Source organism: Mytilus galloprovincialis, chromosome 7 (genome assembly GCF_965363235.1).
Source record: "Mytilus galloprovincialis chromosome 7, xbMytGall1.hap1.1, whole genome shotgun sequence".
Classification (NCBI taxonomy): domain Eukaryota; kingdom Metazoa; phylum Mollusca; class Bivalvia; order Mytilida; family Mytilidae; genus Mytilus; species Mytilus galloprovincialis.
In genome coordinates this window covers 29,788,866-29,860,954 of record NC_134844.1, presented here as the reverse complement: position 1 = coordinate 29,860,954, position 72,089 = coordinate 29,788,866, and the positions used below count along the sequence as shown (strand labels likewise).

General features: G+C 30.1%; 1 protein-coding gene across 4 annotated transcripts; it reads left to right on the top strand.

The window, feature by feature from the left end:
- Window positions 1-37,210: 37,210 nt before the first annotated feature.
- Window positions 37,211-64,699, top strand: LOC143082731 (uncharacterized). 4 transcript variants are annotated; one of them, XM_076258562.1, is made up of 3 exons: window positions 37,211-37,385; window positions 61,388-62,215; window positions 63,650-64,699. In XM_076258562.1, exons 2-3 carry the CDS (start codon window positions 61,429-61,431, stop codon window positions 63,685-63,687), a joined length of 825 nt encoding a protein of 274 aa, XP_076114677.1. In that variant the 5' UTR covers window positions 37,211-37,385; window positions 61,388-61,428; the 3' UTR covers window positions 63,688-64,699. The 4 variants fall into 4 exon arrangements, with proteins under 4 accessions (XP_076114677.1, XP_076114679.1, XP_076114680.1 ...); XM_076258564.1 differs by having other exon boundaries at window positions 37,214-37,385; window positions 61,388-62,219; XM_076258565.1 differs by having other exon boundaries at window positions 37,223-37,385; window positions 61,388-61,994.
- The last annotated feature ends 7,390 nt before the right edge of the window (window positions 64,700-72,089 follow it).

Here is a 72,089-nt window from a genome sequence, read left to right as displayed (position 1 = left end):
CCTATTAGAATAAATATTGCCCCTTTATGCAAGAACACCCCATTTTTGTGATCGTTTTACTTCCTCCCCGTGAACTAATGTAGTATGTGTATAAACAGGTATTACTTTCAATAATGATCACGATTTCTTTCTTATATATAACGAACTATTCGATAACAACTGCCATATTGTGGACAAAAGTACAGGATTTTTTAAAAATTTATCACTCCTCCACTCCTAGTTGTCTAGATATAGACCTTATATCAAAGCTTAAATTGGACGAACAAATGAATAGACAAAACGCACTATCACCTTACTTACTCCCTCAAGTGTAGTACAACTGTGCACTTAAGTGTATAAAAAAATGCATTCCAAAGATTTATTACAAATAGAGACATAACCCAGATAGAAAATCAAATTCAAAGATCATAGTGTAACTTTTTGGTGTAATCCTAACAATCAGCTTATTATAGACTTTGCTGGAGCCCATGCATTATATGTCTGAACCGTACCCTGGCGCTTGTGCAACTTATATAATGCTATAATGATAAAGAGGAAGCCGAATAATACTAGTATGTAGGCTGCTAATCACGCTATTCTCTATGATAACAAATATTTTTAACTGATTTCCCTGTTTTTTTCAATTGGTCTGATCTGATGATAGATAGAGGCATGATCGAGGAAAACAGGCAGTAAAGATGGCGACTAAAAAATAGATCGCCACAATCTTTTATTCAATCAATTCATGTAAGAATTTATATCATGTAAAAACGAAACTGCTATATGTATGCACTTTAGTAGATTTTTGAATATTCGGGATTTGATCAACAGCCAACAATTTAAGAAACTGATTAATATTGTTATATCAAAGTATAAGAAAAACATCGAGCATCGCAATTATGAAATTAATAAATTGAAAACAGTGTGTATGTGTATATTTCGAAACGTTATCTAGAATTTATAATAAAAAGAAGTGTGTGGTCGTGATAATCCTTGCAATTATCCGGGAATAAAATTGTAAATTATACATTATTATGAATAATAAGGTGCTTAAAATAACATACTTCCTGTTTAAAATGTTTTACACTAGCCACTTTAGGGCCCTTTATTACTTGCTGTTCGATGTGAGACAGAGCTCCGTGTTGAAGGCCGTACTTTGACCTAAACATGTTTACCTTTCACTACACATCAGATGGAAAATTAGGTAAATGGCTCTCATACCAATTCTTTTATTTATATATATTGAATATTAGGAGAATGACCAGATGATATCACCATCCCGAAACGCGTTGGCTGAACTTTGCGATGTGTCGTTGTCTCAGCTTACTGACAAGATTTTAACTTCGAGGTCTTAGATCTTTAGTTATAAATATCGTCTGAACAGTAACTTTACCGATTGAGTGTTATTTCCGATTGTGACAAGCTGAATGAGTAAGGATTTGAATGTGTTCTTTCATTCGCAGCAAGAGATACTTAGCATAGCAAGGCACTTTTTTGGATGCATGTGATTTCTTTGGTTTTTGTTTGTTTGCTTCTTAATCAAGTTATGAATTTTGAACATGAGTAAACAACTGTCGTTTTAATTCTTCAACGTTATCATTGATGTTTTTTCCAGCTAATTTGATTCAAGCATCGCTGGAGTTCATTAACATGTAAAGAATTTGTAAAAGGAAAAGTAATTTATTAGCAGCCTTTGCTTATCCATTGACAGAAGATCACTCCTTCACTTCGACTTCTACTTGTCTGGATAAGGTCTATATATCAAAAAGTTAACGGAAAGAACAAAGGAATCTAACAAAGCGCTATATCACCTTCCTTGACCACCAGAGGAAATCTTTTATCAATTTTCTAAGAATTTATCATTAACTAATTTAATAAAACACGAAATCGCGGGATTTAAATCGTAATTGAAAGTATATTAACTGCTGTGGAATAAATTTTGTAAAAGATATAAGACTGGAGTATTTCAGATCACTTTTATTTTATATAGAGAGTCTCTATTATCATAGTATACATGCAGATAAACGCGAAAATAATTGCTCTGTACCGGAGTACTTTTGAAAATTATGCGGAAGTTTAAGGGAAGTGACTTAAAGTCGGTCTGATGACGGTACAATATCCGGATGCCTTTATTTTCGTTTTTTCCCCAACAATAACCCAAACAGAATAATCATAAGAATTGATGAAAATGGGACTATGCATGGTACCTATAGGACATAAAGGCATGATGATTAATTTATTGTGGAAGGCAGAGAAGCGACACACAAAATGAGATCTTCTCGTTTAATAGTATAGATATGCAAAACGTGGAATAAAACTATTTTTGGAGTATACAAAATTGTTGAGATCTTTTAGATAAATTACTATTGTCCATTTTGGTTTAGTTGACTTTTCCATTCTTTATACTATACTTCAACACAACATAATCAAATAAAACTTATTTTATTTAATCAAAAGATCGTTTGAAATTTTTGATAGAAAATTTATTTGCTGCAACTCATATGAAGCCTTTTCCTCTTCTGAAAATTAAACTTGTTAAATATACTTTAGTAATTGAATAAAAAATCCGATGATTAAAGCTACATATATTTTTGCTGTGACAACATTAATGTACATCAAGCACTCGTACAGTTTATTGATAGGCTGTATGTATTTCTTTGGATACCAATTGTGTCCCTTTAATAGCAGACTTGTTGCTGTACTGTTACTAGTTATGAATCACATTTTGTGGCCAAACTCATTAAAAACAAGTCTAAATTCCGTTAAATTCATTAAGGGAACATCTCATACAAATATCTTAATGATATTATTTCGTTATAAAATTTATATTTCTAAAAAAAGGTTACCGTAATTTACCCAACGGAACTTACTGTAAATAGATTGACTAAAAGTAACAATAACTCTCCTTGCCCACGTTGGAGTAAGGAATGGCACCTGTCCCGAATCAGGATTCTGTTATTTAGTAGTTGTCGTTTGTTGCTGTATATCATATGTGATTCTATGTCATTTAGTTTATGTTGGAGAGTTGTATTAATGTCAAATATACCACATCTTGATTTAAATTCATATGAAATTTCAATTAAAAAAGTTTAATTCATATGTTTCTATAACTAAATGGTTAGTTTTTATCTTAAAACGTATGTACATATATATTTTTTTTCTAAAGAAAACTCAAGTGCAAAGGGGGACTCTAAATTGGCACGGAAAGTCATCAAACTTAAACATCAATCCGTCATAGAAATGAACTATATCTTATAGTAAATGTTATACACGTGTTTACCTGAATATCTTTGTTGATCGTTTACAAAGAACAATAAAAAAACCTTTGGCTTCAAAACACGACCATTATTTAGCCGACATATTTCACAACAACACTGATCGAGTGAGATATTATGTTGATGATTATATATCATTATACGAAATGGATGCGTGAAAAATGAAAATATCGTGCATAAAAGACTAAGTTTATAATATATGCATGCATTGGTTTTATAATTGGATTAATTTTATTTTTCATTTGTCACTCGTTTCATATGACTTTAACATAGAAATTAATGACAGAACAAAAAATGATTAAATTAGATATTAAACAAATCAGTATTTGCAGAAACCTGAAGAATAAATTAAGTTTTGCCCTTAATATGCGTTTAATTTGCTAGTGAACATTTAAAGCCATGCATTCGTCTGAATAGCGATTTCAAATTTAAGTTTTGTCCCTGGCGCTTTTCAAAGTATCCATGTAAGGACAATTAACCACAAAGCTTGATTACAGGTGGCTGTGTTCGTGGATCAACCTCATGATAATCTGACAAGAATTCGTTAATTACACATTTTTATGAAAATTACGTGCATACGTGTTATAAAATACTGAGCATTAAGTAATTGATCGGATGTTATCCTCATCTGGTTACATGCATAAATTAGCAAATATAAAAAGATGACATGAAATGATTTCCAAAAAAACAACTATCAAAAATAAAGGCAACAGTAGTATACCACTGTTCAAAACCCATAAATCGGGGTAACAAACTAAAACGGAGGGAAACGCATTAAATATAAAAGGAGAACAACGACACAACATTAAAATGTAACACACACACACACACACACACACACACACACAGAACCGGACTAAGCATTAGACAAAAAGACCACACACACACACACACACACACAGAGAAACGGACTAAGCATTAGACAAAAAGACAAAACGAGACCAATCGACGTAGATGACCAGCGAATTTAATACTAATTATTTGTTGAAAACCCTAGAATAAACTTATAATGTCATTTTAATATGCTTTCAATTTGCCGCTGGACCTCAAACAGCCAACCATCCATTGACATATCATATTATAAACTTTGTGGAAGCCAATGTGAGGCATGTCTTGACCCTGGCGCGTGTTCAATTTATTCAAAGATAAATTGATAGCCATGTAATATGTATATAAGATGTGAATCACACTATTTCCTATGCTAATAAAGTTTGTTAACTTATTTACCCAGGTTTCTGTAATTGGTCTAATTGAGGACACATAGAGGCCATTTAGAGCAATTCATGTATGAAAGATCGAGACTTTAAATGAGAATGTCATAATATTGAGTAACAAGTTATTCAATCAATTAGTAAAAGAATTTATATCAAGATATAAATTGATTTGTGCATGCTTTGTAACTTAGATATTTGGATGCTATGAGATTCAATGATTAGTAAACCGTTAGGAAAACCTTTGATATTGTTATGGAAAGATAATAGAATGATATCCATTATGAAATAAAACAAAATAAATGCAGTTGATACATGTATATCTCTTATCAAGGATTACGTTAGTAAATAAATATCAATCAGGTCTTTGATCATCCCAGCATAACTGGTTCCCTTCGTGGACGCCATTTTTCTTTGTGAAAAAACACATTTATTTGTATCACAAATTACAAAAAGAAGGCATCGAAAATTAAGATCTGATATGTCACAGGTTTGTTTTCATTCAGCAAGCTGATAAAAAAAAATAATGTTTTCTGATTGGACATTTTTGTGTGGCCCCATATGATTTTAACTGGGGCAAACATGTTGAAAAATATCTAAAATTGAAAATAAGATTGAAACAACCTAAACAAATCACGACGTTGCAAATCAACTGACAAATGCATGTATATTGGAATTTTACTAGAGCGTTGTGCTCAAAGTGTTTAATGAACGTCATATTTAATTTAAATGATAATTAAACAAAATAAAAAAAATTTGTCAGTGAATTGTACAAATGTGTGTATCATAGTTTAGTGGTTTGGAACATGAAGATAACGTGGAGACTTCGTATATGTATACAAAGTAAGAAATTTGGTAGGAATAACAATGAATAAACTACAAAAGACGAAAGAACAAGGATGCGAAAAACTACATTTACGTTTTACAGAAAACCTTATAGTCTTTAGCCATGAGCAAAACAAATACCAACAGTTTGCAATATAAGGTCCCGATATGACAAAATGAGAAACAATTCAGCCAATAAACTTCATTGTGATAACAACACGCTTCTATTCTCGTTTGTGCGATTCCTTCAGTTAATTTTATTACCTGCATTTGTTTCTTTTTAATCAATTTGTGGGATTTGAACATTAGTAGACTACAATCGCATTAATAATTCAACATGGTTTCTAGCCTATTTTGTGTTTGAGCTCTACTGATAAATCTTATATAGACAAAAAATTTCCAAATTGAATGCACTTAATTTTAGGCTTAGGATTTGGAATATTTAGTTTAAAAATAATTTCAACAAACTAGAATGACATCAAAAAGTTATTATCCATCCTCAGTGACAAGTGCAATGGATAAACGTTGGTTCATGATCATCTGAGATTTCTTGTAATATTATCGTATATTTCTTATAACAAAATGGTATAATGATGACTTCATGCGTACATGTCCGGATATTGAGACATACGTTTAAGTTATATAAGTTATCTTTCGGGGCGCACGCGATGAAGCTAAAAAAAGAAATGATTATCGTGTGTGTTTATTAGATTTCAATATTTTTGTTCGCTGATATTTTATAAAAAGATATACTAAATTGATTTGTCGTCCTATTTGCAGAAATATATGATGACGTCCAGAACAAAATGGTCTATTTAGACTTAATTGTTATTTATTAATTAAATAACATTGATATGATAAAATAGATTCGTCTCTCGACACGACTATTCTCTTTCGTTCAGAATTAATGATATTGTTATTCTTTTATTTTCTCAATAATGTGTCTTTGGTTAGTATATTTTAATTAAAACATGATTTTAATACAAACAAATAATACATAATAGTAGTATACTACTACACGTTCTGGAACATATTCCAGACATTCCAGCAATTGTGGTACACGTTGTAAAACAGTAAGAGGTCAATCAAAGTTCAAATAAGTGACATTCCAGCAATTGTCAGAATGATGTCATCAAGAATGTTGTAACCTTAGAAATGTGTAGAATGTGTGTATTTTGATTTTATGAATATACAGTATACATAGGTATACCTCATTCAGTAATATGTTGTTTGGATAGCAAGTAAATGGCTAGGAAAAAGATACGATGATTAAAACACATTAACATTTATTCAAAGCTAACATGCATGTTTCAAGTGCCTTTATCATTTTTAAGTTAACATCATGTTTTCAATAAACTATATGTATACATATTATAAAATTGCGATTTTTATCCAACGCAATTATAGGTTTGAACGTAGTTTTCAATTTAGACTCATTTATATATAATATATATATATATAAGTCGTCTAAATATCAGCCCAACAAAGTTAGACCTGTAAATTTGCTTTCGCAAATGTTTTGTTCTTCCTTCGTCAGGATTAGAACTCATGGCACTGATATATCGTGCCGTCAAATCACCTCGCACTATGTCCGATGCGAAAGACCACTCAACCACCTAGGCTTTACTATGGTACATTGTTTTAAAATATGTGAAACATATAACCTGATATAGTATTCAAAAATATGTTACCTGAGATAGCTTTGATTTAAAGAAATACACCAGTCAAGGACAATTATGTGATGAATACTATTATGTATTTACACTATATGTTGACATAAATGGTATGATGTGTAAAATAGACGATAAACAACTATACATGGCAACATCAATAATATTCATACATATGATAAAGTCTTTAACATATGTAAAAAAACAAATAAAAAAAAACCGATAAAATTGAAAACGTACCTGAAACGAAATATTTTGAGCTCATTTAAACGATATATATATTAAACTTTAAACTATAAATTAAATTTTGAACTGATATAAGGTATGAAAAAAGTTACCTTATTTTTTTTTCTTCTTTGAAACAGGTTTCTAAATAAAAATAAATAAATTAATTGTTTTTTAAAGAATTGCACCAATATATCAAAGAATCATAGAATAAGTATCAAATGAAATCCATAAAAACAATCAAAGTATACACATGGTCATATAAAAAATAATTTGATTAAAAATATATCTGAAACACGGCAAAACCATAAAAGTGCGACAATATTCTGTATACTAAACTTGGATAAACTATTAACTATGTAAAATGAAACATATATATATATATAAAACAATCAAAAGAATGACTTAAATATCAAACTGTAATTTATAACATAAAAAATTGTCTATAAACCCATCAAGCGCAAGACTAAAAAAAATATCATTTTCATAAACACCATCTATTTTAATTGATATACCCGACCATGTAGTAACTAAAGGTGTGACATATCACATATCACAAAATTGATTTATGTAAAAACACGACACATACCACATTTCCTGTAAAAGAAAAAACAGCAAAAACTTCCTTTCAGAACTGTCTCGAATATCTGGAATAAAAGTGGGGAATGGTAAAAAAAAGATTTATGTATTGATAGTTAAGTTCTATCTTTACATATTAAATAAAGGCAACAGTAGTATACCGCTGTTCAAAACTCATAAATCCATGGACAAAAAAAAAATCGGGGTAATAAACTAAAACCGAGGGAAACACATTAAATATAAGAGGAGAACAACAACACAACACCGAAACGCAACACACACAGAAACGGACCAAGCAATAGACAAAATGTTGTTTATATTAACAACACTTAGTATGTTAAGGTATATATCATATGAAAAATAAGCTATATTAAAAGATCATATATTAAGAAAATAATTGACATACATAAGTGTTTGATTATATAGATGAGAACGTTTACAACTTAATGATTTTATATGCATTGGTAAAGCTAGATTTTTAACATGCATTTTGAAACATTAAGGAACTCTTAAAAAGAAGCAATAAGATTGATAAAAAGAACTTCACATACAAAATTTACACAAACAAAATTTTCCAATCTATAGTATTGTATTTATGTACGCTTTTTTTTTATCTGTTTCTGATTAAAATATTGTTGACACTAAAATTTGACGAGTTTTGTCTAATAACTGTGTTTTTTTTTTGTCTTTGAGACCTTCTCAGTACTTCCATATTATTGACATATGGTATTGATTGATTCTGAAGGGAGTATTTGTTTATTCTGAGCAAGTGCTGGAGCAACGGGATGGTCCTGACCAGCCTATGGTTTATCATCTTGTTGTGCAGCAGGGTTTTCTTGGTGATTAAGTAAACTTTGAAGTCTTTGTACAAATGTTCTTATAATTTCTATGATACCTTCAACAATCATCACCACAGCTAAGATATATTCTGTAAAAATAGTATTATCTACTTATTATTACATCTCTTGTTTCATCTATTGATATTCCATCATCAATTGATGTATAATCCTCATTTTACTTCTATCCAGTTGAAATTGTTCCATTTGAAATTCTTCAATAGGAACTCCTTGTCTTTTGATATTTGATTATGAATAATGTTGAAGTGCTCAAAATGATTATCAAAACTGAAAAATAAAAACAATGTCCAAATATCATGGCACGCATATTTCAATTATTTTTTTTTCTGCCACAAGATATGATATGAATAGTTTTATTTTGAAGGCACAATATAACATAACTCAAAATGCTATAGCAAAAACCACTGAAAAGGAATAAAAAAAAGATAGTTATTTTAACCTACCTTTCTTCTCAGTGTTTTATTGTGTAATTATATTTTCCTTTTCTGTGATATTTTTTTCTTTAATTGTATTTCTTTTGTTTAAGTTGTATTTCTTTTTTATGAATATGTTTTTTTCTTTAACCGTATTTCTCATGTTTAAGTTGGATCTATTTTTTATAAATATGTTTTTTTTTTAATTGTATTTCTTTTTGTTTAAGTTTGTATTTATTTTTTGTCAATGTGTTTTTTTCTTTTTTTTTTTTTTTTTTTCAATTGTATTTCTTTTGTTTAAGTTTGAATTTATTTTTTGTGAATGTGTGTTTTTTTTTAGGCTAAATTTATCATAACATGTCAACAATTCTATTGAATACCTACTTCTTTTTTTATTAATAAATTTTATGAACATTTACTTAAATATGTATCCTACCAAGCGAACCCCATAAAATTAAAAAAGTAACTAAATAAACTCATGATATATTGCAAGAATGAAATTTTGTATTTGCGTAAAACATACGTTTCGTCTTAAAAAAAAAATCACTTTTGACGCTCGAAGAAACAAAGTCGAGCATTATAGTCCATACCAAACGACAGAAATACAGTGTTTTGTGGTCATTTGTACACGAAATAAATGGATTTTATGTAGTTTATTTTAAAACAAATGTATGTCAAATTGTTTAAAGGACAAACAAAATATGAAATATAGAACCCCATCTTGAGCCTGATATTACACACCATTTCAGTTCATGGTTTTTTTGAAGACCTTGCTTTACTTTTTACATCAAAAGAATGTAAAATGTCTGTAAACCTCTTAGTTCATGTTTAACGAGATCAATAAACTATTGTTATGCCAAATATAATTATCTACATGTATTGTAATTATTTCTATCTTTTCGATTAATGACTGCATGAATTTTATTATATATATATATATAAATATATATGAGACCGTTTGTTGTGTTTCAATACAAACTATGATTGGTTTAAATGCCAATTATGTATTGTTTACATGTCAATATTTGGATAATGCAGTACTGTTTTCTTATAATTTTTTTTGCTGGTATATACATGTAGACTTTGAAGGGGTTCTTTCAAAACAAATACACATAAAAAAGTTGATAAACAAAAATGAAACTTGGGAGAAGTTTTCGGGGATAAAATTTTCGTTCTCTTATATTCAAAAAATAAAATTCTCTAAATATTCATATTTTATGCAAAACAAACCCATTTTCAATAATCTCAATTTCTAGTAATCAGAATGATATTTTTTACATTCTGAATATACAAGAAGGTGCTATATGTATATATAAATGTATATGTATTAAAACTGTAACACAATTAAAATATTGTCCATACAATTCTGTTATTACGGCCCTCTTTATTGGAATAAGTTCCATATCTATATGTTTTTAGGGTAAAAACCAATGATACAAACAAAAATAGTTCATATCAGAAAAGAAAGCAATACAATGAATAATAATTATATATTTATAAATGTATATGTTGAAATAAAGAATTACTAACAAAATAGATAATAAGTTAACGGAAAAGAAATTTGAGAAATTTGAGGTGATTTAACCCATAAAGAAGTCAACCAATTTATTGTTAAAGTATTTTGTAATGGGGGTTTATTCTCTAAAATATTCCTTTTCATGTAAGAATTCTTTAAACTTACTGATTTTAAGAACATGCTAATATATATATATATATATATATATATTTATTTTTTTAGAAATGTTTTTTGTTGCAATACAAGAATCGATAGTAGTTTGTATACGTTTTATGTAGATTGAAGGTGTACGAATATTCTGGTAGCTGCCTTGTCAAATCAAACATATATAGCTACAGGAAACTTTCAAAAATTCAAAAAGGTGCATACGGACAGTTAACACAAAGTCAGTATTGAAAATATCATAAACTGTACAATACCGTCAAAATAGACAAGATGAAGGCATCTCACTAAAGTTCATTTAATGGAATAATTCCCCGAATTAAAAAATATGTAGCTACTATTAGAACAGACCAATTGATCCTTCTAGGAAATCAAATACCGTCATATATAAGACCTTAGGATTTGTTAGACATTATCGGTCCATTTTGTTTTTGTTTAAAAGTTTTCTTTCTTTCTAAATCTAATCTGCCAAAGCCTGATATTTTGTTTATAATGGTTACTGTTTACTTTTATCTTTTAGCTTGCCTGACCTCACAAGACACGTGAGATATTGCTATGACTTGGAAAATTTTGGAGTGAATAATAATGTTTTTCTTTAAGTATATACATAAATAGATAAAGATTATAACATTAAATGGAGTTAACTAATTTATGGTTGAAGTATTTTGTGATGAATTTTATTTCTCTGTAAAATATTATTCTTTCCATGTAAGAATCTTTTAAGGCTTTTCTTTCCTTCTAAACTTACTGATTTTAAGAAGATGTCTTATGATGTATGTATAAATGTTTTTAAATGTTTTTTTTTGTTGAAATAAAAGAATCGATAGAAGTCTCTGTAGGTTTTATGTAGATTGAAAGTGGGTGAATATTCTTGGTACTGCCTTGTCGGCTGCCAAATCAAATACCGTAATACAATGTCATAGTACCATTAGGGCTTATACGAAGACATCAGTTTTCCATTATTTTTTTTATTAAAAGTTTTCTTTTTTTCTGAATTGAATCAGCCAAAACCTGATTTCTTTTTATAGCTGTTACTGTTTACTTTCACCTTTAAGCTTGCCAGACCATACTAGGTACGTGAGCTTTTGCTATAAGTTATTGTTTGCTGAAATGGTCATAAACTTTTTAAAATCGTCACTTCGAAATCCACTTGAAAGCTCCAATTTCCACTAACGTTTGCATAAAGATCCTTAGACTATCTGAAGGATAATGTGTTTGGTTGTTCCTTTCTATGGAAATATATAATAACTTAACCTTTTATTTTGCTCATATCTTAAATAATATGATATAATGTACGAAGTCAGGAATACGGCAATATTAATTTAATAGTTCGTTTCTTTGAATGTTGCATTGTCGTTTGTATTTTGTGTCACTTCCGCGTTCTGTTGTTTATTTGTTTTACTCTTATAGTTGATGCGTCCTCGATTTAAGTTTGTAGTTCGGATTGCGTTTTCTCTCCATCAATTTAGGATTTTTTTTACAACGGTATACTACTGTTGCCTTAATTTAAAAGATTTCCAATTTGTAGAAGGTATATTGGCATTCGAAGCTAAACATATTTTACAGATATCTACAATATTACATAATAAATACAATTTTCACTAAAAAATCCGTAATTTCAAAGTTCACTGGTACAATATTGCAATCAAAAGAATGCATATTGTTTTTTTTTAAATAATAAAGATAACAATTTTTATATCTGTTCAACCTTGAAAAAAGAAAAGAATATTTTTGATACATAAGTTTTAAAATGTTCTAAACATAAGCTGCCATTGATTGATTACATATTCAATGTAACAATTAAAAAAAACGAGTGGAAAAAGAATCATTTGATGTATGAGATATAAAGTTATTCCAAAGTCAATTAACCTATATGAATCTACGCCTAAAAAAAAGAGTTTATCAAATAATGGAAGAGTTTGTATAAAACTGAAAGTATTTTTTACAGATAAAATTTATGAAATATTATGTTGGAAATAAACCTTAAGCATATATTAATGTACTTTCAAAAAGAAAAAAAGTACAAAAAGCATACTAAATAAGTATAAAATGATCTTAAGCCTTAAACACTAGAAATTACTGTGGGTCAATTAAAGCGATAGCACATATTTAGTTATGGAAATTCATTCAGATGGCAGAGAAGTAGAAATTAGTTATTTCTTTTTGCTCATATCTATGCTAAGATGTTTTAAAAAGAAGCCTGAATGGAAAGAACGCTTGTTTTATGCTGTTCTTCCAGACAATATGGTTTGAGGCAAAGTTTTTCACTTTCAATAAGTTACTTGATAAAAGGTTATCCCAAGTAAATTTCAGTAATATTTGAACCGCTCGTTATCCTTCAGAAGTAAACTGTGAAATAATTCATGCAAAACATTCATTCCGCAGTTTTATTTAAATAGATTTTGTTATTTGTTATAAAAGGTAGCAAGATTATAATTTAGTACGCCAGGCGCGCGTTTCGTCTACATAAGACTCACCAGTCATGCTCAGATCAAAATAGTTATAAAGCCAAAAAAGTACAAAGTTGAAGAGCAGTGAGGGTTGTTAAATTTTTATGAAGGACTTCATCTTTGTAAGTTCATTTTGCACATCACATTTAAATTGCTTGACACAAACCAGGATCAGGACCATAACTACGTTTTGTTCAATGTAAATCTACTTTTTTCTGAATTCATAGTGTACACATGATTAATACAACGTGACGTAATCCTAGCCATATGAATATCAGAACATTAAAACAGTTCAGATAGAAAGTCAGCATTCTAGTTTTGGAAACAAAACTAGAAGTGGGCAATTTTCGAAGCTGTATTTTGGCTATATAATTCTAAAATTATAAACATTTCTTCAATTCTCTATGCAAAAGTGGAAATTCATTATGTTTATTTTAACTCTTTTTAGGGGGAGGGGGTGACAAACTGATACCGGTAGTTGCCAAAAAAAAAAAACCCGCAGTTTTATATTTACTGAATGCATCTCTAAGACTTAAGAGAACACAATAATTCTGGTAGAAAATGCAGTGAATTTCTGTATAATGCGAAATAAATTAAAATAAAAACTTGTTTCTTTAATCGCAAATACAGACAGGAAAAACAATTATTCTTAAACTCAATGTTGTATTTAATTTATCATAATTTTCAAGGGAAACTATTTGTTCACTTCCCTTATAAATAAAATAAACTTATTCTTTTCAGAAATTAATAATCAAACAATGTATCTCCTTCCCCTTTTTAGACTCCTCTGGGTTTTTTTTTCAATAGCCTAATAAGTCAATAAAAGTGTGTGTAGTGACTCGTTTTATGATATACACTTTAAAAGAATATCTACCAGATCAAACTCAAAACATGGACAATTGGATGTGATAAAGAAAATTTTATTCAGGTTGACGCACAGCTCACTAAACTAATATCGAACCATTTATCCAAATGAATAGGATTACGTTTGTAAGGTATACACAAATATATAACAAAAATTGGTAATGTGTAAGAAAATATGGAATTAAGAAATCAGTGGATTAAATACATTACTCTCACTATAAAAAAAAAACCAAAGACATTAATCAAAGCTCGCCTGCTGAATGAGGTAGATTGGAGAAGAAACAAATAAGCCTACATCTGGAATTACAGCTTTACAAAGGAATATATTTATAGCATTCTTACTTGGACATTGTTGCATTGCCTGGTGTAAAAATGCATTCGATTTTATGATTAATAATAGGCTCAAGTAAAAAAGTTGGCTTTACACGTATGAATGTATGCTGAATTAATATAACAATTCCACAACTTGTGGCATATTCGAAAATATTTTAAACAAAACTAAATTTATTACTGCATAAAAAATGTTAAAGGAACATATGCAGGTCTTCAAAGCTCAATCAAGATGTTATATGTTTTCAATATATAAAGGACGATGTGATTTGAGTGCCAATGAGACAACTCTCCATCTGTTTTTCAACCACAAAGACTTCCAACTGGAACATATCATATTTGCATGTGAATTATTCTTTTCCCGCCTTCAACTTAATCATATTCGTTTTGTTTTATTTATTGTCAATATATATATCGGCATATCATTTACAATAGTTTCAACAATCGAAAAAAAACAGGTTAGATACTCACAGCAAATTGACAATAAAAGATATGTATAAAAAAAATGTAAAATCGGTTAAATGTCAAATTTTGTATGCCACTTCGAAATGCTAATTGAAAGTACAATATAGTAAAAAATCTCATCATAGATACCAGAATTGAAATTCATATTTGCAAAAGTTTTGTCAAAGCAAGTGTGTCCCTTTACACACTTCACATTAGGGTAAACATTGTATGGACAATTAAATCTCTGCCTTGAATAAAGTACAGCATTCCACAGGAATTTCTGTAGTATGAATCATTGATATTAAATTTTATTGGGGGGATGGGGAGGGGGAGGATGCATTACTGCATAAAAGTTGTTAAAGGAACATATACAGGTCTAAATTAATTTCAATTTTACTTAATCAATACTGAATATAATAATTCAGTTTAAGGCTCAATTTTATACAAATGATTCAAATCTGTACAATAATTCAGTTTGAAGCTCAATTTAAACAAATGATTCAAATCTGTACAATAATTCAGTTTGAAGCTCAATTTAAACAAATGATTCAAATCTGTACAATAATTCAGTTTGAAGCTCAATTTAAACAAATGTTTATCTTTGCATCGGGCTCATCCTCCCCCTCCCCATCCCCCCAAAAAAATTTAATATCAATGATTCATACTAAAAAATTCCTGTGGAATGCTGTACTTTATTCAAGACAGAGATTTAATTGTCCATACAATGTTTACCCTAATGTGAAGTGTGTAAAGGGACACACTTGCTTTGACAAAACTTTTGCAAATATGAATTTCAATTCTGGTATCTATGATGAGATTTTTTACTATATTGTACTTTCAATTAGCATTTCGAAGTGGCATACAAAATTTGACATTTAACCGATTTTACATTTTTTTTATACATATCTTTTATTGTCAATTTGCTGTGAGTATCTAACCTGTTTTTTTTCGATTGTTGAAACTATTGTAAATGATATGCCGATATATATATTGACAATAAATAAAACAAAACGAATATGATTAAGTTGAAGGCGGGAAAAGAATAATTCACATGCAAATATGATATGTTCCAGTTGGAAGTCTTTGTGGTTGAAAAACAGATGGAGAGTTGTCTCATTGGCACTCAAATCACATCGTCCTTTATATATTGAAAACATATAACATCTTGATTGAGCTTTGAAGACCTGCATATGTTCCTTTAACATTTTTTATGCAGTAATAAATTTAGTTTTGTTTAAAATATTTTCGAATATGCCACAAGTTGTGGAATTGTTATATTAATTCAGCATACATTCATACGTGTAAAGCCAACTTTTTTACTTGAGCCTATTATTAATCATAAAATCGAATGCATTTTTACACCAGGCAATGCAACAATGTCCAAGTAAGAATGCTATAAATATATTCCTTTGTAAAGCTGTAATTCCAGATGTAGGCTTATTTGTTTCTTCTCCAATCTACCTCATTCAGCAGGCGAGCTTTGATTAATGTCTTTGGTTTTTTTTTATAGTGAGAGTAATGTATTTAATCCACTGATTTCTTAATTCCATATTTTCTTACACATTACCAATTTTTGTTATATATTTGTGTATACCTTACAAACGTAATCCTATTCATTTGGATAAATGGTTCGATATTAGTTTAGTGAGCTGTGCGTCAACCTGAATAAAATTTTCTTTATCACATCCAATTGTCCATGTTTTGAGTTTGATCTGGTAGATATTCTTTTAAAGTGTATATCATAAAACGAGTCACTACACACACTTTTATTGACTTATTAGGCTATTGAAAAAAAAACCCAGAGCAGTCTAAAAAGGGGAAGGAGATACATTGTTTGATTATTAATTTCTGAAAAGAATAAGTTTATTTTATTTATAAGGGAAGTGAACAAATAGTTTCCCTTGAAAATTATGATAAATTAAATACAACATTGAGTTTAAGAATAATTGTTTTTCCTGTCTGTATTTGCGATTAAAGAAACAAGTTTTTATTTTAATTTATTTCGCATTATACAGAAATTCACTGCATTTTCTACCAGAATTATTGTGTTCTCTTAAGCCTTAGAGATGCATTCAGTAAATATAAAACTGCGGGTTTTTTTTTTTGGCAACTACCGGTATCAGTTTGTCACCCCCTCCCCCTAAAAAGAGTTAAAATATACATAATGAATTTCCACTTTTGCATAGAGAATTGAAGAAATGTTTATAATTTTAGAATTATATAGCCAAAATACAGCTTCGAAAATTGCCCACTTCTAGTTTTGTTTCCAAAACTAGAATGCTGACTTTCTATCTGAACTGTTTTAATGTTCTGATATTCATATGGCTAGGATTACGTCACGTTGTATTAATCATGTGTACACTATGAATTCAGAAAAAAGTAGATTTACATTGAACAAAACGTAGTTATGGTCCTGATCCTGGTTTGTGTCAAGCAATTTAAATGTGATGTGCAAAATGAACTTACAAAGATGAAGTCCTTCATAAAAATTTAACAACCCTCACTGCTCTTCAACTTTGTACTTTTTTGGCTTTATAACTATTTTGATCTGAGCATGACTGGTGAGTCTTATGTAGACGAAACGCGCGCCTGGCGTACTAAATTATAATCTTGCTACCTTTTATAACAAATAACAAAATCTATTTAAATAAAACTGCGGAATGAATGTTTTGCATGAATTATTTCACAGTTTACTTCTGAAGGATAACGAGCGGTTCAAATATTACTGAAATTTACTTGGGATAACCTTTTATCAAGTAACTTATTGAAAGTGAAAAACTTTGCCTCAAACCATATTGTCTGGAAGAACAGCATAAAACAAGCGTTCTTTCCATTCAGGCTTCTTTTTAAAACATCTTAGCATAGATATGAGCAAAAAGAAATAACTAATTTCTACTTCTCTGCCATCTGAATGAATTTCCATAACTAAATATGTGCTATCGCTTTAATTGACCCACAGTAATTTCTAGTGTTTAAGGCTTAAGATCATTTTATACTTATTTAGTATGCTTTTTGTACTTTTTTTCTTTTTGAAAGTACATTAATATATGCTTAAGGTTTATTTCCAACATAATATTTCATAAATTTTATCTGTAAAAAATACTTTCAGTTTTATACAAACTCTTCCATTATTTGATAAACTCTTTTTTTTAGGCGTAGATTCATATAGGTTAATTGACTTTGGAATAACTTTATATCTCATACATCAAATGATTCTTTTTCCACTCGTTTTTTTTAATTGTTACATTGAATATGTAATCAATCAATGGCAGCTTATGTTTAGAACATTTTAAAACTTATGTATCAAAAATATTCTTTTCTTTTTTCAAGGTTGAACAGATATAAAAATTGTTATCTTTATTATTTAAAAAAAAACAATATGCATTCTTTTGATTGCAATATTGTACCAGTGAACTTTGAAATTACGGATTTTTTAGTGAAAATTGTATTTATTATGTAATATTGTAGATATCTGTAAAATATGTTTAGCTTCGAATGCCAATATACCTTCTACAAATTGGAAATCTTTTAAATTAAGGCAACAGTAGTATACCGTTGTAAAAAAAATCCTAAATTGATGGAGAGAAAACGCAATCCGAACTACAAACTTAAATCGAGGACGCATCAACTATAAGAGTAAAACAAATAAACAACAGAACGCGGAAGTGACACAAAATACAAACGACAATGCAACATTCAAAGAAACGAACTATTAAATTAATATTGCCGTATTCCTGACTTCGTACATTATATCATATTATTTAAGATATGAGCAAAATAAAAGGTTAAGTTATTATATATTTCCATAGAAAGGAACAACCAAACACATTATCCTTCAGATAGTCTAAGGATCTTTATGCAAACGTTAGTGGAAATTGGAGCTTTCAAGTGGATTTCGAAGTGACGATTTTAAAAAGTTTATGACCATTTCAGCAAACAATAACTTATAGCAAAAGCTCACGTACCTAGTATGGTCTGGCAAGCTTAAAGGTGAAAGTAAACAGTAACAGCTATAAAAAGAAATCTGGTTTTGGCTGATTCAATTCAGAAAAAAAGAAAACTTTTAATAAAAAAAATAATGGAAAACTGATGTCTTCGTATAAGCCCTAATGGTACTATGACATTGTATTACGGTATTTGATTTGGCAGCCGACAAGGCAGTACCAAGAATATTCACCCACTTTCAATCTACATAAAACCTACAGAGACTTCTATCGATTCTTTTATTTCAACAAAAAAAAACATTTAAAAACATTTATACATACATCATAAGACATCTTCTTAAAATCAGTAAGTTTAGAAGGAAAGAAAAGCCTTAAAAGATTCTTACATGGAAAGAATAATATTTTACAGAGAAATAAAATTCATCACAAAATACTTCAACCATAAATTAGTTAACTCCATTTAATGTTATAATCTTTATCTATTTATGTATATACTTAAAGAAAAACATTATTATTCACTCCAAAATTTTCCAAGTCATAGCAATATCTCACGTGTCTTGTGAGGTCAGGCAAGCTAAAAGATAAAAGTAAACAGTAACCATTATAAACAAAATATCAGGCTTTGGCAGATTAGATTTAGAAAGAAAGAAAACTTTTAAACAAAAACAAAATGGACCGATAATGTCTAACAAATCCTAAGGTCTTATATATGACGGTATTTGATTTCCTAGAAGGATCAATTGGTCTGTTCTAATAGTAGCTACATATTTTTTAATTCGGGGAATTATTCCATTAAATGAACTTTAGTGAGATGCCTTCATCTTGTCTATTTTGACGGTATTGTACAGTTTATGATATTTTCAATACTGACTTTGTGTTAACTGTCCGTATGCACCTTTTTGAATTTTTGAAAGATTCCTGTAGCTATATATGTTTGATTTGACAAGGCAGCTACCAGAATATTCGTACACCTTCAATCTACATAAAACGTATACAAACTACTATCGATTCTTGTATTGCAACAAAAAACATTTCTAAAAAAATAAATATATATATATATATATATATATTAGCATGTTCTTAAAATCAGTAAGTTTAAAGAATTCTTACATGAAAAGGAATATTTTAGAGAATAAACCCCCATTACAAAATACTTTAACAATAAATTGGTTGACTTCTTTATGGGTTAAATCACCTCAAATTTCTCAAATTTCTTTTCCGTTAACTTATTATCTATTTTGTTAGTAATTCTTTATTTCAACATATACATTTATAAATATATAATTATTATTCATTGTATTGCTTTCTTTTCTGATATGAACTATTTTTGTTTGTATCATTGGTTTTTACCCTAAAAACATATAGATATGGAACTTATTCCAATAAAGAGGGCCGTAATAACAGAATTGTATGGACAATATTTTAATTGTGTTACAGTTTTAATACATATACATTTATATATACATATAGCACCTTCTTGTATATTCAGAATGTAAAAAATATCATTCTGATTACTAGAAATTGAGATTATTGAAAATGGGTTTGTTTTGCATAAAATATGAATATTTAGAGAATTTTATTTTTTGAATATAAGAGAACGAAAATTTTATCCCCGAAAACTTCTCCCAAGTTTCATTTTTGTTTATCAACTTTTTTTATGTGTATTTGTTTTGAAAGAACCCCTTCAAAGTCTACATGTATATACCAGCAAAAAAAATTATAAGAAAACAGTACTGCATTATCCAAATATTGACATGTAAACAATACATAATTGGCATTTAAACCAATCATAGTTTGTATTGAAACACAACAAACGGTCTCATATATATTTATATATATATATATAATAAAATTCATGCAGTCATTAATCGAAAAGATAGAAATAATTACAATACATGTAGATAATTATATTTGGCATAACAATAGTTTATTGATCTCGTTAAACATGAACTAAGAGGTTTACAGACATTTTACATTCTTTTGATGTAAAAAGTAAAGCAAGGTCTTCAAAAAAACCATGAACTGAAATGGTGTGTAATATCAGGCTCAAGATGGGGTTCTATATTTCATATTTTGTTTGTCCTTTAAACAATTTGACATACATTTGTTTTAAAATAAACTACATAAAATCCATTTATTTCGTGTACAAATGACCACAAAACACTGTATTTCTGTCGTTTGGTATGGACTATAATGCTCGACTTTGTTTCTTCGAGCGTCAAAAGTGATTTTTTTTTTAAGACGAAACGTATGTTTTATGCAAATACAAAATTTCATTCTTGCAATATATCATGAGTTTATTTAGTTACTTTTTTAATTTTATGGGGTTCGCTTGGTAGGATACATATTTAAGTAAATGTTCATAAAATTTATTAATAAAAAAAGAAGTAGGTATTCAATAGAATTGTTGACATGTTATGATAAATTTAGCCTAAAAAAAACCACACATTCACAAAAAATAAATTCAAACTTAAACAAAAGAAATACAATTGAAAAAAAAAAAAAAAAAAGAAAAAAACACATTGACAAAAAATAAATACAAACTTAAACAAAAAGAAATACAATTAAAAAAAAAACATATTTATAAAAAATAGATCCAACTTAAACATGAGAAATACGGTTAAAGAAAAAAACATATTCATAAAAAAGAAATACAACTTAAACAAAAGAAATACAATTAAAGAAAAAAATATCACAGAAAAGGAAAATATAATTACACAATAAAACACTGAGAAGAAAGGTAGGTTAAAATAACTATCTTTTTTTTATTCCTTTTCAGTGGTTTTTGCTATAGCATTTTGAGTTATGTTATATTGTGCCTTCAAAATAAAACTATTCATATCATATCTTGTGGCAGAAAAAAAAATAATTGAAATATGCGTGCCATGATATTTGGACATTGTTTTTATTTTTCAGTTTTGATAATCATTTTGAGCACTTCAACATTATTCATAATCAAATATCAAAAGACAAGGAGTTCCTATTGAAGAATTTCAAATGGAACAATTTCAACTGGATAGAAGTAAAATGAGGATTATACATCAATTGATGATGGAATATCAATAGATGAAACAAGAGATGTAATAATAAGTAGATAATACTATTTTTACAGAATATATCTTAGCTGTGGTGATGATTGTTGAAGGTATCATAGAAATTATAAGAACATTTGTACAAAGACTTCAAAGTTTACTTAATCACCAAGAAAACCCTGCTGCACAACAAGATGATAAACCATAGGCTGGTCAGGACCATCCCGTTGCTCCAGCACTTGCTCAGAATAAACAAATACTCCCTTCAGAATCAATCAATACCATATGTCAATAATATGGAAGTACTGAGAAGGTCTCAAAGACAAAAAAAAAACACTGTTATTAGACAAACTCGTCAAATTTTAGTGTCAACAATATTTTAATCAGAAACAGATAAAAAAAAGCGTACATAAATACAATACTATAGATTGGAAAATTTTGTTTGTGTAAATTTTGTATGTGAAGTTCTTTTTATCAATCTTATTGCTTCTTTTTAAGAGTTCCTTAATGTTTCAAAATGCATGTTAAAAATCTAGCTTTACCAATGCATATAAAATCATTAAGTTGTAAACGTTCTCATCTATATAATCAAACACTTATGTATGTCAATTATTTTCTTAATATATGATCTTTTAATATAGCTTATTTTTCATATGATATATACCTTAACATACTAAGTGTTGTTAATATAAACAACATTTTGTCTATTGCTTGGTCCGTTTCTGTGTGTGTTGCGTTTCGGTGTTGTGTTGTTGTTCTCCTCTTATATTTAATGTGTTTCCCTCGGTTTTAGTTTATTACCCCGATTTTTTTTTTGTCCATAGATTTATGAGTTTTGAACAGCGGTATACTACTGTTGCCTTTATTTAATATGTAAAGATAGAACTTAACTATCAATACATAAATCTTTTTTTTACCATTCCCCACTTTTATTCCAGATATTCGAGACAGTTCTGAAAGGAAGTTTTTGCTGTTTTTTTCTTTTACAGGAAATGTGGTATGTGTCGTGTTTTTACATAAATCAATTTTGTGATATGTGATATGTCACACCTTTAGTTACTACATGGTCGGGTATATCAATTAAAATAGATGGTGTTTATGAAAATGATATTTTTTTTAGTCTTGCGCTTGATGGGTTTATAGACAATTTTTTATGTTATAAATTACAGTTTGATATTTAAGTCATTCTTTTGATTGTTTTATATATATATATATGTTTCATTTTACATAGTTAATAGTTTATCCAAGTTTAGTATACAGAATATTGTCGCACTTTTATGGTTTTGCCGTGTTTCAGATATATTTTTAATCAAATTATTTTTTATATGACCATGTGTATACTTTGATTGTTTTTATGGATTTCATTTGATACTTATTCTATGATTCTTTGATATATTGGTGCAATTCTTTAAAAAACAATCAATTTATTTATTTTTATTTAGAAACCTGTTTCAAAGAAGAAAAAAAATAAGGTAACTTTTTTCATACCTTATATCAGTTCAAAATTTAATTTATAGTTTAAAGTTTAATATATATATCGTTTAAATGAGCTCAAAATATTTCGTTTCAGGTACGTTTTCAATTTTATCGGTTTTTTTTTATTTGTTTTTTTACATATGTTAAAGACTTTATCATATGTATGAATATTATTGATGTTGCCATGTATAGTTGTTTATCGTCTATTTTACACATCATACCATTTATGTCAACATATAGTGTAAATACATAATAGTATTCATCACATAATTGTCCTTGACTGGTGTATTTCTTTAAATCAAAGCTATCTCAGGTAACATATTTTTGAATACTATATCAGGTTATATGTTTCACATATTTTAAAACAATGTACCATAGTAAAGCCTAGGTGGTTGAGTGGTCTTTCGCATCGGACATAGTGCGAGGTGATTTGACGGCACGATATATCAGTGCCATGAGTTCTAATCCTGACGAAGGAAGAACAAAACATTTGCGAAAGCAAATTTACAGGTCTAACTTTGTTGGGCTGATATTTAGACGACTTATATATATATATATATTATATATAAATGAGTCTAAATTGAAAACTACGTTCAAACCTATAATTGCGTTGGATAAAAATCGCAATTTTATAATATGTATACATATAGTTTATTGAAAACATGATGTTAACTTAAAAATGATAAAGGCACTTGAAACATGCATGTTAGCTTTGAATAAATGTTAATGTGTTTTAATCATCGTATCTTTTTCCTAGCCATTTACTTGCTATCCAAACAACATATTACTGAATGAGGTATACCTATGTATACTGTATATTCATAAAATCAAAATACACACATTCTACACATTTCTAAGGTTACAACATTCTTGATGACATCATTCTGACAATTGCTGGAATGTCACTTATTTGAACTTTGATTGACCTCTTACTGTTTTACAACGTGTACCACAATTGCTGGAATGTCTGGAATATGTTCCAGAACGTGTAGTAGTATACTACTCATAATGGTCTTTAAGTATAGATTCGGGGTTCTTTCTATTTGGTTTTATTAATACACTTTTGGCGTGGCTTAGTGTTTATACATCTAGCCAAAGTGTTATTGTGTCTTGGCTATTTTTTGGTATTCGTGTCTTAAGAGTGTATAAATGCCTTCTTGTTTTTATTTGTTGAAATATTTTATTGTTGTAATATACACATGGAAAAAAGTATTGCAACACCCTGATTTTTTTAAAATTTGAAAAATCAGCCTCTTTTTTTGGATGGAATATAATAAAATATTTGTATAATATTATTGAAACATAGTTTATGATAACATTGGCATTGAAACGAACAAAAAATGTTTGAAAAAAAATGATTGATATAATCACAATTTTAATAACAAAATGAAGTGTTTTTTGTACAAAAAAATGCATTTTACAACTTTTACTGTAGTCGAACCTTACAATGTCAGACATTTCAAAATTAATCTTCAGATGACTGTTCACATCATGGTTGATCGTTATACGCCAAAGAATTAGTACTTTGTGCGCAGCCTCCATTCAAACGGATAACCGCATCTAAACGTCTTCTGATTCCTGCCAAAAATCGACTAATTTGTTGCTAAGGTAGCAGCAACCATTCTTGATGAAGAGCATTGTTTATTTCATGATGTGTTTGAACTGGGGTGTCCTTTCGCGCACGTTCCACCCAATAGTGTTCCATATATGCTCGATATGGTTCAAATCCGGGCTACGATCCGTCCAAGGAAGATGAACCGAGTTCCATTGGAACAATGGATCTTCCTCCACGATGCTAATTTTCAACTTTAGCGAGCTCTGCATTACATTGGATACGGAAAACTGTGTGTCTGTTTGTAAGCAAAGGTCTCTGAAATGGTCTTTTCGCACGATAACCAGTAGCGATGAGTCGATCACGAACAGTTCTTGTTAAAAAGCTCCTGTATGCCCACCACTCTCTTTTTAGAATTGTATTGTATGCAATGGGTTTCCTTCTGACCAACCTTCATTATGCTTGATTTTCCCTAACAAATGGTATAGGGGTCTTCTTTATCTCGGAAGGTCTTGAACATCGTTTAGTGCCTTATTTTTAACTCAAAACAACTTATAGTTGAATGGTGATGACCAACAATACGTGCAGTTGTTACAGCGACATCCCTGCTTCTCTCATGCTGATAATATGCCATCTTGCTGCAGTTTAGAGTTGTCGAGGACCCATTACAAGGTGTCAATCACATAACTTTAAAAACTTGGTTATTTAGAGTGTTGAAAACAATGAGGATGAAAACATCTGTTTTGCTGTTTACGGGTACAGTAGCTGCATGTGCTATTTTACCAAATTATATCACAAAAAAATAAAAAGTGTTTTTTTTTTTATTTCAATTTCAATTTGGTGTTGCAATAATTTTTTCCATGTGTATAGATGTTGGGATAATAACACAGTATGGACGGCTGTATCTTATTTCTGACAATTTGTTTATGTTGCTCACACAATGCGGGTAATACAGTAGCATTCTATGTCATACAAGTAAAAGATTAAAAAGCTACAGAACCAGACCACATATTTAATCTACCATTTTCTACATACGGAAATGTCTATACCAAGTAAGGAATAAGACATTGATTTTCAATTTTGTTTGATAATTTTTAGCGTTGATCTTGCTATTTGATAAGGGACTTTCTGGTTGAAATTTTCCTTCGAGTTCGGTATTCTAGCCATTTATCGTTTTTGTTTACACATGTAGTTTTACAATAAAATAATAACAATCCTCATTAATTTAACCGAAATACTAATATGTTTAATTAGAAATTGATAACCTTGTGAACGATATAAAAATGTCGTGAGAATTATAGCATTTGTTTTCGAGAAGGTTTTGTATTATATATCTTCTTTGTAAAAGCTTTTCAGTATAATTCATATAGTACATATATTTGTTTAGTTAAACAAAATCAAGAATTATAAATCAAGAAATCGTTTCCTTCTTGCATAGCGCTGATTCTGAATTAGACTTTTATTTTGTCCTTTTTGATATTATCAGATCTCCAACGTTTGTATTATAATGTGCATGTGAGCATTACTTAAGATACATTAAGCATTACATGGATAGTGTAATAATAACAGTTTATTTTATTGAATGTTACTGTACAACTGACTGGTTAAATGAGTGCATGCTACTCTCTCTAGTTTTGTTTTTGTTTAATTTGATTAGAGTCGTCAGCTATGAGATTTGAAGCTCTACTGTTGCTTCAAATTTAACAACCATTATAGTTGAACACAAATAAATTCCTGCCCTGCAACATACGTTATCACAGAGTTATATTAAAGGAATTGGAAACTTATTTGAGGAAATGATTGCCACCCAGACACTTTTTATACACTTAAATTAATTATGGACATACATTGACAACGATATAAAAGATGGGAAGCAATATACAAACCACAACACTAAAAACTTAGCCCCACAAACTTCATCAAAACAGAAAGTAACCCCATGTGCCTCGAACGCGTCAGAAGATCATATGTAGTTCTCGCCTTTTCTATATGCAAGTAAAAATCGATGAGTCGTTTGAACTTAAAGCCCTTCTTTTTCATGCTGTTTTTAATGTTTTCTTAATGATTTTTGTGACCTATCATGTTTGTAACAGTTAGTAATCAGTGCAAAAAATATGTTGTCCAGAACTGTAAAATTAAAGAAGCAATAGACACGGCTTCCTTTTTCTTATAATATAGTTCGGTTCTGTGTGTGTTAAATCTTAATGTTATGTTTCTGTTGTGTCGTAGTTCTTCTATTTTATGTGATGCGTTTCCCTCAGTTTTAGTTTGTAACCCGGATTTGTTTCTTTCTCAATCGATTTATGAACAGCGGTATACTACTGTTGCCTTTATTCCTCCGTCTCTTTCTTATACTTATACCTCGAGTTTGACTTAAGCTGAAATCTAAGTACCAGAATCTATGACAGACGAGACGATTAAAATTTGAAATTACAAGTTTGTCCACCTTAGCAGGATTACACCAAATTCCCCTGCATATGGAATATACAATTCCCAACTCATTCGGTATTACAGACCGTTCTACTTGGAGTTTACAAAATGTAATAATGTCTGAAAGCTAATGAGGCATTGGTTAGTCAAAGAACTCTTACTTTTTTTTTTAAAAAGTTCATCGGAAGACACAAACACCTTGTTGATAGATATCCCGGATCAACCTCACAAATAGTACATGATGGTCTTGAAGTATGGATTTTAGGTAATGACGTTGTATTTCACATTAATTGATGTTATAGTGTTATTTCTATTTGTATAATTTTTAACTTGTACTCTTAAGTCCGTATTTGGTAATTAACTTTTGTAGCTATTTTTGTTATTCTGTGTCTATAGACATGATAAAGTGTTTATGTTAGCGGCAATAGGTGAAATTAGGCATTAAGCTTAAGTCCTAGGCAATAAGCTAACGCCTAGGCATTAAGTTATTGCTTGAAATTTTCAGTCATTTAGCTTATTTCCTGAAATCTGATGATGACTATTCATCCTATTGCCGAATATAATTTTAAGCAATAAGTAAACTCTCGAATTTATGCATATTTGGTGATTTATTCTTGATATAAAGTCGTTTCTTAATTATTTCTAATATTACATGTATAAATATACATTCATTTGACAGATATTCTTTGGTAAGTTTATTTAGCATATTTAGTAATTTTAACAGTTAAAAAACAGAATTAACTCATACTTTTTTCATGTTTTTGTGGTATTACAAAATAATTAAAAGATTTAAAAAAAGTGATTGTATCCAATTAACAAATGTTGAGATCTGGTTTAAATTGATCATAGTAGACAAAATTAAGATATGATTTTTGCTCACACCAATCTTATTTTTTTTGGATAAGTGAGTTTTCTGTTTTATTATAACAAAGTGATTTTAACACAAATTTATATCAAGTTTTCATATTTTTAATATCAAAAATGATGCGTTGAAATATAGATAACATATTTTATTAGTGATTTTATTTCCGGTCTGTTGTGGACAGTTGTGTCATTGGCACTCATATCTTATCTTCTTTATTTATATTTAGGATGCAACTGGGCCCTGTAGAGTTGCATTGGTAAAATAAGAGTTTTTCTTTTACTCATATTCAAACGTATGTCAATTGCAGTAATAAAATTAACTAGTTAAAGTTTTCAGTATTTATATGAACGATGCACGAGATTTGCCTTTGAACTTTTAAGTATGAAACCCTGACGCTTCGAAATAGCTCCCTAAAAGCATATAATGATTTTACCGATTTCATATTTAATTTTAACTATTTACAGTTAGTTTGTTCAATTCTAATATAAAACGTGGCTATTTTTTGACTTGTGTTTTGTTTCAAAGAATTTACAATTGTACAATTATAATATCATAATTAGTTATTACCTTTAATCTAAAACTATTAATTATTTTCCAACAATTAATCGTTTTTTAAGTTAAAGTTATTGGTTAAATTTTATACAGTATTTCATTTTTTTCATTTGCTATTTTATTTCACGCCAATACTTAGGACAGCGGTTAGGAAATCCTAACTAAGATAAAGCTTCAAAGCACATGCTGAGACATGTTTTAGTCGATCCTAACTTTATCCTAATTTATGTCCATAGAATATCTTATAGGACCGATCTTAGGACAGTGCCGAAAAACAGGCCCCAGTTTTCAAAGCGTTATTATATAACAAATATATTTTTTTTTATCTAAATGAATAAATGTCTTTTATTTACGCTCACTAATATCTTAGGCATTAAGCTTAATACCTGCACACATTTTTCAGGATTTAAGCTTAAGTCCTAGGATTTAAGACTAATGCCTAACATTATTTAGGCAATCGATAAACTCATCATAGATACCAGGACTAAATTAAGTAAATACGCCAGACATGGGTTTCGTCTACAAACGACTCATCAGTGACGCTCGAATCCAAAAAAGTTAAAAAAGCCAAATAAAGTATGAAGTTGAAGAGCATTGAGAACCAAAATTCCTAAACGTTTTGCCAAATACAGCTAAGGTGATTTATGCCGGAGGTAGAAAAGGTTAAGACTTACAGCCTAGGCGTTAGCTTATTGCCTAGGATTTAAGCTTAATGCCTAATTTCAATTATTGCCGCTAACATATATATGCCACTTTTGTTTTTCTTTGTTGAAATAGTAATTTGTTATTATGGAGATAAAGATAATAACACAATGTTGACTTCTGTATAAACTTTCTGACAATTGTAGTCGGTTTGGTTTGCTAACACAATGTTGTACATGTTAGTATAATGGAATTTAATGCGGCTGTCATACAGGTAAGAGGTTTAGCTAGCTACTAAAAAAGTTTTATCGACTATTCTCTCCATAAGGAAATGCCTGTACCAAGCCAGGAATACGACAGTTATCTCCCGTTCGTTTGATAATTTTGATCGTTGGTATCGCCATTTGATAGATGACTTTCAGTTTTCAATTCTCTCTTAGTTAGTTGTTCAAGGTATTATACGTTTTGTTTTTGGCTGCTGTGTTGTCATTTTAATGTTTTATTTCACATGGCCATAAAAGAGGGAGGTTTTGCATGCCACAAAACCAGGTCCAACCCACCATTTGTTCCTTTAAAAATGTCCTGTACCAAGTCAGGGATATGGCCATTGTTATATTATAGTTCGTTTCTGTGTGTGTTACATTTTTACGTTGTGTTTCCGTTGTGTCGTTTGTTTTCTCTTATTTTTGAGTTTGAATTCACATTACTATATGACGTGTCACTGTTCTTATCTATCCCAAATTCTTGTACTTGGTTTTGATGTTATATTTGTTATTCTCATAGGATTTTGTCTAATGCTTAGTCCGTTTCAGTGTGTGTTACATTTTAATGTTATGTCTCTTATATTTAATGCGTTTCCCTCAGTTTTAGATTGTTACCCCGATTTTGTTTTTTGTCAATGAATTTATGAGTTTTGAACAGCGGTATACTACTGTTGCCTTTATTTGTATCTTTAATCTTCACATGCGGTTATAACATGGTAATTATTATAAGGATTATAGTTATCATCAATAATTTAATCTAATTACTAATCTTTCTAATTATAAATTGATACACCTTGTTAACACTATAAACACTTCGAGAGAGTTATAACATTTGACCTTAAAGGATATGTTGTATTATATGTCTGCAGTTAGAAGCTTTTAGATGTACTTCATACAGTAGATATTTTATTTAAAAAAAAATATTTTAATAAAATTTGCATAGCGCAGATTACGTAGAAGCGTTACTTTTTGTTGTCCTTTTTGGTATGATCAGTTCGTTAACGTTTGTTGTATAACTGCGTTTGAATTTGGATATCAGCATTACTAGCGATATTGTCAATATGCACATCTGGTGCTTTAAAATTGGCACGGATAATATTATAACTGTTTCTGTTGTATAACATGACTGTTCAACTTACTGGTTTAATATGTACAAGCTACCCACTCCGGTTTTGTTTTACTTTTATTTAGGCCGTCAGAATGCATTAATTAGAATTGAAAAGAGGAGCGAAAAATACCAGAGGGACACTAAAACTCATAGTAAAAAGAAAAAGACAAACAATAGAACACAACACACGACATAGAAAACTAGACTGAGCAAAACGAACTCCACAAAAAACTTGGGGTGATCTCCAGTGCTCCTAAAGTGTATGTAGATCCTGCTCCACATGTTGCACCCGTCGTGTAGCTTAAGTTTATGTTAACATCGGTACACTGTTGATGCTTCCAAATTGAGGAAAGTTGAAAACAAAATTCTGTTTTGAAAGTAATTAAATGTTTGCTACGTAGACTCTCTTTATACGATCAAAATACTGATGGGCATATATTGAACTAACCATGTGTTACTAGTGTTGTCAAATTTAACAGCTTTGTCTAACAGATTACTCTTAGACTAATAATCTTTATAACGATAAATCGGTTATCCGGATGTTAAGTTAATGCCTAAAAGCCTAATCTACAATACTCTACACATGCACGTTTTTTACGTTTTGAGCATAGCGGGTTAAGTTTTACTATTTACCGTACGGTGTTCGTAAATATTTAAGACTGATAATATGAAAATCTTATTGAAACCGTTAAATAAAGGAAACAGTAGTATACCGATGTTCAAAACTCATAAATCGATAGAAAAAAAAAAACAACTCCGGGTCACAAATCAAAACCGAGGGAAACGCATAAAATATAAGAGAATGACAACACATACAGAAACGAACTATGCATTAGAGAAAATCCGATGAGAATAACAAATATAACATAACAACTAAATGCATGAATTTGGGATAGAAAAAAAACCGTGACACGTCTTATAATAATGTGAATTCACACTCAAACATAAGATGAAACAAACGACACAAAAGAAACACAACGTTAAAATGTAACACACATAGAAACGAACTATAATATAACAATGACCATATTCCTGACTTGGTTCAGGACATTTTTGTAAAAGAAAAAATAGTGGGTTGATCCTGGTTTTGTGGCATGCCAGACCTTCTCTTTTATGGCCATTTTTAATACAATATTAAAATTACAACACGGCATTACAGGACTACAATACAAATAAATAGGAGAACACAATTGACAAAGAAACACATGAATAATAGCTAACTAAAAGGTATTAGGTTTAAATTTTAATACGCCAGAAGTGCGTTTTGTCCACACAAGACTTGCTAGTGACGCCCAGATACAAAAGTTTGAAAGCCAAAACAAGTACTAAGTTGAACAGCATTGAGGACCAAAAGCTCAAAAAAGTTGTGCCAAAAACGGCCAGGGTTTTCTGTTAAGTACCAGAACATCCCTATTATTTAGAATAATAAATACTTTTGCAAACAGTAAATTTCATAAAATGACTATATAAAAGATATACATGATAAAACTGAAGTATTAACTAATTACAGAAAACAACCGGATACATTACATAACCCGACAAAATCCAACACAAAAAATAGACACAAAAAATAGACACACCCGAATTAGTCAAGGCTCAACGCAAAGGGACGTCACGTTTGAAATTGTAAAAAAGGACAAAAAAAATGACGTCACATTTGAATTTGTAAAACAGCATACCAAAAATGAAAAATGACGTCACATTTGAATGAATAAAACTATCAGTCAAAATTAAGATAGAATTAGGATTGATTTAATATTATATTTGTATTAAATACTGATTTACATTTAATAACAATGTACATTGCAATACCCACTAGTATCAAACCGAGGTAGCAGTTAGACAATTAGCTATATTCTATGTCCGGTTAATTCAGAATCAAACTGCAACCGTAATACATCGTATAGATTACGTTGAACCAAATCAAATCTAATCAATGAAGGCGGTGATTAACTTTCTTCAATATAACACATGGATATAACCGAAAAGACGTTAAGACAGTTGACAAAATCCGATGAGAATTACAAATATAATATCAAAACTAAATACATGAATTTGGGATAGACAAGTACCGTAACACGTCCTAATCAATGCGAATTCACACTCAGCAAAACAGTCACAATCGGGAACAAGTCACGTTTGGTAAAAAGAAAAAAATATAAGACGACGTAATGACAAATCACAATATAACAAGTGGTAAAAATGTGCTTAACTAGTTTGGTTAAAGACCCATCGTATGGATCAACCAATTCGTGATGGTGTCCGTAAAATATACGGAGTGCCAATTTTAATCTGTCCTCTTCATAACTTTGTTGGAGCAGTTTCTGAGTAAGGAACATACTCCTATATATGAAGTCCGTATAGTGCGAACTAGCACGAAAATAACGTATCAATTTTGATATGTAAACACCATACGATGGGGCAGAGGGTATGTTACTGGTGAGAAATGGGAAATTGCTAATTGGTTAGTTGAAATCATCCCGTTTATCATAGATTTTCGTGTGAAGTCGTCAATCTGCGTCAATATTGAGGAAACGATCAAGGTATGAAGCAGTCCTTTTTGTATCAGTAGTATCCTCAATTACAAGTTCACTGGAATATATGAGATGTAAGTATTGACTAAAATATGGGTTGTTCAATGATAGAACAACATCAATATATCAGAAAGTAAAATTAAAGAATTTTGCAAGGTGCTTTTTCTTTTTGTTTTTTAGAAGGTTTTGAATAAATTCTGCTTCATACGAGTACAAAAACAAATCGGCCAGTAGGGGTGCACAATTAGTACCCATTGGAATACCGACTTTTGATAATATCATCTTCAGTATATATTTTATTACATTCAGTTTGATTCTTCACAAAATATGAATTATTGTAACCCAAAACAAGAAATTTGTATCTACGATTCCCATTTTTATAGAAAAGCTCTATTTAAGCGTTGACAAAACTATTGAAAACGCATTTTTCCACAAAGTATTAAAAGTAGTCTTCATGAAATTCTATACGTTCTTTAATAATGAGCACACCAGATGTAGTTGCAAACAGCATAATAGACGTATCAATGTAGACTGAATTTACGAATGGATTGTTCTATGCACATGTACGTGTAATTAATTAGTACCTACCTCTTGTTTAAACATTATATAAATTAGTACCTACCTCTTGTTTAATTATAAACATTATATTAGTTAGAACCTAACTCTTGTTTAAACATTATTTGCACAATTAAAATTGTTTGTGTTAATTTGTCAATTTAGTTAAATCAATCCAATCCAACACACCAACGACATGGAAAAACTATTTATTGATAGTCAAGCTCTTGGAGCAGTGGTTCCTAATTGTATACTTTGTTTAGCATTTTTAATGTTATTGAGTCGAGCATCACTGATTAGTATTTTATTGACGAAACGCGAGTATTGAGTACACACTTTGTATCCTGGTATATATGGTAAGTTTATCGATAACTCTAAATGCTAGGGGTTTTCTTGTACCATGCATGGTTGACCTTGCTCGTAATTAGTACAATTGTTTTTTAAATTTTTGATCATCAATGCTCTTTGGCTTTGTACGTGTATGGCTGTCTTACTGTTCTAAGCGTCACTTGAGGGTCTTATGTAGACAAATCATGCGTCTGGTGTGTTGAATTATAAGCCCGGTACCTTTGATTACTAATAGTATGTCGAAATGTACTATTGTATTATTTATTAGTGTATTTCTCTGTCCTGAATGTTTTTGCATTTAGTTGTACTGTAGTCATGTAATGTTGTCATTTAAGTGTTATATTTAACATTGCCATAAAAGCGCGAGGTTTAGATAGCCACAAAACCAGGTTCAATCCTCTATTTTTTTTCTTAAAATTTCTTGCAAAAACATTGTACCAAATCAGGAAAATGTTAGTTGTTATCCTATAGTTCGTTTCTGTGTGTGTTGCATTGTCTTTTGTGTTTTGTTGCACTTCAATGATACTGTTATTTTGTTGTATTACTCTTATAATTGATGTGTTTCACTCGGTTTGGTTTTCTCTTAATCGATTTACGACTTTCGAACAGCGGTATACTTCTGTTGTCGTTATTTATCTAGAGGTGAACCTAATACAAGACTGGTCTTGAAACTAAAAATACAAAACGCTTTTTGTTTGACTGTGTAAACTATATTGGAAACTTTAACTGTATGAACAATTTGTTGCAACTTTAAAAGATAAAAAAAAAGAAACAAATGTTTTAGTTACGTTCACAATTTTGGGCCATCAATGCGTCTCAACTGTGTACGTCATGTAGCCTTTTGTTGTTGATTCGAGCGTCACTGATAAAGTATTTAGTTGACATACCGCATGTCTGGAGTACACAGCTTATATCTCAGTATCTATGATTAGTTTAGCTCAAAGTGAACTAGAGACAAGGCTTATTTTCAAATTAGAAATTAAAAGAAAACTACATGCTATCTCCCTAACATACGTTTTTAACTTATCTTTATGCTCCCTTTTATTTTAAATTGCTATGTACAGGTTTGGCAAAAAAGACGATAGATTAACTCCATTTTCCTTTTTAAGGAGAAATTAAATATGATTTACACGAGAACTAATATCTTTTCACAGTATGTTTTAAACTATTACATTGAAGTTTGTCCGAGACCACAATTGTCGTCCCTTGATTTTCGTTGTTCACAAATATAGTCCCTAGTGTTGACAGTGGGTTACTTGCCATTAATTTTTATACCCCCTCCAAATTTATTTCTCCATGTTTAATGCCTCAAATTGCAAGTAGGGGGGTGAAATTACACTGTAAAGAAATTTTGGTCCAAGGAAAGTAGTGATTTGGTCCAGCTGAAAAAGGTTTAAAATTAGCACTTCGGAAGCTGTCAAAAGATTTCAAGACGCCCTTAACATAAAATTGTCCATATTTTGAGTTAGAGTCGATGTAGTTTTCTATAATTTTGATATAGTTTGTCCCAAAAGTAGTACAACACACTGTAAAAGTTTCTTTGAGAAAGCGCAGGTGGGTTTTTTTTTTTATTTTCATTTATGTTCTAAAAGAAATGCACTACAGTACGAAATAATTGTGGTCTCGGACCAGTTTATGGAATTGGTAAAATAAGGTATATTTGTACTATACTGCGTACAAATTTGGCCAATACACATCCATACACCTATAGGCAAGTCAAGAGATGATCCGAAAAGTGTAAATATTACCTTTTTGCACCTGGCCTAATTACTCTTTCCTTATTAAAATCAGTTAATATAAAACGTCCAAAAGTTTATTTCAGCTCTCTTCTTTTATTTCCACCCAAGAAAAGCTAAGAAATGTATGAGAAATGGAAAGAAAAGAAATAAAGAAAAATTACACTTTTTTTTATATTTCCTTCTTACTCGTATTCGCGTACTATATATCTTCTTAAACGCTAACTAACCTGTTGATCTTTGTCCTTAAAAAACGTTTATAAGTAGTTTCTTATACTCGATACCAGGCTTATGATTTTAAACCCCACTCATGTTTACATTAACATTATAATCATCAGTGGTTCCTGAATCCAAATTTGAAAGGGTAAATCAAATACGAAGATCCAACAGTGCCGAAAGATTGTGCTAACTACGGCCATGGCAATATATGCCTTGAGGGTAAAACATTCTGAGAAAAACAGCAGTATCATCGAATCAATAATAACGTATTGTATCTCAGATTATTTTAACTAGCTTATTATTAAACTGTTTCCTGTGTTATACATGAGTGCCTTGTATAGGAGCGCTACCATTATCTATCATCGGACATGAGTAGTTCACTTTTGTAAAAAATCTCTTAACAGCATTCAAAATGCATTGCGACAAATTTACATGTGCAGTTATGCACTATTTAAATGCATTTATTACTTTGAATTTCTATTTTTAATTTTTGTATCACCTTGATCATATGAATAACTAAAGGATAGAATTAAAATTTACAAAATGTCATTTGTATTGTCTACAACCATGTCATTGCTATTTAAATACCTAAATTTCACTAGGATATACAAAGAAGAATTTGAATGATCAAATGGAATAAATTGGAGCTAAAAGGCTACAAGGAATGGGTACGCCTTTTTCACAACATTACTATGTACAGTTAAATGTCAACTGTTATAGCTTTGATTAACTTTGTCAGGAAGGGTCATAGGACGTGTTTTTATTTTGATTACAAATCATCTCAAAATGTCAATTAAGTTCACAAGACCAAATTTAGCCAATTGTTTTCCAACAAAATATATGATCAAACAGAAGAAAAATAATAAATTAGCAATAAGCAATAAAAAATTCTTTTTGTTCTTATAAAACAATTTAGAGAATATGTTTATTAAAATAAGTGTACAAGTGTCTGATACATTATCACGTTTCGTAAACTTTATGTTCTTTCATCTGAGCAAGAAGACACTGGTGAAACAAATATTATTATTTCTTAATTGCATTACATTTAATCATGCAATGCTCTTCGATCTAATATAATTAACCGTTTCCACATTAGTTATAACAAACATGTTTCATTTGTATGATAAACGTTCGATGAATAACTAAATAAATTTCCGCCTGGCCAATGCAATTGGGAATCAGCCATGTGAAGGTGGCTGTAAGTGGAATATCTAAAGAATTGATTTGTGAAAACACCCACCAGATAAGAATGGATATAGTCTATAAAAGCAGTGTAGTTTATTAATTAAACTTGTTATTGCTACCTGGAATAATAGTGGACACCTGGTAAGACTTTTATATGCTTGTTTTCACTTTTTAAATAATAATATTTCTTAATCATTGAACAAACAACAATTTAGCGGTAAATGGCATGTACGCATAATTAAGCAAAACATAAGTAAGGAGTTTTATTTAATTAATTTTGAATTGATGCAACAAAGTTATAGAAAATAATGGTATGATTAAGTTTTTCTCCTATAAGTTATAGATGTTGTTTGATTGCAAAAGTTCCTCTACACAAATCATACCTAATACTGAAAAAATAACAATGAACAAAGGTACCGATACCAATTTGACATGATTTTATTGATATATTTTAATAAGTATGATGTATAACAATATATATTGTCCATTATGATTGAAAGCTTTAAAACTTGCTAATAGATAGAAACGGCCGGAAACGAATAGTTATTAGGATTTTAAATAGACATATTACAAACTGTTTAAAAATCGACAAAAATTCCAATATACAATTTGTATAAGTTAATGCATGCATTAGATCAAAAATATAGAAAGCATTCTTTCAAATTGATAAATTTTAAATGATTTTTATGAAGTGTATGATATAAGAACTTTGTATCTATCGTTTAGAATATATTTTTGAATTTCTTTATAAAAAAGTTAGTGTGTCATTGCTTTCCCAAAACTATATCTGCTACAGAAAGGATATAAGGCCCAAACTTTATGTTCTAATGTTCTACAGTACGAATATCAAGCCACACACTACTTCTACGCTAAAGATATCAGGTCGAGACTATATCTTTATTAGTAAGGATACAAAGATAATTTAACAAGGTTTTACAAGTGTGTGTGGCTACTTAGACATTAACGGTATAAAAGTTATGTTAATACTAAACTGTATTGTTTCTAATGATGGTGAGCATAATATCATTGTCTTCAATGTTGAGCTTGTTTGGATTTTAGAAAATAATAGAAAAGCAATATAGTTATGATGTACTCGAACTAATATTGAGAAAAATTTTCTATCAATGTTAAAGAAATAGATGCATTTTTCATGTACTTCTGAAATATTGAAGTGGATTATATGAAGACAGACATTTTAAATATGGAAATTTTGAAAATATGAACAAATGTCAAAAACCACTGTTCAACAAGTCATACCAAACTATTGTTTAAATAATTCAGTATTGCGGAAGAAAAAGTAAAGCCAAATGCCATGAAATGAATAACAAAATGTCTTTCCATACATTAATTTACAATTATCGATTGTACTCATGATGAGTACTAACAAACAGCTTCACGTTGTATCAAGTTTGGTCGTAATTGTTAATACACAATCTGATTCTCTTCATGTAGATGTTCCTGGGGTAGGTTGGTCTTGACGAGCAATTCGGCCTTTTTTCAGTGTTCTTTCCATTTTGTTTGTCCTTACTTTATATATAGGTTATCCAGACGGTTGTTTTCGTCGATATATTTTCAGCTACGTTAAAACTTTTGTTGGCGTCTTTGTCTGATTAACCATCAACTTTAACATATGGAATGTTTGCGTATTTGTGAGATTTTTTGGTATTTGTTGTTTTAATCTTTTTGTCAGTTGTGATATATGTTTACCCAATTTAGCTGCCGGATCAACATTATAGTCATATTAACGGGTTGTTCATTCAATTTATTCGATATAACGTAGGTTAATTAACGGAATTATGAACAATTATCAAACAAGTGGGAGGTTTAGCTAGGTAAAAAACTAGGTTTTACCCAATATTTTCTTCGGGAAATGCCTGTACTAAGTCCTGTCTTCGTCGATGATTGATAACGTTTCATTTTTTCAGGTTAGATTTCCAATTTTTGAAATCACATTTGGATCCGCTATTTTAATCATACAAATTTTTTATAACATTACGTACATTTATGAATTTATAATTGTGCAGTTCATATTTTGGCTAAAACTTAGGTTTGCAACTGTTCATGTGTTATGGTGTATTGTACATTTAGACTTTAGAAAGGTAATTAATTGTTAATGCTTAACGGTTGGATGTAAATATTTTATACAATCGAATTGATTGCTAAATCATCCTGAAATATGTACAAAGTAGTTAGAACGCGATGAATTTGTGTTATTTCAACTTCCACTGAAAAATGGAGGATTGGTTGATAATTCAGTCGATTGTACACAGAAAACTGGTCACATATGTACAATTTAACGAGTTGTTTCCTACCATTTGGAACTACGTATGCATTAACCCGCTCACTGGTCATACTGCCGGACAAAAATGTCTATGTTGCCATATTTCTTTACCCCAGACACCCTGATTCTCAAAAAAAAACAATTTATAATAAAAAAAACCTTATACAAATAAACATCTACGTTTTTCAAATTTTAATAATGCGTGTGCCTGATGCCTTTATGTCATACAATGCACCTCAAAGTTATAAATACATATTTTTAGTGACATTCACAACATTCACGTATTTCACTGTAGCTTCGCCGCCGTCTTTAAAGACACGAAATTTGCAATGAAAATAATTTATTGATATAGGTCTTTTGTCTGATTCTTCCGAAAAGTAAACGTATGAAACAATGTTATGGCAGAGACTGTGCAAATTTGCAAATTTGTAACGTAATTGTGACATTTGAGATTGCTATAATTTGATTATCTTGTTTCTGTTTAACTAAATTTATTATCGCTGATTCCAAATGAACATTACATTGAGTATGCTACGAAAAATATGGGTTTTCTTTTAGATATGTTTCTAGAAATTAACAATTTATGGGCAACTGATAACTGGGATCTATATTTGCAGTATTTTTTAAGGAATTGTTTGCTATGTAATTATGTCATATTCCGACATTGTTTTAAATCCAGTATATCAGAATCATCACTTTCAACAGATACGTGAATTCCTTTGAGAACTGTCGTCAGGTAAAGCCTATTATTATCATAAAAACATAGGGATTCGGTAATACACACATCTAACAAACAAAAAATCTAAACACACGAACAAGTTAACAAAAGTATCGGTACAGTGATTGAGCTCAATATTATCTCTGTTTTAAAGAGAAATTTAATAACGTTTTTTTTGGTTAATAGCGATTAAAATTACAACACAATTTTGACTGTTGTATTCCAATTTGTGACACGATTTTATAGATATAAAGTAAGTTTAAGCGACTGTCATACAAGTGAGAGGTTTAGCTATCAATAAAACCAGGTTTTATCAAACGTGCTCTTTCTTTGGAATTGCCTGACCTAAATCGGTAATATGACAGTTATTTTCAATTTGTTTGATGTGTTTTAAAATAAAGCCAATGGATTTTGTCCGAATCGTTAATCAGTGACAAAGTATTTGTCACCTTCATAATTTGAAAGGCAGGTATTCCGAAGAAAATTGGTACTAGTGGTAAGATCCCTTGAGTGAAATTAAAAAAAATAAAGTGTTATTACTTTAAAAAAAACAAGAGCCGTTTGACAGATAAATAAATATGAGTTTTTAATCAATATTTACCAGTATATTCATTCGTCAGGAAAATTTGAAATCTAAAACACAATAATTTGCTACTCATACGCTAAGATTTTAATATAGTATTTCAATTGAACAGTAAATAGACATATATAATATGATATACCGATTAAAGAATTTCGATGGTTTCAACGCACTTAATGATGTCAAATAGGCTACGTTATCTCATAGCCATCAATTACAAGCAATTACGACTCAAGACATATTTTTCATGGCATTATATTTATACGGAAAATAATACACTCCAGGATTAAAGCACAAAACATAAGTACCAGCGAACACATATTTCCGATACAGCTAATTTTTCAACATGATACACCTTTTAAATTACAGCTGTAAAACACTTTATTTGATGGCAACGGTTGCAATAATACTTTCTCCTTTCTGAAGCACTTCAATTATGTTTTGCATACAATTCTTGGAAGAATTTAATTGCTTTCGTATTAAACCTGCTTATTAAATTTGTTTTATTCATGTGAAAAGGTTTATACATTTTGTTATATCAATTACCATTAGTCAATCCACGAAGTTTTATGAATAGGATTACATATTAAATGAATATGACAGGTTCACTACGGTTCCCCAATAATCTAATTGAACTATAAAATTACTTGATATTTTTCATTGTTATTCCGCATAACAGAACAAGAAGAAAACATATAAAAGTTCTGGATAAAACTATAATTTGCCAGATTTATTATGGTCTAAAGTAAATCACAGCACTTTTTATAAAGGGGATCTTTCTAACACTTGGTATTATAAGTCATTAAACTTTGTAAAGGAGTATGAGCTTTCACTTAATTACAAATGGCTACATAATTTTACAGAGTGATATCTATTTCGAGCAAGTGTTAAAAATGCATTTGAGAAGGTAATTTCAAAACAAAATTGAGTTTTTTTAATACTGGTTTTACTTTATTTGCACTATGGTATCCACTTTCCCTGTAATTCAGAATATTACTTCATAGAATGGGCTTTTTTCGCGATGTTTTACGAACGCAAGATGCCGATTTCAAAAAATAATAAAGTTATAATGCTGGTGATCTTCACAATATATATCCTCCCCTGTTATGTTTTGTAAATATGTAAACAGTTTACTACAATTTTAAGTCTTCAAATAAGGTTTTGTCTCTAAAATCAGTCTTGCAATACATTTTTGTGAGAGAATCGGTCTTATATCAGGACGAAATTCCAAAGAACAAAAGATTCACAAATTCCCTCGTTCTTATTTTATTTAATTAAACTTCTGGTTATCTTGACTTAATTTAACAGTGCACATTGTAAGGTATTGCAAGGTTATAACCCACGTATGGTGAATGTATGAATATATTAACAAAAATTATAAACAAAAAATATCGAAATCAAGCGTAGCTTCTTAAGGGGGAATATCCATAAAACCTGACAATATCTAACGCTCGACCATATAAAAACAACAAAATACGCATCTTACCTGATGGTCTGTTCGTCTATAAAACATTTATGTTCAAAAACTAACTTACCGAATGACGTCATGTTTTACCAGTAGCTTGACAACAATCAGCTGTAACGGTTAAGAGTTTTTCATATTTGTATGGCACAAACCTTCTTGAATGCCAATATGTTAACTTTTCGAATTAGTGGAATGAGAAAAGCAATTTGTGTTACATGTTTCGCCAATACTCTTGTTCATCCCCAGATTTTGGTGGGGTTCCTGCTGCCCAGTCTTTAGTTTTCTATGTTGTGTATTGTGTACTATTATTGGTATGGTTGTCTTTTTCTTTGTTAGCCATGTTATATTATTTTCGATCTATGAGTTTGACTGTCCCTCTTGTATATTTTGCCCCTCTTTTAAACAGAGTGACTTCATATTTGGTCAACTGTCTGGCATTTATATGTTATAACGCCTGAGTGCTTCTCTGATCTTTTTGATACCTTCGTCACATGTAAATTACGAGATGGGTTTTTCCTAGCACAAAACCGCTTTTTATTTTTTAAAATCTGCTCAGAGATGTCTCAAAACTGCAATTTTGGTACATTCGAGTAAAGATTTAATTTAATTATAATAAGTGTAAGATAAAGACACCTAGGTGTATGTATTAATTTTCTTTTGTATTAATTGTTAACAATACATTTTAGTAAACCAGACTAGTTAATTTTCATCTTTATGAATATTGTATGATATGTAAAGTAACAACAGAGACGTGGGACAATTTACATTAATATTTGTCTTTGACAATAGTCATTTACATACATTCAAAACAGCACTGGAACCAAATTGTCACATTTATACTTTAACTATATTGTACTCTTAATGTCATGTATGTCTTCATGAAATGTCTAGTTCTTTACCTCAATTGGTTTAGCGACGTTCATATATTTTTCTAAATTTGTTATACTAGTACACAATATATAGTTTGATAAAATCATAAAACTCTTCAAAACATACAATATTCCATTAAATTACATAGCTATAAGCAAGTTGTAGGTTTAGATAATGCACAATGATTTATCAAATGTCTTGTTAAGGTTTCAGGACATTGAGAAAAGTAGATATCAATGTTTTCATTGACAATTGTTCCTTTGTCATACAAATGTACGTGTTAATACGAACATACTCAAATAATCAGATGATAGTAAATTCATAAGTCACGTTTAGATCTGCGAAAATTTTTTTGAGTATTTCAGAAACAGTGTTGTAATATAACAACAAAAATGTTTTAAAGGTTTTGACTTGTCCGGAATTTAATACAGTTCACAAAATTTTTAAGATGGATTTAATGCTTTTGAGTTCAGATAAGCATGACTTGTGGTGCATGCATAGCATGAGACACTATAAATTTTCTGATCGAAGTCATCCCCTCTAGTATCTTTTGTGCCTCTTTCATCGTTCTTTCCTTTTTAAAAATTCATACGATATCCTCAGTTCGTGCTTGTTAGTCTTCAAATAAGGTTTTGTCCCTAAAATCAGTCTTGCAATACATTTATGTGAGAGCATCGGTCTTATATCAGGACGAAATGCAAAAGAACAAAAGATTCACGAATTCCTTCGTTCTTATTTTTTTCTGAAATTTGAAGAAAGATTGAGTTTAATCATAACATAATTACAATGTAGGATGAACGTACATATGTGTGTCTTAATTTTATTTTCTTTTAATTGTTATTTACACCAAAAAGTGAGTTTTAATCTTTATGATTATTGTATGATATGCAAAACAAAACCAGAGATGTGTGGCAATTTACATTAATATTTGTCTTTGAAAATAGCCATTTACAGGACCTGCTTACCCATCCGGAGCACCTTGAGATCACCCGTAGTTTTTGGTGGGGTTCGTGTTGATTATTCTTTAGTTTTCTATGATGTGTCATGTGTACTATTGTTTGTCTGTTTGTCTTTTTTCATTTTTAGCCATGGCGTTGTCAGTTTATTTTCGATTTATCAGTTTGACTGTTTATCTGGTATCTTTCGTCCCTCTTTAACATACATTCAAAACAGCACTGGAACCAAATTGTCACTTTTTTTTTTATACTTTTACGATATTGTTTTCTTAATGTCAAGTATGTCTTCATGAAATGTCTAGTTCTTTACCTCAATTGGTTTAGCGACGTTCATATATTTCTATTAATTTGTTATACACAATATATAGATTTATAAAACCAAACAACTATTCAAAACATACAATATGTCATTAATTTACATAGCTATAAGCATGTTGTAGGTTAAGATAATGCACAATGATTTATCAAATGTCTTTGTTAAGGTTTAAGGACATTGAGAAAAGTAGATATCAATGTTTTCATTGACAATTGTCCCTTTGTCATACGTGTTAATATGACCATAATCAAATAATTAGATGAAAGTAAATTCTTATGTCACGTTAAGATCTGCGAAAATGAACAAAGAGACAATGAAAAAAAAAAGAAATTGAATAGTCTCGATACATGTTTGATTATTTCAGAAACAGTGTTGTAATATAACAACAGTCAGGTTTTAAAGATTTTGACTTGTCCGGAAATAAATACAGTTCACAAGATTTTTTAACATGGATTTGATGCTTTTGAGTTCAGATAAGCATGACTTGTGATGCATGCATAGCATGAGACACTTTAAATTTTCAGATCGAAGTCATCCCCTCAGGTATCTTTCGTCTTTTTTGTATCGGTCTTGCCTTTTTTGGAGTTCATACGATATCCTCAGTTCGTGTTTGTTACTCTTGACTAAATTTGCATAACAAATTATGTTTTTTTTAAGTTCATTAAAAAGCCTGTTATATGTCTTTAAGGGGTTCATTAACTTTAGGAAGCAAATTTTACTCTATCTATATATGTATTACGTTTATATAATGATAGTGTAAAATAATGTCGAATAACCTTGACAAGTCAAAATTAAACATGACTAATAGACAATATGAACAAAATGAAATTCTATTTAACGAATAAATGACGTTTCATATGTTTTTTTAATGCTATTGATATGCCAAGTCCGAACCGATCAGTCTTAATAAATATCAGCTCAGTCTTTCAGATCACCATGATCACAGTAGAACAGGTAAATGTACAAATGCATAATGTTTAAACAACTTCTTTGATAATATTACTGTACTAGGTAACATAAAAGATAAAACCGGTATTCAAAGGTATTTGGCGAGGACTTAATATTATTTAAAATATATTGGAACATCAAAAACAGCTACAGGAAAATGAGGCGGACAATACATTTAATTGATTCTTACTAAAACACTTATGAAGTATTGGTTTCAAAAGTTTAAATAAACTATAGCTATCAATGAAACGTGCTTCATTATTTTTTATTCCGGATTTAAATACTTTAATGAATGAATCCTTCGTCATTTTTATGTAAACATTTTTTCTTCGAATTGTCGAAGGATGTAGTATTTTTTCAGATTGAAGCAGGTCTGAGATAATTTACATTAAGTGAAACTGTTTCACATTATTGTCCCCTTGTGATCGATTTACGAGCTTTAATACCGTTTATTAAGTTAACAGCTTCCTTCCTGTCATCTTAAAATCGGATATTGTGGTAGCGGGTCTATGAGTCTACACGCTAACCAATCTAAGATGTTGCTTTCATTGCGTCTTAAATATCTAAGAAGAATGCAATGTTTTATAACTTGCATTACTTGAATATTCGCCTCCATTAAGATAACTTAACAGCATCAACGTTGACCTTAGAATGGTAAACACACGCACATGAATGTAACTTACAAAATAATCTAAACTTTGCGAGGTTTATCAGAAGATATATCTGTTTACCTGGGTTTGTAAAATTCAGGTATGATCTTCGTTACTTCGTTTTTGCATAAAGGATACGAACAAGCATACATTATATATATTTAGGTACAGCGTATATGTATAGCTAAAATGCAAACTTTATGCTGAATCTGTACGATAAGAGAGCTAGACAGACAGTTAATATAAATGTAGTATCTGTTAGCTATTTGCATTCATGAATTTTCGTCTAGTACCGTCATATCGGAATGTTAAGTAAAAAGCCCGAGGTAGTTTTTGTCACTATATATGCAGATATATAATTTAATAATATACTAAATTATAAATCTAATGTCTGTACTATTCAGAGTTTGAGAACTAAAACAGAATTTTTGTTTTCTATGTTTATGTCCATATGATATCAATTGGTTTTTGTCATCTAAATAAGGCGGAAGGATTAATTGTCTTTGAAAGATACGAAATAGTTTTGTCAAACTTTCTACATTTTCTTTATTTACACGAAGGACCCAAAATCAATTGACCAGGAAATCCACTTATTCCTGGCAAGCAGGTAACGAGTGCTTGTTGGTATCTTAAGGGTATTCAATTACGCAGAATATATCTGGATGTTATACAATAAATATTAACCAAAAAACTTAATTATGAAAAATATATGGATATTTCTGGGGCGGATTTCCATAGTTACAAGGAATGGCCAAATAACATATCCCAGATGTAATAGTTTATTAAGTCAGCAAATCCCTGAAACGCAAGGTTAATTAGATTGGTTAAGTTGGCAATAAATGTTGCTAGCGGGGACTATATTAACCTTTGCACTTTTCGTGGTTATGTAATTGTGGAGAGTTTATATTTTCAACATATTTTTTTCTTACGAATCGATGTATAGGAAGACTAACATACATTCGCCTGACGAAGTAAAAATCACTGTTTTAAACACTTTGGTTACATAAACGAATCAGTTAAGTCTACAATGTGATGTGTAATTATACTATGGATGTTCAATAATTGATTCGCCTCTAGTATTTTTTTAGGATGATCATCAATTCGACAATGTATAGATTAATGCATGGCTGAAATGTTTTGTCTATTAATTTCATATTCTGGTCATTTTATCTTGTCGTTACACATGATAGTAGAAGTGTGTCGTTGAAATCTCAGTAAAACAGCCATCTATATTAGAATGAAGAGCAGTATGCTTTAATATCAACAGCTTTATCTAATTGAGAATGAGTTCCTTATATTTGTGTGCATTGGGTCTAAATAGACTTGGGGGTAAAGTTTAGTAATTTATATAGCTTGTATAGATCTAGTGAAACTAATTCAATGTATTAGTTATAACTTAAACCGGTACAATAGTTTACTTCAAGGGGAAATTTGTTATTCTTGGGTTTAAAGTTAAAAATTATAAACAGCATTTTACGAAATTCATTTAAATTCTCTGTCTTCACATAACTAAACTCGTCATGTATCGGTAGATATTTATTTTAATAGGAATACATCAAGAGTTAGATTGGTTGCTATTTGTGACTATGAGCCTTCCTTTATAGGATATACTTGTTGATTATTGTTTTGCTTTGAATGTGTTTTGGTCATCTATGATACCAATATTGTATATGTAAGTGCTTTTCCTTCATTGATTATCATTTTACTTTCCTTAGTATACCTATGTGTTAATCCAAAACTAAAAGGAATGAAATCTCTCAACACACAAATTCAACCCTGTCAGATGTTTATATGATTGTCAAAAGTCAGAAATCTCGCCGGAGATCATCGTGAAATCTTAATACTTTATAAGCTATGTTTAAGAAATTCGTATAAATAGTAACGTGTTTTCATAAATGAAATAACCAATTGCTAAATATATGAAACTGCCTCAATTACCCTTCAATTGATGTCAGCAAACTATGGAAACTGAAAATAATACTAGTAATAACAGTATTCTGTTCAAATGTCTTAACTTAAGAATGTCCAACATTTACATTATTGCTGTTCAATTATAGAAAATGATAACGGAATACTTTTAAATGTTTTGCAGATATATTGTTTGGATTTCCAACGTTTTGGCATTGTTATTGAATTCAATATGTGTACCACTTATTCTACGATAATATTTATCGATTAAAATCAAAATTAAAAGCACGGATATGATTATTTGTCTTTAAAAACTCTAGATCCAGATGTATTTAAAACTAACGATATCCTGAAAAGCCGTTTCGAATTGCTAGCTTCCTGTGCATTTAAAACAATTAATATAAGGAATGTGGGGAATAGCTGACTACGACAACATTTGTGTGAAACTAATTAGGCATAGCACACATGTACTCTTCTGAGTCTTGTAATTTTGTAATTGTTAAACCATAATAAAATAATATCGTCAAATTCTATTTAAAGATACAAATGTAATTTAAAATTAAGTGCATGCATTGGTTCCTTAGGAATATTATATATATTGGTATTCTTTTTATACACTTCTCAGATATAGAAAATATCTTTTGATTACCTACTATTTAGAAACACTGCGTAAACGATATTTAAAGTATCCGAAGTATGTATTTCCCTCTGAGTGTAAAATAGAATTTGTTAAAAATTACATTGGTTCTCTGTACATTTAAGGTTAGGCATGCACTAATTTAATTTAAAGAAATCATATCTTTTCGATATTTAAAGCAAAAACAAAACAGCAGCAAATTCGTATGGACCGATAACAAAATGAATGAATATTTCTGACTTCCATTCTTGCAAACTTGTAATATTTCACCTTTATCATCGTGAATCTTAAAGACATATTCATTTTTGTACATTTTTTGCCAGAACTGATTTATTTTGTAAAGTGAAATCTCATGTCAGTACTAAGTGATATATATTGTGTCACCACGTAAATAATAATTAATGCAATTAACCTTTATCTTAAATAATTACATAATTAATGGTCAAATTACTCTAGGCTAGGATATGTAGAAAAATTGCATTATTGTCGAGCTATTTTGAGGTGATAATCATTTTGATAAAATGATGGCATTTAAAAGGAAGCGTTAATGGAAGAACGATTGTTGTGATCCACGTAGATACTGAGGATCCCGCGGTTCTTTATCTTACATGCTTCTACAAATGTGAATCAAAACAGTTGGAAACTGAGTGGAAAGATCAACATTAAATGCGTCTTTGCCTTTTGTTTTTCGAGATAGATTGCAGAAGGTTTTAAAACTATTAACTGATAATGTAAACGTTTATTTAAAAAGTAGATGGATATCGGCATAATCAAAATGTACAAATATCAAATATCTATAGATAAATTGTCTGTACTCGAAGAAAGATTATAAAATTGTATGTTACAGTAATTAAGTGTATTACGTGTTAAACAAATATATCTGACAATTATAGGCTTGAATTCCATCATGAAAACACCAGTAAATTTAACCAATGCATAGTTCAGCACTCTACATTTTATTAACAATTCTGTTCCGAAAGAAGTCAGCTTGTCTTGAATAGCATCATGTTATCACCAGTAATATTTAACCGATGTAAAGTTTATCATTCTACTCTTAACAATTCTGTTCCAGGAGAAGTCAACTAGTTTTTTTTTTTCATTTTGAAAGCTCAGGTTTTTAGATGTCTTCATTATATAGTGTTTTCATTTTATATATTGAATCAAAATTGTATTTAACAAAGTAATATGTTGACATGCAGCGGCAACTACATAAATACGAAGACAGGAAACCTCGTATTTCTTCGGGGAGACTTCACCTTACGTGATAACATCGAGTGAAAACAAAATAATTGTTAATGCAATCAATTCTGGAACAAACGAGGTTCATTAGTTATGCAAGTAAATATAGTGCATTAAATTCACTCAAAGTTTTTTTTAAAGATTTGCAATAAATTCATAACTATCTAATTCATGTTGTTTAATGATTTTTTATGTTAAATTTAATAACCACATTTATACATTCCAATAAACATGTAGTACTATACATTAACTGACAATTGCCACAACAATTCATGTTTATTACTGCAGATATTTTGTTCTTAGATCAATCTGTAAAATGAAATGTCAGTTGGTATTATCTCGAGTCCAGCAATGACATAAGACAAGAGTCACCTTTACAATTAGTATTGGTATAAAACAACATACATAAAACGATCTGAGCAATACTAATTATCTTTACACGACATGGGACCACGATAAGGCAATTGAAATACTAAAGAGCACCTGATTAAAACAATTAATTTCAATTGACGGTATTTCATTATATTGCCTGCATCCATGATCGCATCTTATCTGCACATTTCAATATCGTTGACACGACCATGGTATTTGTAACACAATTGAGCATAACACATATGTTTGATTTGATATTTGTTCATTTTGCCGATTCTGCATGTGATCAAAAGATTATAAAAATTTCAATTTTGACCGGTATGTAGAATTGTATTATGACTAAAAATAGTTGATTCATATTCTACATTTACTCATGTCTACAGCAATGTTGGCATTAATTGAATAGTAAATGTATGCGTTTATTGAGTGTATATACGACATGTTTTCTCCTTGCACTAGATCTGTTAGGGGGCTGAACAGGAATGGTCAGTTCTACCTTTAATCGTGGAGTTAATTTGTGTTAACCTTATGTAAATATATTAATAAATTATTAATAAAAATGATTTTCTGAAGATCATGTACGATTTCCCAGTAGTATTTTTGCGTTTAAAAGAGTGTTATGTCATCACATGTTTAAACATTTATCAGTCATTGATAAAATTCAACCGTAGTGTGCCGATGTTTAATTATAGTTATATTCAAAGTAGATTTACAGTAGTTGTCGTCTGTTTATGTAGTTCATACGTGTTTCTCATTTCTCGTTTTTACATAGATTAGACCGTTTGTTTTCCCGATTGAATGGTTTAACATTACTAATTTCTGGGGCCCTTTTTAGCGTATTGTTCGGTGTGAGCCAAGGCTCCGTGTTGAAGGCCGTACCTTGACCTATAATCGTTTACTTTTATAAATTGTTATTTTAATGGAAAGTTGTCTCATTGGCACTCATACCACATCTCTCTATCTATTAAACACGTAATTGAATCGCTATAGCCACAAACGGAGAAAGACTGGTGCTACAATGTATGCAAGTTCCTCGTCAACATATTTTAGCGTAATATGCAATGTACAGTCCTTTACTAATAAACTACCCATGGTATTGCTAAACTTCGTATTTTTCCATTACATAAGGGGCTTTTGTATTTGGATTTATTTTGAGTTCGGTATATTTGTTGTTTTATTTTTTCAAGTACACGTATATGTGATTTAATATATCAGAGCTAGCAACTAAATCAGATTCAACCAACTATTTTCTCTTACATTTGGCAGTTATAATTTATTAGTCCGTTTTTAGCTCACCTGGCCCACAGGGCCAAGTTAGTTTCTCTCATCACTTGGCGTCCGTCGTCCGTAAACTTTTACAAAAATTTTTTTCTTTTGAAACTACTACGCCAAATTTAACCAAACTTGGCCACAATCATCATTAAGGTATCCGGTGACCCGTCCAACCAACAAAGATGGCCGCCATGGCTAACAATAGAACATTGGGGTAAAATGTACATTTTGGCTTATCCTGTCAAGATCTATCTGCCTTGAAAGTTTCAGATGAATCGAACAACCCGTTATTAGGCTGCTATCCCTGAATAAGTAATTTTAAGGAAATTTTGCCGTATTTGGTTATTATCTTGAATATTATCATAGATAGGGATAAACTGTAAACAGCAATAATGTTCAACAAAGTAAGTTCTACAAATAAGTCAAATGGCCAGAATGGTCAGTTGACCCGTTAAGGAGTTATTGCCCTTTTATAGTCAATTTTTAACAATTTTTCGTAAATTGTTATCTTTTAAAAAATCTTCTCCTCTGAAATTAAAAAGATGAATTTAACCAAAGTTGTAAAAAAATCAGCATTAAGGTATGACGTTTACATTTTGTGTCTGATGACCCCGCCTGCGAACCAAGATGACCGACATGGCTAATAATAATACATAGGGTAACATGCAGTTTTTGGCTTGTATATCTAAAACCAAAGCATTTCGAGCAAATCTTTCAAAACAAAATTGTGCATTATGTCAAGATCTATCTGCCCTTTAATTTTCAGACCATTCAAGCAACCCGTTCTTGGATTGCTGCCCCTGAAATGGTAATTTTAAGAAAAAAATTCAGTTTTTGGTTATTATCTTGAATATTATTATAGATATAGAGATAAACTGTAAGCAGCAATAATGTACAACAAAGTAAGACCTACAAATAAGTCAACATGACCAAAATGGTCAATCTACCCCTCAAGGAGTTATTTCCCTTTATAATCAATTTTTAACAATTTTCATAAATTTTGTAAAGTTTTACAAAATAATTTCCACTGAAACTACTGCGTCAAGTTCATTATAGATAGAGATAATTGTAATCATGAAGAATGTTCAGTGAAGTTAGATATACAAACACATCACCATAACCAAAACACAATGTTGTCATGAATGCGTCTGTGTCCTTTGTTCAATATGCACATAGACCAAGGTGAGCGACACAGGCTCTTTAGAGCCTCTAGTTATGTTTGTTAGTGTTTTTAAGCTGTGTGTCTTGATGTAAAATGAACAACTTCTATTTAAGTGACTGGTAGGCTTTGTATAAATATGCAAGATATGTGCTGGCTTTTATTCTTGGCTAGGTAAACACTCTGTTAAATTGAAGGATACAGAGGGCTATTACAATCGCAATTCAAAGACGAAAACAGAATACCAGACACAAACATCTATTAGAAAAAGCGAATTGAAGAAAACTAGTCATGAAATAGACGAAACATAAAGGCCCTTTTTGGTTGTATTATATTGACGTTAATATACATTTTACAATGGTGTATCTTTGAATTTTTCTGATATAAACTTGACATATGCATATCTAGCTTTATTATAGAATAATACATGGCAAAATCCGTATCGCATGCTGTATCACCACGAAAAACCAATATCATTCCCGAGGGCCGAAAGGTCCCGAGGGCTGATATTGGTCGAGTGGTGATACAGCATGCGATACGGATTTTGTCATATATTTTTAAAACCAAATTAAAATCATGAAGAATTGCATTAGTCCAGAAACAAACTTCATGAAAACAATCAAACTTAAGATATTTCTTATTGTACTTTTTTATATAATATTTGCTCCTAAAGCTACTGGGTAATAATTATTGGGGAAAAAAAACGATTTGAGTCGAAATGATAGGACTTTTTTGGTAAATAAAACTCATTTTGTTTCCTAAGCCTGTAAATAAAACTCATTTTGTTTCCTAAGCAACTGGACGTTATAAGTTAAACGTTGACGTCATTCTAATTATAACGTCACGCAAGGTATGCGATACAGATTTTGCTATGCGATACGGGATATGCGATACGGGGTATGCGATACAGGGTATGTGATACAGACTGGAAAAAAGAACCTTTATTAGATATACAAAATTGCTGTATTTTATCCTAAATATATGATAAATAATAATATAAGGTAACTACATTAAACAAGAACAATGAAGTGCACATAAGTTATCGAGTTTAATTGACGTTTGGCAAAAGCTTTTTTTGGAAGATTCTTGCAGTTATTATCCATGTTATGGTATATTAATAATACCTGCACAATGAATTTGAAAATATGAATGATCATTTGATGCTTTGTTGTATACTTGGATTATTTTAGATGTGTTCGTTTTTTTGGTATGGTTATTTTCATATAAACATTTACACCAACAGATTATCTCACCTAAATAATAGCTGTAAACAAAATGAAGGACATCAGTTCATCCATTTAAAAAAATGTTGCCAATTTAAATACGGAAATACCATAATCTAAATTTAATGGTAGTAGACGATATCTAAATCAACACCATTCAAAAGAGGCGTTTCAATTTTCGTATGTCCGCAGATGGCTTCAGCGACGGAATAAAGAGTTGTTCGTTGAATATGAAAGTGTCCTTAAGGAATCTGGTTCTTTAAAAGTTAATTAAAAACAAGACTCGGAATCTCGACGAAAGTTTAACACTATAAGGCGTCACTAATAAACCTTGTTTATAACGCAACATTTACCAAAATAATTATACAGAAGTTACCATTGAGAGTTTTCCACGTCAGATGGCTAATCTTTAACTAATCTGTTGTTTTGCTAACTGTATATTGATCTAATGACATTGCATACAAACATCAGACATTTAATTGTTTTACGATCATGTTATTACAAACCAAGAAGCAAAATTAATATCATTAAGAAAACTTGAAAATTTATAAATTGTTTAAAAACATTTTACCGCAGGTGATAAGGACATGTATAATCTAATACTCACAATATAAAAATTTCCACAGTACAATTATAAAGTAATTTGCAAAGGTTTTATAAATTGTTACGTTGTGCTTAGTAATTTGTCAATACTGGTTTTGCACATTACATTGCTCTATGCAATGAGATAATAATAAGGTTGCTACGTTGATATGAATGAATGGTGATCTAGCAAATGTAACGATCCTTATCGATAGAAGAAATAGTGATCCTGCTTTTTTGTAATGGCCCGGATCATTAGAACTAACAGAACAAGATTTAATCTGCTGTTATGTTTTCTTTTTGTCGAAGTTATAGAACATTACTTGGAAGACTGCTATGCACTTTTATGGACTCGCTAAAAGTATTTTGATGAGGTTTGGATTTTTTTGGTATGAACAGGCATTTGTCAAAATGATAAGAAATTCATTATTAAAACTCTATTGCTAGCTGCTCTGCTGTTTTTTTTTTTATGAACAAAACCAGAATGTTGTGCATCAGACACATTTGCGAAATCATTTACGTTGTGTGTTCTTTGAAAGAAAAGGAACTCGACATTTTTGTCTGATGGTCTTTGGTGGAAATTTGTCCTCTTGTCAATTATTTCACATCACATTATTTTCATTTAAATAGTTAATGATGACAAAGAGTTAAACAATTCAAAACAAATAGATCTGATGTTTTCTGAACTTAATTATTACATATTAAGTCCAACAATTTACAGACTCATAGTGTATAATAGTTGGAAAGACTTAATATAGCTATTTAAGTAAAGGACCTTCACCTCAAGTTAAGTTTCTAACTACCCGAATTTGTTAGTTCGTCAGTTCGCGTGATTGAAGAATAAAGATTCTAAAGTAGTGAATTCAACAGGTATAGTTTGATATTTATCCATAATTTGATGAGCTTATGTTTATTCCCATGTAATGTGTATTCCCCTATCTGAAATGTATTGTCCTTCACGAAAGACGTTTTAACTAAAACGCCATGTATTGCTTCCATTAACGTTAATTAATGATTAGCTGACAAATGTTTTTGAGGAATTGCATGACAATCTATTCAAAGGGGAATTAAATGGATCTCATATTTCAATGAAAAGATGACAATCAACAATTTGAATCTTAAACAAAATCCATTAAGCTTGAAGTTTCCGTTTAGTAAACAATTAATAGATAATTGTCCGTGGTCTCATACTGCAATTTGCGTTATGATCACAACAGCTTGACTAATCTGAATTTAATATAAGTTTTACTCCTTGAAAAATTGAAAAGTACCTTATAGCAATCGGAATGAATCCTTAAAAATGATTCAAACAACCCATCAACGTAACAAAGAGACAAACCTGATAGAAATCACTGTGAAATGAGAGAGTCTGTGCGTACATTTAGTAACACAAGACAATAGTAGTAGATATACACGTTCAAAGTGAAAGATACTACCAAACGATTATCGGTATATCATGTTCAAATTAAAATTATAGACTATAACTTAGCAGTTTGGTATTAAAATATCAAATATAAAACCATCATGCATTCATACCATATATGTTAAGCGCCTACATCATTGCATATCGATATTTCGTGCCAAAAAGAAACCATTCTCGCGCTTACATAATTTCATTTCGATTTAATGGAAAACGAAGCAGTCTGGCGCTTTTACAAATCATGTACACTGTCGCTATACAATAGCAAATAAAATACTCTTTTGAGGTTTTAGTGTTTTTGCTTGCCATTTTGTGATTTCAGAATTAAAATCAGACCTACAACTGACAACATTGCCTGCTTGAATTCATTTAAAACAGGATTGTCAACTTCTCTCACAATTGCTAATAGGTAATAGTTATCAGAATGATTAGAATATGTCAGTTGCTGGCACCAATGTCTCTCGATTTATCATGGCAAGGGGAAAATTTTCAAGTGCTCAAATCATTTCTTGTTAGTATTTTTAAAACGTAAAATTAAATACGTGTCATAATCTTACACAGTTGTTTATGATGTACTGGGACAAAATCCTCGAAGACAACTTGTTTGTTGATAATAAATATTGCATTACATATATAGATAAACATTGGAAACAACTAAATTCAGTGATGAAGACGCTTATCCTGTCGACCTGCGCTCTCCGTCATAAACCTTTACTCGGTATTTAAGAGTACAACATTTGTGCTGGAAACATCACATCAATTAATTTGATAAGTTGATTCCTGAGTCTAAGTACAATAATCGGGCTTGAAATTTTTATAACCTCAAGTCCCGGTCTTGTTCCTTTTTTGGAGGTATTGCTGTTACCTTAGTTTCTGTTTTTGATCCTCGATATTTGAGACTTGAACATCGGAAACTACTCACGCTTTAATACAGACTTTTGACGATTGATTTGTAATTGCTTAACTCCCAACCAAATTCTTATTTAGTGTTCATGAGGATATCATACTAAACTCCGACATAAATAAAAGAAGCAAACATTATATAAGATTAACAAAGGACAGCGGCTCCAGGCTTGGGACAGGCAAAACACTGCAACAGGGTTAACCATTTTGTTGAGTAATCGAACCTCCAAATATACCTCCAGCCAATGTATAATATTCTATTTAAAAATGTTTGACAATATTAACAGAAATATTACATCGCAGAATAAAGAGCGAAATTTTTCTGTTATTTAAACATATAGACTCATAAAAGTCAGTTATACAATATGCAAAGGATGTAATAAATAGAATGGTATATTGACCATTGTAAAAATTCTCTTAAATTTCCCTTACATATGTATCCTCCCTTTCCCCGATTAAAACAAAAGGATAACCACAAGGTTGTTTTATTTTCCTCATACATTGCCACAACTTGAACTTGGCCCTAGTTGTTGCTCATCTCTATAAGCTCGGCTACAATATTTATCTTTCGGGTGATACGAGGTCAACCTGGTTTTATCTGTCTAGTTAAGAAATATTCTAAAAATTTTGAAAGTTATATTTATACAGACAAATATATATGAAAATGTGCATGTCTGTAGTATATTGGGTCATAGTTGAAACTCAAAACTCTAGGAAATATTTACATTAGCGGTGGGTGAATCTCACAAGTATAATGCTTTTGTGTACAATTACCAAAAAAATTAGACAGTCAAGTCCATCTTAACAGTGTTCATTTGAAACATTGAGTAAAACTTTGGTATCATTTTTACGGCTCTTGTAGTCACTCTTTTTAACCATTTTCTGGTAACAATATGTAAAACAGTATTTACACTTGATAGACATATCTGATTGACATCCGTTACATGTCAGATCGACCCTTCTATTCTGTATTGTATGCTTAATGAAATATATGTAAATGGAAATGAATTTGTTAGTTTTAATAACGGAAATAATTTCCCTTGTCAGTCATTCACCGTTAAAGAGAGGATAGCAAATCATGTAATAAATATGACTTTTAACAGTTTCAGATCGATGACATAATACAAGAAATTCTCGAAATGAGTACAAAAACAGTGTCATATACATTAAAAAAATCTATACAAAAGATTTATTTTATCAATAAGTGTTATATCAATTTTGAAATTAACTATCTGTACTCTTTTATAGAAAAATACTATAACCTGAAGGAACCAATTGTATAGAGCTTCTATCATCGGAATTTGACTTCGTTTAAGTCTGAATTTGCTTAATCCAAATGACCACCGAACACAATAAGTTAAACAGGCGACTATCAAGTCGCTGATGTATTCTAAAAGAGACAATATAAAAGTTTAAAAAGCAATCCTTATATCAGCATAAATCAATTTTATCACTAAACATATGTAATATTGACTACCTTTTTGTCTATAGAATTTACATTTATTAAACATTTAACAAGTAGATTAAACCATTTATTTCTTGTATTGTGTAAATCCTATCAATATCCTGTTATTTCTCTTCGGATATGCCAAAATAATAAAATTAAAAAGATACGCATAGGTATCATTTGATATGAGCATTAATAAAAGTTGATATTTAAAAGCGTCCGTAAAATAGCAGTATCACAAAATTTGATATCATCAATTGGTGACACTACATAAACATGATTATAGATAATGAAAAAAAAAGCTTGAGGAGTTTTAAACATTTATCAAAAAATCGTTTTGAACTGGAATCCCTTTGCCTATCTTAAAATTAAACTTTATGTTTTATTGAAAAGTAAATTGATTATAAAATAGGATTTAATGTGGTGTTCTAGTGTTATTGTTTCCCACAACGCAAATTGATCAATGTAAATCAGACACCATTCAAATAAAAAAGACATAAAATATTTAACACTCTACCATTGTCTTTAATCAATTGTACAACTCATTCAGATGAATGATAACAGTTGTATCAGTATAAACATAATTGATATAAGGTTGGTATATGCATAAAATATGGAAATTTGTTAATAATACTTGTGAATAGGGTATTAAAAACCAGTAAATAAAATATGATTGATAAAAAGATACGCAACTATTTGGTAATTAATGATTTATGACAAATTTGTATCATTTCCAAATGTATTCTCAAATGCCATTACTTGTGATGCTTAATTTTGTCATCATATTTTGAAATTTTAATTCACCAATAATTTCTATCAATAAAAGTAATTCTTTAGATGAATTCAAGCTATTATGTCGCATTATGTGATGCATGTGTACAACGTATCAAATAACATTAACAAATATGCATGTGTATATAGAAAAGTGAACGCTTAAAATATATTAAAAGGACAACACTCGATGGAATAGTGACATATCACAAGCCATGATCAATCAAAACAACAAATAAAAGCATATCATTTATGTAGAAACAAACAACTTCATCTGAAAATAATATATCAGAGTTTTACATAATAAAAGGAAATTTACTTGATAAAAGAGTAGAACCCCTCAAACATCACGGTTTGTTTACAATAATCATCTATTGTCACTAACAAGTATCATGAATTACCATGTAGCATTCATTTAAATATAGTTTTCCTTACAATAATTGCATGAATTGTAAAAAAAACAAAATGCTATAAACAGAGGGTAAAGGTTGTTGCCGTCGAATAACAATAATGTTGTCATCGTATATATCATTTGTAAATTAGAAAAACAAAAGAAGTGTATAAAAATATACTGAGAAGAAGAACATACCAAAGCATAGAAAATGCTCGAATGTACCACTCTTTTTTAACTTGTGATATTCTTATTTATTTGTTGTACGGGTGAGCAAATCCTACATCAGGTTTTGTTTACAACAATCGTCTAATAGAACTAACAAGTATCATGAATTGCCATTTAGCATTCATTTAAATATAGTTTATCTTCCAATAATTGTAAAAAAAACAAATAAATTATGACTTAATTTGTACTTGAACAATTCATGAAAATCGGTGTTATTGTCATATAGACTAAAAGAAGAGGTAAATGTTGTTGCCGTATATTAACAATACTGTTGTCACCAGACATATATCATTTTGTAAACTAGAAAACAAAGGAAGTGTTAGTAGCACTGTCTCACGTAAAGAAACGTCAGTTGTACTTTGATAAGAAATTGCAATATATTTGGGCGGTAATAATTACGTTGCAACCTGTCATTAAACAAATTATACTGAAGAGAAGAACATACGAAAACAAAGAAAGTGCTAAAATGTAACACTTTTTTTTAACTTGTGTTATTCTTATTATGTTGTGTACGGGTGTACATCAGGTATCTTTGGTTTGTTTATTTTGTTTTATTCCCCGAGACATATGAACCATCGTCATCAATTTAAGTCATATTTGTTGTTAAATATTGAGACAGTTTTCATCGGACAATGTATATACATGTATGATTATTTCCAAATTTAAAAGACACAACTATACGTATACATTTTCAAGAAATGAATATCTCCCCTGTTTCAACATATTATATTTTGTTATATTCAATATTGTTTTCAAATACAAATATTGTGCGTTTGAATCTGTATGGACCTATATCATATAAGAAAGCTAGATAAAAACTCAGTTCTAAGCAATATTTGAAGAAAAAAAATTGAGTTTCTGATGTCAATAGTTAAAATTTACAAAACTAAATATCCCGTGTTTCTATGCGTATGTTCTTGGATGTAGATACTGATCTATTTTAAGAACTAACAAGGTCTTTTATCAATTGTAAACCGTATATTTTATACTCCTACTAAAGTAAACTTTGGAGTCGTGTTGTCTTTCGAAATTGATTTTCTTTTTTGTTTTTATATATATTTATAAATTCGTCTTTATGTCATTGGCTCATGGTGTTTGACCCAAAATTAATATGTTTATATTTCAAAGTATATTTTTTCTTGTTTAATCCTTAAAATATCATCGGACAAAAAACAAAAGTGTATCTATAGTTCATATCCTTTATTTTTTGTAACGTGTATGTACTTTTTTCACGATTTCTTTAGCCATAAATGGGAAGGTTAGATGGTTCATATAGATTGGGAAAACCGTGGATAGAACCAAAGCATATGAAAAGCTATTTTATTATGTTATGACAGTGTTGAACGAATTGATAGCATACCTACAGTGCATTATCTGAATAATTGTGCAGTAGTCATGAACTATTTGAAATACTGTCAACAAGCTGGCAATGGAATTTTTAACAAATATATGGTAACAGGCACACAATGATCTAGATTGCGCAACACACATTCTGCAAAATTAAAGTAGTGTTCCGAACATATAAACAATAGGTAATAAACAATTAACATAAATCTAGATTAAACATTGCCGTGGAGGCACAAATTTTGAAAATGAACAGAGGTGCTCCGAACATCCTAACTATGGTCAACAAAACAATATACATGTATCTAGATTTATCAATACAACTCTTGTAAATATAGCCGAGGTGAGAGGTGTTCCAAACATTGTAATGTTTTAAAAATCGACGAAGCTGATGTATTAGTTTTAAAATAAAACTGAATATATATAACAGTAATTGTAATTTAGCAATTATTTTTCCTTTTAGACTGAAAAAGTTGAATATCAGACGGAATAAAGAACAATACAATGGTGTCAAGTGTACAATTCCGTTGCGTGGCTTCAGCAGTAATATACTTAATACTTCTATGCAACGAACTTGTTTGTCAAGAAAGTACTGAACTATCAAAAGATGATGAATTATTACAATACAAAAGAAAAATGGATATGTACCGATTCCATGGATCATTAGGTAAACGACAGGATGAACAACCGATTCCTGAAGATCAGTTTGAAAAAAGGAAAATAGACTATGCCCGGTTTTTAGGTTCTCTAGGAAAACGCGCAAATTTTGATGACAGCTATCCAGATGTAGAACGGAGATCTAAATATGATAGATATATGTTTGCACCAAGCTTAGGTAAACGATATGTAGATCCACAAGAAACCATGGAGGCTGATAAACGACGTCTTGACCGCTTCTCTTACTTTGGGAATCTTGGGAAAAGAGGAATGGATAAGCTGTCATATTTTGGAAGTCTTGGGAAACGTGGCCTTGACAGACTATCTTTCTTTGGAGGGCTTGGAAAGAGGAGGATGGATAGACTCTCATACTTTGGAGGGCTTGGTAAAAGAAGTAGAGATACGGATGAAAGGTATAATAATATTGACAGTGCTGACAATCACAATTTGTATGATGTAAATGATATTTTGCCTGCGCGCGAAACTAGATCATGGTACTGGACAAATAGAGGTACAAAGCGGTTACCAGTTTCAATCAGGGGCATTGATAAATATTCACTGTTTGGTTCACTTGGCAAAAGAAGCATAGATCAAGATCGACTTCAAGAAATTTTAGGAAAAAGATTATTATCTAGTGTGTAAGTCAAGGACACCGCATGTAACCCTTACATTACCCTTTCCTGTACATTAACCTCGCATGATTCTTTTCGAGCTGTACGTTTCTACCTTATTGCTAATATAGCGCTTGCTATAAACTCTGATATATAGCTACAAGCATGTTTTATCAATCTATAATTGAATGCTTACCTATAATTCTAATAATGTATACCTTAATATATTTGATAACCACATAACTTCAAGCATTAAATATAGATGCATTAATATCTGCTATCATATGGTTATCCAAAGAAAAGATAAACATTTGAACGAAATGTATTTACAACTACGCCTAAATGTCATCAAATAGAAGAAATAACTTACCTTTCGATTTTATGTATATGAATACAAAGAGATGCAATCTGATAAAAAACCTTTTGATTTTATGTATATGAATACAAAGAGATGCAATCTGATAAAAATACATATACTGTTTTTCAAAATCATGATGTAGGAAACATTCAGTATATACATCAAATAAAATCTAATTATAACTCCCAAGATGCAATAAGGAAATCTCAAATAAACGACTTTTACATCATAATAGTAAATTATCATTTGGTGGTCATGTAAGAATGATTTAAATATATATTTGTGTCAAGCGTTATGTGGAACCTATATATAATTAAATCATTTAGTATGAAACATTATCCATAAAATGACCAGAGTGACATTTGAAAACAATTCAGTACTCATGCTGTGCTTGGCTATGAGCAAATCCAATATATATGCTTATAAAAACAAATGATAATAAAGGTCACAGGAAGACAAACTTAGAAATGGTTCAGAGGAAAATATACCGGGATGATTTATACTATGAGCAATAAGCGAAGAATATTTATATATGACATCAAGTAATCTTTGGATAGCAGGTTCTTAAATTAGTATCAAACACGGATAAGTGTACAAAAAAATGACGAGGTTATAAAAAAGTATGGAGATTGAAGTTTTACAATTTGATCAATACTGCGGTAAAATGTACTCAGAATTTTGTATTTGTACATATGTTCTTATCACTATGACTCAAACAAGACCTTCAAAATTCTATACGTCTAGTATATTTTTAAATCATATTTCCTTATTCTTCATTCATCTACCTAGCAGCACATACTATTATAGCATATCTATATTATTTAATCCATTTTATGCTTTTTTCTTTTTGTTTATTATATTTGTATATGTTTTAACTAGATATGCTGCAAAAGTAATTGTATTTCTCTTTAAATGGTAGAAATTTTGTTACTTTAAATTTGAACTTTTAGTTTTTATTAAATCCGATATCATATCATATTGTTTTTATGTTATTTAGTCATTATTTTAAAGTGTTAAAAATACATGTACATACAAGTGTAAGATTATTATTCTTTGTTTTAATATAAGCATTAAACACAATGATTTTTCTGTTTTCCAGGGAGTCGTAATTCCTATAAGGATGGACATGTCCACTAGACAGACAGCAGACGTATGGTACACTCATAAATTGTACATGTTATCATTATTCACAATTATGTATAGTGGTCTTCATTTTACATTTGCAAAATAACATCAGGAGACACAAACATTAGATATATTTTTCATAAATTTTGTTCTTCAATAAAATAATTACATTTCTTTATATAAATGTTTGTGCAATATTAATTCTGAACAGGCCTTAATTTTTTAGAATATTTTAAAATGACAATATGTATTTTAAAAGAATAATAACATTAATATATTTCGGAATCGGACGCTTATGCGAGCTGTTTTATTTTTCATATAACGAATTGAATAATAAATATATAGTGTCAAAATTATGGAATTTTATGCAACTTTCATACAAGGGAGAGGTTAAGCTATTTTTAAAACAGGTTTAATCCACCATTTGCACTAAGTTCGTTTGATGTGTTGATTTTGCCATTTGATTAGGGACGTTCCGTTTTAATTTTTTTTCCGGAGTTCTATAGTTTTGTGACTTTTTTTCTACAAAAATAAATCCTGTTATTTCTTGACTGAATAAAGAGAAAACTAAATCAGAAAAGTAAGGAGTTTATCTAAATATTGCAACAAACAAGCAAGACAGATAATAAAGTTGTCAACAAATGTTTATGGATCAAAATCATATTTGTGTGTTACTGTAGTTTAATAGTTTTGATATTTCTTTAAGAACGACTTGAAATGTCAATGTTCTAAAACAAAAGAAAATCAATATTTTGAAAGTTAAAATTTTGAAAAAGTATAATCGAATTACCGGCGATGATTATTTTAACAAAATAAAAATGAATTTCAACTTGGGCTTCACGTCAATGTGTACATGTAAAGTTAAAAGCAACGCAATATTATTTCCTATTCTTAGATTAAAATAAAATCGACAGACCATATCAAGTCGATCCCGTCATAGAACTCACCTTTTTTACCTATGTATTGCTTGTTGTTATATCTAAAATGTCGAATGCTTGCACAAAATAAAACTCAATCAAGATTATCATGAATTTGGCTATGTAATAAAAAACGATATCAATAGAACAATAAAAAACCATGCTCAAAACAAAATATACAATTATATGGGCAAATAAGAGAGGACAAAACAGACAACAACAATCAACATAAAAGACAATAGAACATTTAAGACTGAACATCCCGAGTTACCAAACAACAGTCAATTGTAAAGTACTGTGCCTCAGATGAGTAAGACGTTTTGGTCCAGTTGTGATGCTTGATATGTTGAATAAACTCATCATAGATATAAGGATTCAATTTCGTATTTACGCCAGACGCGCGTTTCGTCTACAAAAGACTCATCAGTGACGCTCGAATCCAAACAGGTTACAAAGGCCAAATAAAGTACGAAGTTGAAGAGCATTGAGCTAAGGTAATCGATTCTCGAGGTAGAAAAATTGCATCAAGTTTATGACTAATTGCACAATGTTTTTTTTTTTTTTTCTTTTTCAAATGTTTTGTTTAATTGCAGTCGATTGGGAAGCATGCGTTTAAAAAGTTTTATGTATAACTGTTAACCCCTTAAAATTAATTATTTTAAGTTTATAAAGCACAACCATATTAAACGTGGAAACGTTTAAAATATAATGTATAAATATATGTTCCAATGGTCTTAACCACAATCTCGCTCTCATTTCTCCGAATATGACATACCGAATTAGACTTATCATCGGGATTTTTACTTGAACGAGACACGGGATGCTACTTGTGGAGTCGGATTTGTTTACAATTCTGGAACATCTGAGATCATCCTTTGTTTTTGTCGGGATTTGTATTGCCCAGTATTCTAATTTGCTTTCGGTACTGCTGTTTGTCATTTTGTCATAGCGTTGCAAGTCTATATGCGACATTTGACTGTGTACCCCTATTTTGACAATTTTACCTTTTATGTTTTTTCACGCATCGTCGTAAATATAATGGAATTTATGCGACTGTCATACAAGTGAGAGGTTTATCGCTATAAAACCATGTTCAAACCACCATTGAAAATGCAATGCATGTACCAAGTCAGGAATATAACAGTTGCTGATATATTTTATCATTTCATTTTGACATTTGATTAGGGACTTTACGTTTTGAATTTTCCTCGGAGTTCAGTATTTTTTTTTATTTTACTATTTGATATATTTCGCTTGTCCTGTATCGACATTTTCTATTGTGGAAGGCAGAAAAGGACATATAATTTCCTTTGGTAACCAGTACTACTATTTGTATCTAATGGCAGTCTTTTGAATTAATGAATATAAGTGTACATCATTTGTCCTCCATATATCAATTACAATGCATACGGCACAGTTTTCTAAATACAAGTTCACATAGTTTGCGCGGGACCTTTATATATTAACGTCTACAAATTAAAAGTATGCTCGAAATTTAAAGGTAACAGTAGTATACCGTAGTTCGAAATTCATAAATCGATTGAGAAAAAATACAAATCCGGGTTACACACTAAAACCTTTCCAGAAAAAAACTCATCATATATGCCCGAGACCAAAATATTCTACTCTAAAACGGTTAGAAGTAAATTGTGTCACATCAAGGGTGAAACTGAATAAGAACAAATGTTATGCTTGAACAAAGTAAAGCTGTCTGAACTTAGTTTTTTTATAGGCTGTCTTGTATGTATGTTTATATTTTGGAAAGATTAGATTGTAGGTGGTTGGATTTAGTCTGTCATACACATGAGAGGTTCAGCTAGCTATACAACCAGGTTTAATACACCATTTTCTTCATTTCAACGAAAAAAATACTGTACCATCTACATGAGAAAATGACTGTACCAAGTCAGGACAATTGTTATCCATTCGTTGATGTGTTTGAGCTTTTGCCATTTCAGTTCGGAGTTTTTGTTATGAATTTTTCCTCAGAATTCGGTATGTTTGTTAGTTCCATGTTTACTGTACAATCCTGTTATCCCTTTCTATGACATATTTTCAAATGATATATAATGTTCTCATGATAAGGCTGCTAAAACATATCAATACTTAAACTCTAGCATGTTTTACTACAAGTAATCAGTATGAAAGCAGATTTAGTTGTATGTTTGTGGTAAGATCATTAAACAGTGAATTAGATCATACTTTTTATTGTATTATCAAATATTTATCTTTGACCTCTAATTAACACCTTTTCCAATGCCATTCTAGATATATGTCTAATTAAACTCAAATCGTTAGAATGAAGAACTACAAGATAAGTTTTCATGTATCAGAGTCGCATTACTTATCTAACCGTGATACACGCACTATGTTTTTTTGTAATTAGAACTCACGCTACAAAGAAGACAGAGAAGGTATTGCAGTTTTTGACCCTTGTTTCAGTGAGACGTTTTTGTTTGTAGATGCTCACTCAAACAATGTTTATCAGATTGCCACGTTACTTAGCAGTATGGTCACATATTATAAGAGGAAGACTCATATTAATTTTTCGATAGAAATTCGATTTGTCAATGTCGTAATTATTATAAACGGACTTAAATTAGTACAGAAAAATGGTTTCATGGTGCTAAATCTAAACCCACCTATGATATTGCCCTTATTCTGATATATGGTCACATATGATGAGAGTTGATTTCCTAATTGATTGTCAAGTCAATACAAAACACGGATACTGAATCAAGTATAATATAAAGAATTGCATAAAATAAGCAGCACAAAGTTTCATAAATACACTATATCCTTTTTCTTTTCATTCCAGAATTGAGTAAAATGTTGAATGATTTTACTGATATCTGATTATAGGCTGAAACTCCGTTGTAAATTTAAAGATTCTCCAGTCTGCTTCAAATGTTGAAATTATACATCCCAAACCATTTTTTTTAACGAACATATTAGTTTAACCATGATTTCTATGAGCGTGATACGCATTTCTCGAAAACAATCACCAGTTGTCACATAGAAAAACATTTGAAAGCATATAATTCGTGAGCATAGGAACAGAACAGTCAATATAATGCATTTAAGGTCGGACTTGCTAAAGGGAGGTCATATAAACGATTTATACGGAAAGTTTAAGACAAAATTATTGGGGATATTTGTATATCAAACTTTGGTATCTGAGTATCTAAACATGTTCTTTGAAGTATGTCATTTGGAATTAATAAAAACAAAAATGAAAACAGTTAGCATTTTGAGAGTTGAAGAGTGTATTATAATCCTGGTACTTTTGATAATTAATTATATGGGAGCGTATTAATCATCTTTTTTTGTTTATTTTTTCCAAATCATCGACTTTAATCTGGGAAATATCAACTTTAATCTTGAAATTTCCAACTTTATCTTGGAATTTCCAACTTGAATCTTGGAATTATCAATTTTATTGACGGAATTACCAACTTTAAACTTGGAATATACATTTTAAATCTTGGACTTAACAACTTTAAACTCGAAAATTCAACTTTAAACTTGAAATTAACAATTTTAATCATGAAATTATCAACATTATACTGGACTCTCGTCTCTGTCAATCAGTGCACTGATATTTGATGCTTTACTGTACCCATTTTTATGTAGCATTGATTAATATATTGTTTCTATATTTATATACATTTATACACAGATTATTCTGTACTTATATATCTTGTTTTAATTATCATCATGAAATTGAGAATGGAAATTCATGCTGATATAATCACTAAACGTACATCATTACTCATATTTTTTCGGATTTCATTTGGATATAAATTGAAAATTGAACTTTAAAATCAATCGATTCAATGACTTTATATATATGTTCATACATAATGCCTGTTTGATTAAAATACCTCAATTAGACATAAATATAAGATTTCCAATAACATATGTATATAAGGTACATTTTTTTTATATAGAACATACCACAAAGCAATACAAAGTTATCAAAATATAATGTATATTAATATAGAATGTCATTAAAAAGTCGTGTCATATTAGTATAGAATGTCATTTAAAAGTAGTGTCATGTTTATATAAAACTGTCAGGCATATCCACCTATACCCGTTAAATTGTTTGAACTTTTCCCCCCTCCATAGGTACACTGTACAAAGCTACGTAAATCTGTACAAAACTTTAGGTAACATGTACCTAAAAAAATGAGAATTGGTAATGACTATATTTAAGTTGATAATTCCAAAATAAAATCCTAATACTTCAAGAAATCTGTTGGTATTTTCAAGATTAAATTATTTTCAAATTCTAAAATTAAAGTCGACAATTTGAAATGCAATAAGTGGCTGTATGAATTTATTATAATGGTATTTTGTTTTCCTACGTGGTACTTCTGACAATTACAATAGCTTCATTCTCATAACTATTGCAGATACATAGGTATCTATATAGAAGGAGTGCAAAGTATGCCCCTCTATTTATTAAAATGTACATACTATACAGTAGTTTCAAATTAATATACATTTTTAGCAATTGTAGTGATTTTTGAACATTGAGTAATCCTAATATTTGAAAACCTACATTCATCCAATTTATTTTTAACCTGAATAACACTTATTGTACATACATTATTAGCATGTGTTTTAAGGTGTTATGACACTAATTCGGCTCAGTCAGAAAACACACACCAGACATTAGTACATATTTAACACAAAATAGTTCCTACTAATGAATATAACTTTCAAATTATGTATAATATTTAGGTATTGTTGATATCAATAAACTCATCATGGTATCAACTATAAACTGAATGATTGATTTGGCTATACTTTTTGGACCTTTTGGATTATAGCTCTTCATCTTTTATATAAGCTTTGGATTTCAAATATTTTGGCCACGAGCATCACTGAAGAGATATGTATTGTCGAAATGCGCATTTGGTGCAGGAAAATTGGTACCGTTAATGTTATTGTGATCATTGTACAACACTTTTTGACTTGTAGTTTTGAAGATTAACAAAACTGCATCAAATTGTAAAAGGAAGGTACATTTTGCCTGTTTGACAGATCTAAAGTACCTGTTTTGGTACATCAGAAGTTTCCGGAACCATTCTTTTCTAAGATATTAAAGGTGTGTTGTTTTTTTTTTTCCAGGATAACACACTATAAAGTGTTGTTTTGACATGCAATGATTGTCACTTTATTTGAACTTAAAACAAACGAGCTACGCCTGCTTGAAATTGAGGAATTTAACATAGAAAGCAATGGAGCCGTGAATTAACAGTGTACTTCTTATTAATAGTGTATATGCAATAGAAGATACATGTAACTAGTCTCCTGAGCAGATACTAATTATTTACTTAAAAAAGATATTATTTTTTAGTACACAGTAAATTTATCTTAAATACGCGTCATCGTGTTCTCAGCACACTTTAAGCTTCAAACACCGCTATATAAAATGTTTGACAGCACAGAAACACTAGGTGCTTAATAGAAAATGCTTGTACGAAGTCAGGAATTTGACAGTGTTTCCACTTGTTCTGTTGGTTGATAACGTTTAATTGTGTATACTTTTATAGTCTTTAACCTTCGAACGTACTTCAGAGTTCGGTATTTTTGCGCTGTTTATGTCAATATATGTTTGTGCGTTTCTCTGGGATGAATGCTTTTTCGTGTTTTTAGCCTGTATTTCTGTCACGTATTGTTGTCATTTCAGCAATATGTTTTAACATTGTCATTAAGCGGGATGTTTGGCTAGCAATAAAACAAGGTTTTTATAATGACCTGTTCCAAGTCAGTAATATGACAATTGTTATCAAATAGTTTGTTTCTATTTTTGTTAGTGGTTGTTCGTTTTTTCCCGCTTATAGTTAATGTGTTTCCCTATGTATTAGTTTGTAACCCGAATTTGTTTTCTCTCAATTGATTTATGATCTTTAAAAATCGGTGAACTACTACTGCCTTTTTTATGTGGGGTTAAACATTTTGTTATTCGTATTAAACTTGATACTAAAACAAGATGTACGACATACGCTAATGATACAGGTATATAAAGGGCAACCACGATAAAACTAGATAACAAGTTGGGATGCCGGAACATCCATCAAACTCAATCTAAATGACAACAGACCGATACAAGTAGTCATTCGAGAAAAAAGGTCTATCATATGCTTCTTATTTAATCTTGTTCAATGTAATAACTATACGAAAATAAAATATGACGCAAGGGGGGGGGGGGGGCTATGATGGATGCTCACTAGATGTCTTAGTTCGATTCCTTTTGATGTTTTCATTTTTTATGAATTTGACACACCAGGTGTGTTGTGGAATTGTTATTTTCGTTTCCTGGTATAATAAGACATTGCATACGCTGGTCTTTAATTGCTTATATTAGTACCACCTCAATGTAAATCAGGTAGATGGTTGTTTGCTGGCAATCTTACAATATCTCCTCATTTCCATTATAGAGATACAACAGGAATTTATTTGATCGACAAAATAAATATTTGAATTTTTTGGCGCACTCTTGCATGCAATTTTAAAGAATATAACTAATAGTTCTATCATTTACAAAAAAACAAATAGTATACATTATCATATCCGAAAAAAGCCTGAATTTAAATATGTAAGTGACAATTTATCAGTTCGTCAACATTTGTATTACTGACCTATCTGTTTTTAAGGAGTCTATATCATATCAATCTTATTCATTTATCAACAGATTTTGATATATATAATTGTTTTGAAACTATTGAACATTGTTACTGTTTCTTGAATTGTGCTTTGCATCATTCCTCCCTCCACAATTATTGAGATTTGATTAAATAAGTAAACAATATCTGTAACATCTACACTTGAAACTTAATATGCATTAATTTTATAGAGTTCAACTGAGTAACGAGTAAAGATAAATGCAGCATGTATTCTTCCAGAGATATGATTTATAGAAAAGAACTATTAATTTGTGTAGTGTACGTATATAGCATAATTAAAATGCTTTTTCTCTTCAATATGTGAAAATGTAAGTAATTTTAATCAAACAGTTTTGAAAATAAACAAGAAAAGAAGGTCACCCATTTGCGGAAGAGTTATACTGATTGCGCAAACTTAAATATCTAAGTATTTTATGACATTTGTTTTGATATTACAAGTTCCATTTCAATTACATCAAACGAATATGGGGTTACTTGATTCATTCGTTCAGTACAAATTTGTGAAGAAATATACCTTAAAAAAATAAAAATCACAAGTCGAAGAAAAACCCGGGTCATAAAAGAAAAACAACGAGAAGATAAACAGCAGCCTACAACACGTTTCATACAAAAAGTAAATACTGATAACAAGAACCCCAAAATCCCAGGGATAATCGAAAGTGCCCTTGGAGATTAAGAAGCTCCACTGGCTACGACCGCAGTTTTGCTTATTAAAATTCAGTGATAAGTCGTAATTTAAAACGGAAAGCACCTTATCAAAGGACCAACATAAATAGTCTCAGGAATGATATAGCCTAAA

Bases quoted from the DNA above. Each gene is read 5' to 3' on its own strand.
- LOC143082731 (XM_076258562.1), top strand. From the start codon at position 61,429: ATGGTGTCAAGTGTACAATTCCGTTGCGTGGCTTCAGCAGTAATATAC. The intron at 62,216-63,649 runs GTGTGTAAGTCA...TCTGTTTTCCAG, and splicing joins AGGAAAAAGATTATTATCTA to GGAGTCGTAATTCCTATAAG.